Here is a 72,089-nt window from a genome sequence, read left to right on the forward strand (position 1 = left end):
TGCTTTGTTGTAAACATTCTTAGTCAATCTCAGTTGGAGCCTCATCATGACCATTGGATAGCTGTCGAGCATATCTTGAGATACCTACATGGAACAATTCATCATTGTCTGAAATATGATGGAAAGGAAGTTAAATTAACAGGTTTTACCGATTCCACTTGGGGTGGCAGTGGGATTGATAGAAGAAGCAATATCGGTGGTTGTTTCAGTTTGGGATCTACAATGATTTCATGGATGGGTAGAAAACAAGACCCTATTGCGTTAAGTAGTGTTGAAGTTGAATATGTTGTTTCATGTGAAGTAGGAAAAAAAGCAATTTGGTTAATAAAACTCTTGTCAGATTTGTTTGGAAAGCCTCTAGATCCTACAGTGGTATATTGTGATAATCAAAGCAGCATCAAGATGCCCGAAGACCCCGTATTGTTGAAATATGTAACTAGGTTCGGTCTTCATAATGACATATGTAATCATATTTTTATGTATTTGATGTAAAGAGAAAAATAAATTTACTATTGTCATTCTTGAGGCATGGGTTTTATGCTCAAGGAAAATTTATTTACAGGTCAAACACCCACTGAGTGCTTCTAGGGAAAGTCATTGAGTCTACAAGTCAATTAAGTCATTGTCATGTTCGGAAACCCCTTTTGGGCATGTTACATATTGTAAAGAAAAATTTATATTAGTGAAAATTGTTAGAATGAAAAGGCAAAAAGATTTTCTTATGTTGATAATTGCTCATGATATTATTATGTTCTTATTAACCTTTTTTATGTTTTTTCTTTATCTTCTTCTCATCAAGCAATCATCAAAGCAAAAACATGAAGATCATGGACACCAAAAGTAGGCACTCAACTAGGGCTAAAACCCTTATATAGGGAAAACCCAGTCGAAAACTCTTCCTTCAATAGATTCAAAATGAGATAGACCAAGACCTTAGACCAACAGACCTTTCTCCTACACCAAGTCAGCGCTTCCTCCTAGTAGATGTCCTTTGCGCATCCTTCCAAGTGTCAACTCTTCAAAGTGTAGCTTCATATCAGAATTCCATCCCCCAACAACGGATTTTCGGGACCCAACTTTAGAACTTCGGCCCTGCAACTAAATTTCAGCCCCAGCTTCAGCCCAGAATCTTGACACGTGTGAGAGAAAGGTAGCACAAAACTCAATTTTCTTCTTCCCATCTTTTCTCTTCCTTCTCCAGTAATTTCACACTCTTTTTCTGTTGTTGCTTCTTAGAGATTGAACTTGAGATGATGCTCTCCAAATGAAGTCGAGTTGCTCAATATATAGGCTTCTTGTGAGGTCGAATTGCCCTAACCTAGGGCGACTTGATGAGGGCAGGGTTGACTTGGTGTGGAGGTGACAAATGACCATTTTTACTCAAAAATAAATCTTTTTACATGGAACAAAATCCTAAGAAGGTTCTAATAAAAATGACAATGACTTTAATGACTCAAGACAAACCCTAGAAGTCTTCAATGGAGACTTTGACCTATAAAAACATTGACCCAAGCATGAAACCCATGCTTTAATAAGTCAATTTCTTTAATAATAAAATTTATTTTTCTTTCTTTTGAGAAATACAATACATCATGACTGAAATACAATTACGAAGACATATACTAGTAACATTCTTCAATAAAAATAGAGTCATAGACCCTCCAAGACCTTGCCATAATGCTCCAAGACAAGTCGGCCTTTCCAAGTGTCAACTCAGCCTAGAGACAGTGACAAGTCGACCTACAAGCTAGAACAAGAAGCCTATAAATAAGGGTTCTCGGCTTCATTCAAAGGGCATCCAATCAAATCACAGAAGTTCAATCTCAAGACAAGGAAAAATCTCAAAGCAAGCAAAGAAGGAAGAAGACACGAAGAAAGATAAATCGAAGTCTTTCAAGGTCTATTTTGGGCTAATCTCTCACATGTGCGGACTATAATTAGGGCACATTCTCAGCTACAAAAAGTTTGAATTACAATCAGGTTAAGGAGTTGGATCAAGGGTCAAAGAAGTATAAAAGTACAAGCCAAGTAGTCAAAGAAAAGAAGTGTATCCAAGTGAAGGTAAGAAGAGATCTAAACAGCCTCAACTCTGTCACACGTGCAAAGCGCTGGGGGCCGAAATTTGCAGGTAAGAGAGGTCGAAGTTGCAATCAAAATTGTAGGTCGAAATTCTTGGTCAAAGGAGAAGTGGAGGTTGTTATAAGGCAAGTTTGACTCAGGTTGAGAAAGTGCTTCAAGGAGAAGTTTGACTTGGTCTTGGATGGGTCTTGGTCAAGGGTCATAGGTCTTGGAATTTTTCATTTGAAGTTCTATAAGAAGAGAAGAGTTCTTGTGGGTTTTCCTCTCAAAAGGAGAGGTTTTGACCCTCGCTGATAGCCTATATCTTGTGTCCTCTTGTCTCATTGTTTGTTATTGTTTGGTATTTGTTTGATGATAAAAACACTAATTACAATTAAGTGAAAGAAAAATCTAATCAAGTTAAGTAAAAACATCACAAGCAGTGATCAAAGTAAGAGAAATCACCAAATCTAGTTGCAACTAGATTTCTCAACATGGTTTCAAAGCTAAGGTGACTACGACAAGAAGAAAGGCAACTTAAAGACCATTATCGAAGAAGGACACATAAGGGCCAAGCACAAGGAAATCATCAAGAAGGACTAACCCACTCATAATCTTGAAGGAAAGAACTAAGGAGTATCAAAGAAGACCTCAAAACCCTAGCTCATTCAAAGAAGGGTTCTACACTTGAAGCATTCTTGGGAAGCTCACACATTTTACAATCATCATCACAAGGAAAAGAAGACCTCAAGGACCCTACTTCCACTCAAAGAAGGACCACACATTGAAGCATCTTGAAGTCTTTACATCCAAGGGAAGCAGGAAGAAGCATTGCCATCATCATCATCAAGGATATCAATCTGATATCCCTCTCATTAAAAAAATGATCACTTTTCTAAGCATACTTGAAGGAAGACATTTTCATCAAGAAGACATCTTCTATTATCAACATCATAAAGAAAGGCATCAAGTTGAATATTTCATCATCTAAGAGTATGTTCACTTGACAAGTAAGTATTTTTATATCTATGTCTAAATCTATCAAAATGACTTCATTTTGAAAGGAGAGCAACAATTTGGTTGGGTTATCAAACTTCCTTGCACAGAAAAAGAGGACAGGCATGATCCTCATATATAATGAAGTTATTGGATATATCAAAGATAAAGTCTCCAAACCATCTAAAGAGCAAGCTCAAGCATTGTCAAAGTATATGAAAGGGGCAATAAGGGCTCAAAGAATCCTTATAAAATCAATCAAGGATCCCCTCATCCCTTATGTAGAAAAGTTGGAGACATAAAAAGAAAACTAGGATAAGCTAGTAGAAATGTTCTTTGTAAGCATTGTTGGAGTACTCATATCTTTGAGAACCAAGATATACAAGAGGAAGGTATCAAAGGAAGAAGGGATAGCCTCATATCTTATGAGGGTGTCACAAATAAGAGACCAACTACAAGAGTTGGGGGAAATAATGTCTGACAAAAAAATGACCACCATGGTGCTCAATGCACTACCTAACGAATGGGGCAATTTTGTATCAAGCATCTATGGAAAGAAGGAAGTTACCCCATTCGGTGAACTCTTGTCATTATGTAAGATTGAAGAAACTAGGTTGAAGGCAAAAATCAATGTACAATCAAATGAACAAGTTCAAGCATTTGTTGCCATGGCTAAGAGAAAAGGAAAGTTTGGGAAGTTTGGTCCTCAAAAAAAGAAGAAGATCGATATGTCAAAGATCCAATGCTATGGTTGTCAAGAATATGGGATTTTCAAGAGAGATTGTCCTAAACTCAAGAAGGACAACAAGAAAATGAAAGAAAGAAATGAAGCCCATGTCACCGAAGAGGTGGAATGACCTGAAAAGAGGAAATTAAAGGAGGAAGTGAAAGATCTCTACTATGACTGAGATAATCTCCTTCACTTAGTTCTTTTCAATTTTTGTAAAAGATAGCTATCATGATAGGAAGCATCACAAGCATAATAGGATGCATTAAAGCTGAAAGAGAGATGATTTCATCATAAAAGGCATGGAAGCATAGCTAGAGTAGAAAGTCTACATGGTTGTTGCAGTTATCATGATAGAAAGAAAGTAAGTCATGGCATATCTATTAGAGGCATTCAGGATAACCATAACAACAATATGTATGGTTGAAAGAAATTCATCTAGTAAATGAAGAAATCATCATACACCATAGTCATTGGGAAGGAGCATTTGCAAGATGAGCGTAATCAAGATCCTCCACTGGAATCTTCATTAGAAGGTTCACCTCTACTTGGAAGAAGAAAGTATCTTGCTAATAGCCTACGGTCCACCTTGTGTGGGATCCATAGGTAAGGTATGATGATGAAGATGTGTAGCATGTCAAGTTTGTTGAAGTACTTTTAGTCTTCGAAGGAAAGGAAGCTACCGAAGGAAGTCTATATGACCACATAAAGGAAGAGGTATGCATATGTTTGGAAATAGACAGATAGAGTCATGTCATCATGTGGTTGCAGTGAGAATGAGTGAATTCTCTATCTCATGAGCATGATCGAAGAAGAAGGATCCCTTCCTTTAAGAAGATGCATAAAGGCATGAGGATAATATGCCTTGAGCTCGTTCACATATTGATAAGATGAAATTAGCATAATATGTCTTCATATGGAATATGAGGCGGTTGACAAAATGAGGGAACTATGTATAGAAGTTCCTGGGGAGAAATATGTGAAGAAAGGAAAAAGAGTTCATAAAAGGTGCAACTATAGTCATGTAATATAAGATAAGTGATCAACATTAGCTATGACATCTCCATAGAGAATATATGAAGACTTTGATAAAGTCTGTAAAGGAAGGAGACCCTTGACATTGAAAGTCTTGGAGATGTGTTTATGAATGTGCAGGTTGTTGATGTTGCAAGAAGCAGATGTCATGATGAAAGGCCATCGTAAAAGGTAACTTTGATTTGATGTTCATTTATTTTTTTAACAACATCTGGTTGGGTTGGAACAGGGCTACCAAAAGAGAGTTGTAGATGTCACATACAACTAGTACTCATGGCAATGGATGGAAGGTCTTGAAAGGAACATGACTTGGAAAAGGTAGCCATGTGAAGAAAAGAAAGATGTGGACTGGAAGATCACTTTCTGAGGCAAAGAAGGATGACATGATTATTGGTTCAACACTATGGCTTGTTGAAAGGAAAGTGATGGATGGTCAATGCCCTACGAAGAAAATATAGAAGATGGAGGCTCCATAATGAAGAAAATGAAGTTCATGACATCGAAAGGAGGAATGAATATATCTTTCCTTTTATATTCCTTTTATAGGAATGAAAATATCTTTCCTAGTTGAGAGGGAGAGATAGACACATCATTCTTTTCTTCATGTTATGAAGAAAGAATGGAGGATTGGGTAAGCATCTAAGACTTATTTCGTAGACCATCCAATAGGTAAGAGTAGTCGAAGAGGAAATTCCTTGAGGATGTGTTATTCCAAGATAGGAATTGTCCTAAAAGGACATACCCTGTGAACACCTGGGTGGGGTATGTGCATTGAGAGACAATGATGATGGTGTCTATCAGTGATTGATCTCGCCAACATCGTGCTTTGATCTTGTGGAGAGATAAAGTTGTTAGTCAAGGCCTTGCTATGTGACAATATTGGTTGATATGATGAGATGCTCTAACATAAGCTAAGGAAGTAGTTTATGAGATGGCTTACCAATCTAACTCTTCTGATGAGAATTCTTTAGTTTGAGAAAGTCCAAGTACCCTCTATAGATTATGAATACCTCCCTAGTTATGAGGGAGTGTTGAAATATGTAACTAGGTTCGGTCCTCATAATGACATATGTAATCATATTTTTATGTATATGATGTAAAGAGAAAAAAAATTATTATTGTCGTTCTTGAGGCATGGTTGCATGCTCAAGGAAAATTTATTTATAGGTCAAGCACCCATTGAATGCCTGTAGGGCTTTTCATTGAGTCTACAAGTCAATTAAGTCATTGTCATGTATGGAAGACCCATTTGGGCATGGTACATCTTGTAAAGAAAAATTTATGAGTCAAAATAGAGTCAAAGACACTCCAAGACTTTGTCATAATGCTCCAAGACAAGTCAGCCTTTCCAACTGTCAAGATAGCCTAAAGACAATGACAAGTCCGGCTACAAGGTAGAATAAGAAGCCTATAAATAAGGGTACTCGGCCTCATTCAAAGGACATCCAATCATATCATAAAAGTTCAATCTCAAGACAAGGAGAAGTCTCATATCAAGCGAAGAAGGAAGAAGACGAGAAAGATAAATTGAAGTCTTTCAAGGTCTGTTTTCAGCTAATCTTTCACACGTGCGGACTATAATTAGGGCACATTCTTAGTGACAGAAAGACAAAATTACAGTCAGGTTAAGGAGTTGGATCAAGGGTCAAAGAAGTACAAAAGTACAAGTCGAGTAGTCAAAGAAAAGAAGCATATCCAAGCAAAGGTAAGAAGAGATCTAAACTGCCTCAAATCTGTCACACGTGTGAAGTACAAGACGCCGAAAATTGCAGGTAAGAGAAACCGAAGTTGCAATCAAAATTAGAGGTAGAAATTCTTGGTCAAAGGAGAAGTGGAGGATGCTATAAGGCAAGTTTGACTCGAGTTGAGAAAGTGCTTCAAGAAGAAGATTGACTTGGTCTTGGAGGGGTCTTGGTCAAGGGTCATAGTTCTTGGAATTCGTCATTTAAAGTTCTACAAGAAGAGTTCTTGTGGGCTTTGCTCTCAAAATGAGAGGTTTTGGCCCTGGCTGATAGTCTATATCTTGTGTCCTCTTGTCTCATTGTTCTTTGTTGTTTGGTACTTGTTTGATGATAAAAACACTAATCATAATTAAGTGAAAGAAGAAGCTAATCAAGTTAAGTAAAAGCATCACACAGTTATCAAAGTAAGAGAAATCACCAAATCTAGCTGCCAATAGATTTCTCAACACGCATTTCATGCAAGGACAAAGCATATCAATAACAAGTACCATTACATTAGAAGTTTGGTACAAGATGGGGTTGTGAAGCTACAATATTTTCCGACGAATGAACAGGTAGTTGACGAGTTGATGAAATCTCTTCCAAATAAGAAGTTTGAATATTTCAGAAGCATGCTTGGATTGGTCGATGTTACAAATTTAGTTGATAGGGAGAGATGAAGCATCATGTGGCAAAAAGAAGCTTGGAAGGACATCTAGTCGGCCTACATGTTGATGTCTAGATCCCGAAGTAGAGAGGGTGGCATTGGTCATGGAGCTCTGATCTTGGATATGGACCTAGATCCCTGGGTTGGTGTTAGAGCTTAAAACCCTGATGGTACCTAAAGTGGCTAAAGCTTGAGTACACCTTAGTCCAACCCAATTAGAGTACCTTGGTCAGGTATCTAATATGTAGCATTGTGTGCTAGAACTCTTCATAGTTCATACCATTTTGAGATCTTCCATGTACATTTATGTAATTATGAATAGCTCCCCAGTTAAGGAGTGTTGAAGAATGTAACTAGTGTCATTCTTCATAACTGTACTTGATGAAAAGAAAGAGAAAAGAAATTTATTGTAAAAGAAAATTTATTTTGAAGCATGGGTTTCATACTCTTTTATTTATTTTTCTAGGTCAAAGCCTTCATTGAAGGCTTCTAAGTTTTGTCATGAGTCAATAGAGTCATTGTCATTTTTATTAGACCCCTCTTGGGTTTTTGTATGATATACAAAGAATTAATTTTGAGTCAAAAGAGTCATTTGTCACATCCACACCAAGTCAACCCTGTCCTCATGAAGTCAACCTAGATTAGGGCTATTCGACCTAGCAGAGGGAGTATTTATAGAGAGGAAGCTCGTCACATTTGAATCACACACTAAACAAGTTCGATCTACAAGAGAAAGAGGCAAAAAAGAAGAGCAAAGTTGAGGAGAAAGAAGGAAGAAGCCCAAGAAGTCAAGAACCAAGTTTTTGGGCACCTATCTCTCACACGTGCGAATTTACTGGACTGAAGCTGAGACTGAAATTTCTAATTCAACTGCAGGTCCGAAATTCTGGATTGAAGTTGCAACTAAGATGCTGGCACTTGGAGACTTCTCTGGGATCATCTATGGGAAGGAAGGGTTGACTTGGTGATTAGAGAAAGTCTTTGTCTAGGTATAAAGGGTCTTGGATTGTCTCATCTTGATTTGCATCTACTAATGGAAGAGTTGGACTAGGTTTTCCCCTTGGAGGTGTTTTTCCCTGGCTGAGTGCCTAGATCTTGTGTCTCTTGTTCTTGTGGTCTTCATATACATTTAATTTGGTAATTGTTTGATGAAAGATAGTCTAACATTGAAGTAAAAAAAGGCCAACATAAATCACAAGTAATTATCAAGAAGGAGGAATCAAACCCTAATTCCTATAATATTGATTTATCAACAAGTGGCAGTTTGGTATTGGTCTTGGCTTGGATATCTCTCATTTTGATCTGATTCTATAAAGAAACAATTGTTGGGTTTTTCCCCTTGTGGTGTTTTCCCTAACCGCTGACCTAAATTTTGGTGTCTCTTGTCTCATTGTGATCTCTATTTCTTTGAATGATTGAATAAATGTATAATTGCTTGATGAAGAAGAAATAAAAAGTAATAAAAAGACATCTAATTATTCACAAGTAATTATCAAGAAGAGAAATTAAGTGTTAGTGTACATTGCACTTGGTTTCTCAACAATTGGGGACTATTTTACCTTGTTCAACCCTAGGAATATCTAGGGCTTGTAAAACCCTAATTCTACATAAAAGCTTAAACTTATGGTCATTTGAAGGTTTGTCTCTCCATCAGTTAATTAAATCTTACAAATAAAGCTTTTCCTTTGCTTATATGCCCAGATGTGCCCTTGTTAAGCTGCATCTTGAAAACCCTAGGCTACAAGCCTTATCTCATAGGCTTTTTCATAGGTACGTTATTCCTTATTACAAAGAATTCTGACTTTCTCTTAGTGTGAAGTACCTTGGTCTAGCCTTCAAAAGTGTCACCTTGATCTTATCAACTTAGAATATAGTTAGATGACCTATATTAGGAAGCCTCCCGCATGGTGAAATTCCAGTAAAGAACAGAAGGTGGAGTGTTGAGGTGACAGTGGCATCCACCTCATTGTAGTGTCATAGTTTGGGTTTTGCCTTGTGAGGCCTCTCACAAAGCTTGCTAGATTTTGAGGAAACAGAGTGGACACTTATTAACTGTGACAGACCAATACCAGCTCAAACAGTGTCCTTGATATTTACTTCCATCTCCCCCAATTCTAGAAACATCCAGTGACTTATCCTATCCGAAGGATCAAATTTGATGTACTTTGCAATAAGTTTGATTAGACATTTCTTTAACTATTGCTCCTAAATGTGAGAAAAAAATCTCTTCAAAGGAAGCAGGGGATATTTTTCCATAAGGACATAAGCATGATAGCGGGGGATTGATTATCTATCAAACAGATAAGACGGTGCAAAATCTTATGTACAACTTCAACCTCTACGAAACAAGTTAATTCTGCAACGTTTTGGCCATGTGGAGAATACAGTGTCCTTCTGCTTTGCAGCCTCCATACAGAAACGCATAGACTATGCCCAAAGCATCTGGATGTGCACTACAAAGATTGGAAATGGGATTTATTGTTTACTTTGAATTAGACAGCTGGGTTAAACATGCAGTTTGGTTGAAGCAACCAGAATCAACTTTTGATTAGATCCTTCATGCACGCCTAATGTTCCATCTGCAAACCCAGTGTTACATCGGGATATATTCTCAAGGGTAGGGAACATGCTCTCCATGCTCCTGGTACATGGGTACTCCATGGGGGGTACGTTAAATAAGTAACTTATAATACCACTCTCCAAATAAATCCAGCAGTAAAGGTACCTCAGACAACACACAAAATACAACATAATGCAAAAGCTATAATCTGAAAGAAATGACGCACATACATTTGGAATTTAAGATATACCATTATATATTCGAAGGAGTTGATACCTATTCTTTATAAGAAACAATTTGGACAGAGATGTTTCCCTGACAGACCAGAGAACATTGACAACAATATGTGAATTATCAGCATTTATGGTAAGAATGATTTTTGTGGTTCTCACAGTATCTGAGATTTGCAGTTGTTTGTCAGCCAAAACCTAATCTGAAAGAAAACATCAGGATCAGAAGATAAACCAACACACAGTTAAGTGCATCTCTATTGTAAGTAAGCAACCTCTTCTTTGTGGCAATTTTCCAGTGAACGACATGAAAAACTCATGCAGGCAACTGCAATTTCTCACGCCTTCTCCAACTGCAAAAGATGCATAGAACCCATGTTATGTATCAGCTTTAAGAATGTGCAGTCAAGTAATGCTAAATAAACACATTCTGAAAGTGGTACAAAAGCAAACATCATCTTAACAGATGATGTTAAGCAAGGTAGGTCTGGGTGGCAAAACAAATTTCATACCGTGGATACAATTTAATGGGAATCCATTATATTTTCTCAGTTTCTACTTCTATCCTTCTGCTTGTACAGTAATGGGAACCCTATCCCCAAACAAAATTACCCAAAATGACAGAAGAGGGATGTGGAATAGACAAGAAAGGATAAACACATATGAACTAACAGGTTTCATCAAAGACCATACCTCTGGATATAATAATAAAAAAAATCTCCATATAGAGCTGTCTGGACAAGGCCAGATATCCAGGCTGTGAACCATATATAAAACCCAAACAATTATAAAAATGTCAGTTGTCAATTGAAAGGTTGCATACTATATATAAATTTAATCAAATACAATTAGACTACTTAATTATAGTCAAATAAACTACACATTACAGATAATGAATCGAAAATCCTGACTTACGTATCCATCGTAACTGAGGTTTCTCAGCCATGTAACGGTAGATCCAATTAAAGAGATAAAGCGCTCTATAAGCTCTGCAAAAGCGGAAACAACTCACTATAAAGTATGTAAATGGTACCAATATACACATCTCGTTCCAATTTTTTAATTATTTTATTTATTTCAAAAAACAGCTTTTATGTCTTAATTCATAAGCTTTTAACACAAAGATATTCTATGGAATACCAAGACGTGTATCAAAAAAGAAAGCCAGAATATGCAAATGGTAGCAATATACGCATCTCATTCCAATTTTTAAATTATTCAATTTATTTGAAATAACATCTTTCATGTATTATTTCACAAGCTCTTAAGACAACGACATTCTATGGAATACCAAGGCGTGTATCAGAAAAACAAGCCACAATATCAAAACACCAGACCTGAAAATTAACTTCCGAGAAGTAAGCATGATCCAAAGTTTGAACTTTGAACATCAATGAAATGCTTGCGAGATGCCTTGCTTTATATGTTGGTTGGCACATTAATTCATAATTCGTTATCTTTTTCACTTGTTTTGAAAGCCAAAATCATATCCAGAGAACAGAAAGGCAGCCACTCCAACAAATGAAAATCAAGATATGGCATGAAATTAAAGTTGAGTGCCTACAGCACCTTTCTCCAACTTTGCAAGCCTATCTATATCCAATCAAGCGATAGCAGCAGCAACACTACAGAATTGACATGGAGATTTTATAAGTCTGAAAAATGACAATGTCCAACAAGTAGTATTCACATCGCAGCTATGTAAACAATGACAGCCTGATCATCAATAGTATTAAACATGGCCAGGACCACCGATAGCTTGACTACTATCAGAGAAGAACCCCCCTTGTGTAGAGGACAATTCATCAACCATTGCTGTAAAGCTACCAAAGTAACCCAAGTTTCTCTCTTGGTGGAATGCTTGATCACAATCTTAATATGTTCCAAAATCAATGTATGTCTAGACTCTAGAAAGTAGTAAGATATTAGTTAGTGACTAATTAGCATTTAGTAACTAGGTTATCTGTTGAAAAATGTGTAACTAGGTTTCGTCTTCATAAATATGAAATGTACTTTTCATTCTTGTATTTTGTAAAATGAAAGAAAAATTATTATTGTTATTAGAGCATGGGTTTCATGCTCAAGGTCTTTTATTTTAGAGGTCAAGCACTCATTGAGCACTTCTAGAGTTTGTCCTAGGTCAAGAAGTCAAAAGAGTCATTGTCATAAGTTGAAGACCCCATCGGGCACATTGTGACTTGTAAAGAAAATTACTTTTGCAATTAAAAGTGTCAAAATACCCTTCAAGACCAAGTCGGCCTAGCAGCTGAAAAGTCAGCCTATTTTGAGGAGCCACGTCCACCAAGTCGGCTAGCAGCTGAGAAGTCAACCTATTTTGAGGAGCCACGTCCACCTTGAGAAGCCTATATAAAGGAGGGAACTCGACCTCCTTGAGACACATTCATCTCACATCTCATTCAAGCGAAGAAGGAGCAGAAAAAGGCTAGCGAAGAAGGAAGAGGACAAAGGAAGAAGTTTATGGGCTAATTCTATCTCACACGTGCGAAGAAGGAAGGCTAGGGTTTGTTGCTTCAAGGTCGAGATTCTCTATCTATTGAAAGAGGGTCAAAGTTGCTAGAAGAAGGACCTACTAGGTCACATTCTAGCCCTAGACAAGGAAGCAAAGCAAGCGAAGTTGTTGGGAGGCCTTGGAAGGCTAAATCAAGCTCACACGTGTGGATTCAGTAGCAGTTGTTGGGGGCCGGCAATTTCGGACTTGCAGTAGAGGCCAAAATTCTGAAGCTGGGGGTTGAAGTTGTGCTAGAAGAGATTTGACTAGGTTTGACTTAGACAAAGGAAGCACATCATCAGGAGAGGTTGAACTTGGTCTTGAAGGGTATTGGTCTTGGTCTAGAGGTCTTGGAATTCGTCAATTGAAGAATCTATAAGAAGAGAAAAGATTTATGGGTTTTCCTCTCAAGTGGAGAGGTTTTGGCCCTGGCTTGCAGCCTATATCCTGTGTACTTGTGTACTATTGTTCTTCTTGTTTTTGGTAGTTGTTTGATGATAAACAAACATAATAATAAAAGAAGAAGTTAATAAGTAAGAAAAAGTAAAAAGATATCACAAGCAATTATCATAGAAAGAGAAATCATCCTATCTACTTCCCTATAGATTTCTCAACATGTATCAGCACTAAAGTTGGCTAAGGGTATAATGAATATCTCCTCTACACTAAAGAAGTTCCTAAAGAAGTGTATGAAGGTGCAAGTCAACTCAAGAAGGGCATCAAAGAAGTATGGAATCTCCTATTTTCTTCTAAGAAGGAAGTGACCAAGACATCTACAAGGATGAAGGACTATTCTCAGCACTCACTAGCACATTTCAAGATGGAAGTATTTGGAGCATCAAGACATATGACTGGTCATCACAAGCAATTAAAAACATTATCAAAAGGAAAGTTCTCTTACTCTATAGAGCTTGGTGACAATAAAAGCTACCCTATGTGAGGAATTGGATCAACTTCACTTGAGCTAGAGAATGGAGGAAACATTCATCTCAACAATATCTTATTTGTTCCACGTTTACACAAGAATCTACTCTCCATTTCAAGTCTAGAAGACAAGGGTTATAGAGTTGCTTTCATTGATGGAAAGGTTGTAGTATGGGGTAAAAACTCAAGCATAGAAGATGCAAGAATGGTTGGTATCCGTGAAGGAAGAATTTACAGATTGTTAATTCCCCTCGCTCAAGCTTTTGTTCACATTGAAGTTAGCCCATGTGAACTTTGGCATAGAAGATTCGGTCATCTTCACTACAAAATCCTACCAACCCTAAGTTCAATAGTGAATGGCATTCCCAATCTAAAAGAAGATCATGAAGGAGTATGCAAGCGATGTGCATTGGGTAAGAACACTAAGAGACCATTTGGAAGTAGTGCTTCAAGGTCAAAAGAAATTTTCGATCTTATTCATTCCGATGTTTGTGGTCCTAATGAAATCCAAGGATGAAGTATTTATCAAATTTCAAGAATTCAAAGCTAAAGTAGAGAACCTTACAGAAAGGAGAATCAAGATATTAAGGTCTGATAATGGAGGAGAATACACATCGAAGGAAATTATAGCCTTCTGTAAGGAGTTTGGGATTGAGAGGGAGTTGATTGTCCCATATAATCCTGATCAATGTGGAGTTGCAGAATGAAAGAATCGATCCATTGAAGAAGGTGTAAAAGCTATGTTACATGATCAAGATTTGCCTAAGTTTCTGTGGGGTGAAGCTACGAAAACATCTATATACATAAAAAATTGAAGTCCCCACAGGTCACTAGATAACATGACTCATGAAGAAGCATTAACTGGGAAGAAACCAAGCATGGATCATCTCCGAATTTTTGGTTGTCCTATCTGTATTCATATACCAAAGGACAAGAGAAAGAAGTTGGATCCATCAAGCATGAAGGGAACATTTCTTGGCTATAGTAATTCTTCTAAGGCCTATAGGATCTACATAAAAGGACACCGAAAAGAAGTCAGTCGAGATGTGATATTTGACGGAAGTATTGCATTCAAGAAATCAAAAGATCTTTTTATGGACTTTGATGATGAAGAACTTTTGGTATTTGAAGAAGAAGTTTCTAGGGAGGAAGAAGATCCAAATCATGAAGATGAAGGTCCCAGTGAACCTATACAACTTGTGGTTATCCCTGAAACCAAAAAGAGACCTAACTGGATGAAATATACACTATTAGATGCAGAAGGTCATGGAGCAGCTAAAGGCACATTTATAGAAAGCAAGAAGCCCAAAAGATATTTGTTGAATTTTGTACAACTAAGGGAGAAATTTCCCTAGAAAAACACTCTATGAGTTAACCCCTTTCACCCTTGAAGCAAATTATTTCTCAAGTGCAAATTATTTTTATAAGTGCAAAAGTTATTTCAAAATTGTTTTATAAAGGTATTTTGACATGTGCAAAATAAAATCACTTAAGTGATCTAATTCGACATGTGCAAAAATGGATCACTCTAGGAGCTTCCAAAAACCTAATTCGAGTTAGGGATTTTGTCTCAAAGATTCCTATATATTGAAGAGAAGCCTTCATTTGCAACACATCAAGTTCTCTCTCTCTTGCTTTGGTGATCTAGCTCTCGCATTGGTGATCAAGCCCTCGCATCAGTAATTTATCTCTCTTATTGTTAGCAGATCTATTGTAGATTTGCAAATCTCTGATTATCAATGGCAGATCTCTTATCATCATTGGCAGATATCTTATTATCAGTGGTAGACCTCTGATTATCATGGCAAATATCTTATCATCATTGGCAGATCTCTTATTATTAGTGGCAAATCTCTTATTATTATTGGCAAATCTCTCATCATCACTGGTATCACTTATCATCAATGGCAGACCTCTGATTATCAATGGCAGATCTCTTGTCATCACTGGTGACCTCTTTCGCATTGGTGATAAAGCCCTTGCATCAAAATTTTATCTCTCTCACCGTTAGCAAATTTATTGAAAGCCTGTTATTTCATTTCAACATTGGTAGATCTAGTGGAGATTTCTCTCTCACGTTTCTAGAGATTTCTTTCTTGCATTATTGTTTGGCAGATTTCGTACTATTGGCAAGATCTCTATCTTGTATTGTCATTGGTGGCAAATCTCCCTTGTATCAGTTTTTGCAGATCTCCTATTCGCACTTGTAATCTTTGTTGAAGGATTGAAGGATCTGTTATTCTACATTTGTGATCAGATCTCACACTTCAGAAGATCTGTCCTAGTTTGAAAAGGGGTAATGTTGTTGTCATTGAGAAAAGGGTTTTGTACTTTGCTTATGTATCTCTACTCAACAATTGATGAAGAACTAATAGAAGAATATTCTTAGAGGGTTTTCCCCCACAATGAGGTTTTTCCTTGGTCTTGGACCAAATCTATTGTCTTACTATTCATTGACTATCTTCTATATGGCTATTGATCACTATCTACACTTAAAGGTTACATATCTAAGATAATTAATTTAAAAATTGCAAAATTTAACATGGTATCAGAGTTGTGGTGAAGATAAGCTCAAGAACAGTGAGTTGAAGGCAATTATTTGCTAAAAGACATTATTTGTTGCTCAAAATACAACAGTCGATCAATTGAGATGGCTACATCCTTCTTCAAGGACAGCGAGAAATTAACAAGGGCTTCAAATTATGTTTCTTGGAAACTCAGGATGGACACCAACTTGGATGGAGAAGATGTTCTAGAGTATGTCCAAGGAGGTGTACCCCAGCCTCCTGAAAATTCCCTTGCTACTGCTAAAGCAAGATACAAGAAAGGTGAGATCAAAGCCCGCAAAATTATTATTGATTCTTTGAAAGATCATCTTCTTACATGTATCTCCAAACTAAAGACATCTAAGGAAATGTATGACAAGATTGTTGGCATGTTTGAAGTCCAAAATTTGAATCACGTCCTTGACTTGAAGAAACAACTCAAAGATATCAAATTGAATAAGGGAGAATCTATTCAATCTTATTTTATAAGGATTACTGAACTCAAGGACCAAATTTTGTCTGTTGGTGAGCCCCTATCTGATAGGGAATTGGTACACAGCCCTTGATGGACTTCCTGCAGCTTGGGAAGTATTCATTACTACTATCAGCAATAACAATGTTTTGCCAACTTTTGATGAATTGATCAGAAGATGCAAGCAGGAAGAATCAAGGATGATTTCAAGGGGCAGAATTCAGAGACATGAAGAAGGAGAACCATCTGCCTTGGTCGCACAAGCAAAGGAGAAAAAAGGAAAGGGAAAATCTTCTAAGCCAAAGTCCAAACCCAAGCTTTTCAAGAAGAGCATGAGGAATGTTGAATGCTTTGACTATCACAAGCATGGGCACTATGCTCGAGATTGTGCAGAAAGAAGATCCTCTTATAATCAAAGGTATAGAAGCATAATCAGTCCCCTGATCGAAAAAGGAGGTATTATGGAGGAAGAAAATATGAAGGAAGAAGCAATGCTAGCAATGATCGTGATCAAGAGCCTCGTCCTCAAAAGAGATACAGAAATACAAGGTATGAAAATAATGTTGTTGCTTCTCAATCTGAGTACTTTCTAATTTCAACTTTGTCTAGTGCTTCTCCTCCAGATTCTTTAGACAGTTGGTTAGTGGATAGTGGTGCCTCTAGGCACTTCTCTGGTTATAAAGAAGTCCTCTCTAATTTGGTTGAGAGGGAGACTGGTTTAAACATTATCCTTGGAGATAACACTACATACCCTGTAAAAGGGTTTGGTTCAGTTTCTTTTCATTTGGATCTTGGAGAAACTATTCACCTTCAAGATGTTTTATATGTACCTGGTCTAAAGAAAAATCTTATATCTATAGATGCTTTAGAAGATAAAGGAATGAAGGTAGATTTTATAAATGGAAAGGTGTTAACCTGGCCAGAGAAAACAACATGAAAAATGCTTTTAGTCTTGGATCGATGGTCGAAGGGCTTTACAAGGTCAATGGGAGACCTATTAAAGTTATGGCTCAAGAATGCAATTTCAATCAGATCAAGTTATGGCACCGCAGATTTGCTCATCTTCATTATAAGGCACTGCCCAAAGTAAAGAAGATGGTTTCTGGAATGCCAGAAATCCAATCAAAACATGATGGTGTTTGCCCTGGTTGTGAAAGTGGAAAGAAAACGAGAGGGCATTTCCCCTCTAGCAGTACCAAAACTCATAACATCCTGCAGCGAATCCATTTAGATTTTTGTGGACGTATGCCAATGACATCCATAGGTGCATATTTATATTATATCACCTTTGTGGATGATTTCTCTAGAAAAATGTGGACATACTTTCTAAAGCATAAAGATGAAGCCTTTGATATGTTTAAAAATTTCAAAGCATTGGTTGAAAACCAAATTAGAAAGAAAATCTAAGTCTTCAAATCAAATAATGGAGGAGAACTCATTTCAAATGAATTCAATGACTTTTGCAAAGACATTGGTATCAAGAAAGAGACCATTGTACCATATAATCCTAAATAGAATGGTGTGGCAGAAAGAAAGAATAGAACTATCATGGAGGTTGCTCATGCCATGATACATGATCAGAATGTGCCAAGGTTCCTATGGGGAGAAGCTGCCAACACTGTCATATATGTACAGAACAAGACTCCTCATCGAGCATTATATGACAAGACTCCTGAAGAAGTATTCACAGGCAAGAAACCTAATGTCAGTCATTTAAGGATCTTTGGTTGTCCAGTTTATTTTCATGTACCAAAAGAAAAGAGGAACAAGCTTGAGGCTTCAAGTAAGAAAGGTATGTTTGTGGGCTATCATGAAAATTCTAAAGCATTTAGAATTTATATACCTAGTCAAAGAATAATAGACTTCAGCAGCAATGTAACATTTAATGAAGATGAAACTCTTGAAAAAGTAAGAATTAGTCCTCCTTCTATCTCTTCTAAAGAAACAAATGATGATGTGGATCCCTCTACTCACGAACCTGAGCACAAGAACCTAGATGAACCTGTTGACCCTATAGATCCATTAGATCCTCCTTCATATAGGAAAAGGCCTCTATGGCTTCGTGATACTCTACAGGATGTTGAAAAACACACTGCTCCCAGGGGCACTTTTAGAGAAAGCAAGAAGCCCAGTCAATATCAAAACTATGTTGTTGCTATGAGTTCTATAATACAGAGTGAAACTCAATCATTTGAAGAAGTAGTAAAGTACCAAGTATGGAAGGATGCCATGACAGAAGAATATGAATCCATTATGCAAATGGTGTATGGGAAGTTGTTCTTAGGCCTTAGGGAAAATCAGTTGTGACTTCACAGTGGTTGTTCAAAATAAAACATGTCATGGATGGCAGTATTGAAAAATATAAAGCAAGATTTGTGGCTCAAGGATTCTCTCAGAAAGAGGGAATTGATTATGAAGACAGCTTTGCTTCTCTTGCTAACTATACCACCATTCGCTCTATTATTGCTTTAGTTGCTAGTCAAGGGTGGACTCTCCATCAAATGGATGTCAAGACATCTTTTCTCCATGGTGCTCTTCAAGAGCAAGTATACGTTGAACAACCTCAAGGCTTTGAGGTACATGACAAAAGAACCCATGTATGCAGATTGAAGAAAGCACTCTATGGCTTAAAGCAAGCCCCCAGGGCTTGGTACTCTCACACTGACAACTACTTAGTAAAATTGGGATTCATGAGGAGTAGTGTTGATTCTAACATCTACTTCAAAGTTGTACAAGGTATGCCTTTGACTTTGGTATTATATGTTGACAATTTTTTTTGACAGGTAATGAAACTCTGATGATTCAGTGTAAGAGGGAACTTGCCTCTGAATTTGAAATGAAAGACCTTGGGATGATGCACTTCTTTTTGGGCCTGGAGGTCTGGCAAAGCCCTGGCGAAATTATTCTCCCCCAAGAGAAGTATTTTGTAAAGCTATTGGAAACGTTTGGAATGATAGAGTGCAAATCCATGAGCACTCCCATGGAGATGAACTTCAAGAAACTTTGTGGTGATGAAGTTGGATCTGATTTAACTGATCCATCTAAGTATCATCAATTGATTGGAGCATTGATGTTCCTAGTGAACACTCGTCCTAATATTTGCTATGCTGTAAACACCTTGAGTCAATTCATGACCAAGCCTTTACATAATCACTGGGTTGCTGCTAAACACGTGCTTAGATATCTACATGGGACAATTAACTTTGGTCTTCGATATACTGCTGGCAATATAAAGTTGCATGGTTATATGGATGCTAACTAGGCAGGCAACATTATTGACAAAAAGAGCACTTCAAGATGTTTTTCAGTTTGAGATCTGTCATGATCTCTTGGATGAGCAGGAAACAGAAATCAGTTGCTCTCAATTCTGCTAAAGCTGAGTATATTGTTGCTAGCTTAGCTAGTTGTGAAGTTGCCTAGTTAAGAAAACTCTTTGGAGACTTATTTGAGCAAGTTCTAGATACTACAGTAATATTCTATGATAATATGAGTGGGATTTTTTAGTAGAGTTTAGGCTTCTGTGATCCATATCAAGTTTACAAAGGATTTTTCGGCGAAGATCACATGAGACATCATTTGTCGACGCGTTTCGAACCAACTAGTGTGGTTCATCGTCAAGACAAGTTGAAGAAACAGATCCAGCTTAGCAGGTTAAATAGACAGAGCAAAGCCTCCAACGGCTAAAAAGACAATAGCTACTTTTGACTAGGTCCAGGGATCAAAAACCCTATTATTAACCTGGGGGGGCTAGTCCATTAAATAAAATAATAATATGATAAAAAATATTAATAAATAATTAAAATAATAAAAATAATTAAACAGTTATGTACGATTAGTACCTAAAAATAATTCCTAATAATAGTTAGTTAAAGATAAATAATAAAAATTATATCAAAAAAAAATAAAAATAAAAATAAAATAAAATAAATAACTAAATAAATAAATAATAAATTAATAAATAAATAAAAATTAATCTAGAGAGGGACCAGTCCCTTAAAAATAATATTATGATAATAGTTAAATACCAATATTAATAAATAATTAAAATTTTTAATAAAAACTAAAATTTTTTATCAAAGCAATTAGGTCCCATCAGTAACTAAAAATAATTCAGAATTAAAATTCTATTCAATTATTAAATATAATTAAAATTATATAAAGTTATATTAAAATTAAAATATAATTAAAATTATATTTATATTAAAATTATATTTTAGAATTAAAGTTATATTATCCTAGGGGGACCAACCCCTTAAAAAAAAAAAAAAAATAAATAAATAAAATAAAATAAAAATAAAAATAATAATAATAATAATAAAATTTATAAGTTAAAATTAAAAAAATAAATAAATAAATAAAATAAAATAATAATAATAATAATAATAGATAATAAATACGTAAGTTAAAAAAAAAAAAAAGAAAAAAAAAAAAAAAAGACTAGGACGAGAGTGCTGGGACCCAACACCGACTGATTTTCCAGCCATCATCTCTATTGAGATTACTCGGCCTCTTTTCAATCTCAAGCGCCTCCCTAAATTTCCGATGATGGAAGTGCGAAACCTTCGCAATAACACTAGCTTCCTCAATACAAACATGATGATTGGTTTTCTCGGCGTGCTCAGCTAAAGCGGAAGACTTAGTACGCCTATGCTTGAGATCTGCTACATGCTCACTAATCCGCTGATTAATGGAGCGACCAGTTTCCCCAATGTAGGGGGTCCCACAGGAACAGGGGATCAAGTACACACCTTTCATATCTTTAGGGTCGATAGGATCCTTCGCTGATCTGAGGGACATGCGAATGGTGTTCAGGGGCCTAAAGGTCACAGGGACATCATGTGACCTGAGAATCCTACCAATCTTATCAGTAGTCCCCTGAACATACGGAAGAAGGACGCCAGGAACTCGCTCCTTAGGTTCACGATGAGACAGTGAATTCTTCGAAGCTTTAAGGAAAGCCCTCTGACCCAGGAATCTACTAAAACCATTCTCAACAAAGACATCAAGGAGATGGGATTTCTCCTTCTCAAAACTCTCCTTATCCGAGATCCTTAGGGCCCGCGTAGCCAAGGTATTGAGAACACCCATCTTTTGAGCCGCGAAATGATGGGAACTGGCATGAAGATACTGCTCAGTATGCGTTTTCTTCCGAAAAACTTGGTGGCCGAGGGAACCATCACTATTCTTAGAAATAAGAATATCGAGGAACGGAAGGCAACCATCGACCTCCTATATTTTATGACAAATCCAAGCACATTGAAATCAGATATCATTTCATTCGAGACATGGTACAGAAAGGAGCAGTGAGACTCCACCATATTCAAACTAATGAGCAGATTGTTGATATACTTACCAAAACAATGCCGAAGAAGAAATTTCTAGTCTTCAGAGATATGCTTGGATTAAGGGATGTACCCCTTCCGAGTCCGGGACCCAACTGATCAAGAACACTAAGATGTGTGCTCTTAACCCCTAGTTGAGCTCCCAGGGATGAGGAATTGAGCTAGTGAGCTCCTGGGGATGAGGTCCCTCCAATCAGGAGTATGCCCCAGTCATGCATCTTGTTTCCCACCCATCTGGCCAATGGGTGTTGGCTACTTGAGATCGGATTGTGATCCTTACCAGTCATGGTAAGTAGTATCTCGCTCAAGTTTGAAGATGTTGGTGTTCTTGAATTATTATGGATTCTTAGCCTATGTGTTGAGCTATTATGGATTCTTAGCCTCATTGGCTGAGCAGTGGTTTCTTAGTCTTCATGACTGAGCGGTATTCATTCTAGGTGGTAGCATGAGTCTCCCCGATGGTATTTGTTCCAGGTTGTAGCATGTGGCTCCCTGATGCTGGGTGGAAGCATCTGGCTCCCCGATGATATTTAGGTTAGGTTGGAGCTTGAGACTCCCCAGTAATGGTTTCTTAGCCTTTATTTGGCTGAGCTTGGATTCAAGGTGGTAGTTGAGGCTCCCCTGCCATGAGTATTCTTCTTTAGATTCGAGAATGTTCAGCATGAGCCATGATGATTTGACAAGTACAGCAGTTTTGACACTATTGATGGAAATTCCTCCCTAGTTGAGAGGGAGTGTTGAATTTTGTGCAACTAAGGGAGAAATTTCCCTAGAAAAACACTCTATGAGTTAACCCCTTTCACCCTTGAAGCGAATTATTTCTCAAGTGCAAATTATTTTTATAAGTGCAAAAGTTATTTCAAAATTGTTTTATAAAGGTATTTTGACATGTGCAAAATAAAATCACTTAAGTGATCTAATTCGACATGTGCAAAAATGGATCACTCTAGGAGCTTCCAAAAACCTAATTCAAGTTAGGGATTTTGTCTCAAAGATTCCTATATATTGAAGAGAAGCCTTCATTTGCAACACATCGAGTTCTCTCTCTCTTACTTTGGTGATCTAGCTCTTGCATTGGTGATCACACCCTCGCATCAATAATTTATCTCTCTTATTGTTAGCAGATCTATTGTAGATTTGCAAATCTCTGATTATCAATGGCAGATCTCTTATCATCATTGGAAGATCTCTTATTATCAGTGGCAGATCTTTGATTATCAGTGGCAGATCTCTTATCATCATTGGCAAATCTCTTATTATCAGTGGAAAATCTCTAATTATCAGTGGCAGATTACTTATCATCATTGGCAGATCTCTTATTATCAATGGTAGACCTCTGATTATCAGTGGCAGATCTGTTGTCATCATTAGTGATCTCTTTTGCATTGGTGATAAAGCCATTGTATCAGTATTTTATCTCTCTCATTGTTAGCAGATTTATTGGAAGCCTGTTATTTCGTTTCATCATTGGCAGATCTAGTGGAGATTTCTCTCTCGCATTTCTGGAGATTTCTTTCTTGCATTATTGTTTGGCAAATTTCGTACTATTGGGACAGCAGGTTCCTCAGTACATTTTGGTCCAGTCTCTGGTCGATGTTGGACACCAAACTCACTAAGTCCACCGCCTTCCATCCTCAAACTAATGGCTAGACAGAGGTTGTCAATAGGATGATCGTACACATTCTACGCATGTACAACTCAAAGCATCCACGCACATGGGATGAGAGCCTCCCCTATGTTCAGCACAGCTACAACCGGGCTCTCCACAACTCGACTAGCCACAACCCTTTTCAGGTGGGTTTGGGATTCCAGCCACTATGTCCCATTGATGTGGCCATGCCATTTGCAGCTACTCACGCAGATTCGGCTCATGTCCAGTCCGAAACAGATAAGGCAAACAGCTTCATTGAGCACATCCAACATATTTGCCAGCAGGTCCACGACATTCTGAAGAAATCAAATGCCAAGTACAAGCAGCGACATGATCAACATCGAGTGCCACACAAGTTTCAGGTGGGTGACAAAGTCTGGTTGCATTTGCAAAAGGAACGTCTTACCAGAGCCTATCGGAAACTCAAACCACTCTAATATGGTCCTTACACCATTACCAAGGCTGTGGGAGACAATGCATTTGAGCTCAGCATTGCCCCATTCCTTGGCCTGCACCCAGTGTTCAATGTGGACCGCCTTCATCATACTTTCCACCATTACTAGACACATCCGACATTGCAGAACAGCTCACACCCATAGAGTTAAATCTAGATTGCATAGAACAAGCTGCAACTGATCGAATCATGGACACACAGATCAAGGACACTCGCCAGCAGAATATCCAACTGTATCGAATTGTCAAAGCAGGTCAACTCCTTCACCAGGGCAAGTGGTTCACCAGGGACCAAGTTCAGCAGAAGTTTCCTCATCTCATGGAGGAACTCAACGCAATGGGGAACATTGCTTCCTAAGGGGGGAGGAATGATCCAGGTGGATATTGGTGGCCACCCGCCAAGTCCACTTGGACCCCCACCATTGTTTCTTTCAGCTTTTTAGTTTCCTTAATTGTAGCACAGTTTACTATTTTTAACAGTTTTTCGAGTCCTGAACTTCCAGAGCCATTTTGAGGCCCTAAATGACGTTTTTTGGGAAAACTAGGAGCAACATTGGTTCATGAACCGATGTTGCTCTTCCCAAAGTTGTAGTTCTCGGATAGATCTTTCTAACAAGATATTGTGCACGTCAAATGGAGATCGCATGCCAAAGTTACGACCCTGGGAAGTTGATGTACCAATTTACCCAAATGGGGCTCACAGTTTGGTGTTTCATCTTCTAGGGTTAGGTTTTTGGATGTTTAGGGTTATCCATTGTTTCTCAACAATAAATAGACCTTCAAGCCTCCTCGTAACACAGTTTAGAGGCATGTAGCCACCGCATATCTTCTCAGAGATACGCTACCATCACCCTAGCTAGTCTATTTCCATTTCTATTTGTAAGCATATTTCAGTATTTTACAGTAATAAAATTAAGTATTATTTCTGCTGCATCTCTATATGTATGGTTATATCTGTAATTTGTTGCATTCCTGTTTAAATCCGGATCACAATGGGCCTTAGTCCCAAAGTGTTGTTGTGCCCTCTATTTTTAGCCTACAAACTAGGCCTGCTAGTTTGTGCAGCAAGAGCCACCATATGGTCTTTCTATTTCTTTTAGTTGATCAACCTCCCAAGGTACATTTCCAAGCCTTACCCAAGTATGAGGATGTGTGGGTGCCAAATCCCAATGAACCGGTGGACAGTTGAACCCAAAGAATGGAGGTGGAATCGAAGCTCATAATGTAAGATGGAAAGTGGTAAGTTTGGAATAGGGAGAGATGGGGCTACACTATATCAATCATGGTTTCCCAAGCAGTGCCCCTCCTATACTGTTAATTTTAGGTATGTTCTACGCTAGAGCAATTTATTTAAATTTTCACAGTTAGCAATCACATCAACATTAAGGTAAACTGCAGATAGAACATAAATATAAATCGCAGAAGACAAGCCAAGACAAGAGGACACAAGATGTGGCGCTAGCCAGGGACAAACCCCAATGTGGGGAACCCTTGATCAATTCTTCTTTTATGTTCTTCAAATTTTAGCATAGAAAGTGAGAGAGATAGTACATTTACAATAGAAGTCTATATTTTGACTTTTGATATCACATGAGATCAGTTGAAGACATATTGCTTCAACTGATTCTCTAAGGTGACTGCTTCACCTATCGTAGTGTTGTATTTCATCCATTTGCAACACCTTGCCGTGTAGCACCATGTTGTACCATCACAGTGCTGGACCTGATGACTGAGCTGCTCTCATCTGCTCTCATCATCATGCTGCCCATCACGCTGCATCTTCCATCATCATGCAGTCTCACTCCCGATCATGCTGCCCTTTACATCATTATGTAGTCTTACTGATCATGTTGCCCTTTACATCATTATGTAGTCTCATTACTGATCATGCTACCCTTTACTAACATGCCCAGCATCTTAGTGCTGTACCAAAATATCACTGAGTTGTTCTCATTGATCCAAGAGAGGTTCCATCACTGTTAGTGCAACCCTCTTGCTCCTTGAATAGCTTATCCTTGAGGTTGCACTACTAGTCAAATCCATGTTGTCTAAGGTTCTTCTATGACAGCATTTAGTCACCATGAATCTATACTCAATGTTTATCCTCACGCTGTCACCTACAACAAAACAGGTCTCCTTGCTGCTCTTAGATGTCTCCATTTGACTGCGTATAGGGCTGCTAGGACAGCGGATAAGTTAAGGGTTGTTTGGACAGCGTATTGACTATGGCTCCTTCTGCAGTTATCTCACCTGACTGCGGCCTTCTCTTTATTACTGTGGCTACCATCTATTGCGGCTACCATCTATGCTTGCAGGATTATGACTGCGGCTTGACTGCGGCCTTCTCTTTATTACGGCGGCTACCATCTATGCCTGCGGGATTATGACTTGCTTCACTACATTACCACTACGGCTACCATGTATGCCTGCAGCTCTATCTCATGCTTGACTGTGGCTCTTTCTACTGCAGCTATCCTTGACTGCATTTAGAACCTCTTTTCTGGACTGCGTATAAGGTGTTACATGAACACGTACATGACATGCCATGCATATAACTGTGGTAGGGCTCCTTCCAACTGCGGCTTCACCATGAACAGCGTATAAGGCTTCCATAACTACGAAAGAGTCTTTATTGACTGCGTTGGATTAGGGCATCATCTACAGCTAGGGCATCCAACTTATTCTTTAGTGTCTTCTCCTTCTCCAAAAACCCAAGACGTGGAGAGGAGGAGATCACATCAAGATAGTGTGTGTAAATGACTTCAAATCCTCTTCTATTTATCCTAAAACATAGATGATGAATAGACATGTCTATTGGGCTTTTGAGCCTACTCAAGTTGTTGGCCGACTTGACAATTTATTTTAGAACATAAATAAATTCATAACTTCATAAATACTTATCGGAATCGGATGATCTTTAGATCAATCCTACACCTCTCGATGAGAGGGATCCAATAAAAATATCAGCTGCCATAAATAAGATGACCCACATGGAGTTTGGCCCTAGTTGCCAATTTTAACATATACCCATTGGGCCATTAGGGTAAGTCCCACTAGACTAGGATTGAAAATTAACCCCCTATTTAAGGTTAGGGAACAAGGTCACAGCCAAGACCCTTCTTTCTTCCAAGTTAGTCAATAATCCATGTCAAATGCCCAAATACAAACAAGCATAAACACCCAATTGCAGAATGAATAAAGTACCTTTTGATCAAAAGCTCACCTTCCAACATATGCTCTTGGCAAACAGGCGAGGAAACATATGACTGATTCAGGTGGTGGAGATATGAATGGCACATCGTCATTGGCTACTAGTGGCTCTCAGGGCTGTTGGCTACAGGCTGGAAGAGATCATAGGAGAAAATTTATCTTATGGGGGTCACCCACTTTGGGTGGGTAACATGTAGAATAGCAACACGGAGTCCCACATTTAAGCGGTTAAGTTTTACCCCAAAAAACATCATTTAAGGCCCCAAACTAAGCCCAAAAAGTTTCAGACCCCAATTCTCCAAACTACGTCCCACTGATAAACTGCTCCTATAAATTAATTCCTTTGATTTTCCCACTCTGAAAGCATTGAGATGGATGAAAAATTATATAGTGATCAATCTGGATCAGACCCCTACCCACTGCCATGTTCAACCTAACTAGAACTCTAGGTGCAAGAGCATTAGGTCCAACTTCATCTTCACAGTTGCCTCCACATCAACAACTATATGCAGCTCAAGGTGCTAAGAAGTAGGGAAAATAGGCAGCCGAAATAGAATAATTTTCTCTTTCCACTTATTAGTTGCCATATTAGCGTTTATCAATTTTCAGACTTCAGTTTCTAATATCTGTTTCGGAAATTAGGCACATGGCCTATTTTATAAACATAACTCTTTAGTCATGATGGCCTACTTCATTTCATAAATTCAGTCTGCTTCATATTATTTTACTGTACTTTAAATCTTTGTAAGTTTGTACTTTGTGACTGCGTTTGCAGTATGTTTTACCTATGTAGTACGAAACGGTTGATGCCCCATGATTAATCTAGATTCTATCATGTTGACCTGTTTACAACTTTATAATAATGTAGACAAGTAGCAATACATTTGTCTGATTTCATCTTTTCAGAAACTAATTTGGTCTTCTGCACGTTTTTGTGAATATATATGCATTGAAATAGAAAAATATATATATTCTATAAAAAATGCTCCCAGGTTATTTTTTGGAAATGGTGCTCCTATCAATCCTGCCCCTGCTTCACTCATGCTCTGGCAATATTGGGTTCAACAGATGAAGCTATTTTTATTTTTTGCATTTCTGCATATATATATATATGTGTGTGTGTGTGTGTGTGTATCTTAGCCATATACAGATTGTTCTCAAAATTTTCTATATCTGTGTTCATGTAACTATATCCAAATTCTATCCAAACTTTAGGCTTTGAGGTAAATAAAAAAGTATTTGTAACATTATGCTATGTCATATAACAATAAGATTTTCAGTAAACAGGTTACTGCCAATAAATCAACAATGCCTTTCAACCAACTGCTGAACCAAAATAAAGACAGGTAAACCATGCACAGACAATTATGTTTTTATCTCCCTCTATGCTACTGGGTTTAATTGTCCGTATCTTATAATTTTACAAAATTAGTTCTCTAATGTAAACTTCTCAACCGCAAAACAAAGGACATACCCCAGAAGGAAGACATAGTTCCCAGTCAGATTATCAATATTCCTTGATCTCTGCAGTAGTACAAGCTGAGGAAGAATGGCGACTGCTTCAAGATACAATGAAAATGTCCAAAAAACCTATTCAAGCAGTTACCCTCTGTTAGACCAGGAAAGAAATTTAAAGGATGTAAATCTGACCTCTACTTTTAGAAAGAGCAGAATATTCTTCACGGGATAATTCCAATTTAGAACACATGGTAACTGTATCAGTAAATCTAAGTTAAAATATATCCCCCAAAAAGGTAATCATGATATTTGATGTCTCATTACACAAATGGCAGCAGCACTGCGCCTGATAGTACTGTCTCAGCTACAGACAATATTTGAATATGGTTTCACTGTTTTATATAATTCTTAAACAACAGGATCAATCCTGCTAGCTGCATAATTTGCATAAATGACTGGAACTGATTACCATGACTTTGGATACCCAGAGCATGTAACCTTCAAAATTGACGGTATATATTGCAAATTTACAGCAGGTGGATGAAAACAACAAGAGTCAAAGAATTAACATGCGAAGAAATTGTTTTTGTAATCCCCTTTGCCCTATTATGAAACCAACGAGCTATTAGTCAAATAAATAACGTGAGAAGATAATGTTTTTGCAATCCCCTTTGCCCGATTACCTACATCCTTTCCAGAGTGTTAGCATATTACCTAATGTATAGTATTCGTTTTTGGACCTTCAGCATCTTGACTTTTAATTATGGAGATATGTAAATGTCATGATCCCTGAAATAAAGAAAGGAAAAAGTAAAACATGTACTCACCTCACGTACAGTAAACCTGGGGTTTATCAGAAGTGCCAGCAATAAACATGGTATGATGAGAAAATGATGTCGAAAGGTGTCTTGATCTCTGTCGTATGTCTGACGAACAACCTTATGATACCTCATATACCACACAATAGTGAATGATGTCACCAAGAAAATAATCTTCATAACTGTATTGTAGAATGAAATATAGTTTGTGAACATGTCCAGATACCGCGTAGCAAAGACAAGAACATAAAGTTCTTGTGTCTTAAGTGAAATTCCTGATGAACACAACACACGAAATGATATTCTGAGAAATATTACAATCAAACAACAAAAATCAAATCACGTGTTTTCAGATAACATTTCCAAGTAAAAGTGTCTTCCTATTAAAACTCCTCTTTTTCATCTTGTGAGTAATATGTCACCTACAAGATTTAATTTTATTAAATGGGCAGATTGAGGAACTCTCTGTTTTCAAAGATATTAAATCAACAGCTCAGAATGACCAGTCACCATATCTCATATATTTTCTCACCATCTCTACATGGAGTAACAACTAGATGCAAATCTTTGAAATAGATAAACACATAGACATTACAAATCAAATGGTTTCTGGCTGAAGCCTTGAGGAACCTACATTCTATCAAACACCTCAAGAATATGTTATCATAATTATTAATAAGTTTCCGAGGTATTTAAATGGATCATACTCCATTTCTAACTCTGAAACTGCTTTCAATATCTAGAACACTCTGCTAGTAATTGCTGAACTTGCCTCAGAATAGCAGAATAAAACAAGTCAGAAATTTCTTGCAGACGTTAAAAGTGCAATAATTGCATTGAAGGTAGACTTGACACTAGGAGACAATCTATTGCAGGTGCCTAGCAGTTGTATTTAGAAATAAGAAGCAATGCAAGAGAATCAAATATAACTTGCAATCAATGTGTCTGCAATAAATGATATTTTGCACAGATGGATACAATACAACATATGCAAAAAGTGCAACAATGTGAACATGGTGGTTGGAAGACCAGTGAACTAGTTTTAGCTAATATCACATATTAAGGCTTCATCTTTGATTAAAAATTTCCAAGGTAGTGTTGATGTTTGTAGCTTGGGCAGGTACTTCTGCACAGGCGTAAGTGTCTAGGCATGCAGAAGTCGCCCAAGATCTCCTCAAGACACTTGCTTATGTAATGATCCATCTTTAGTTACCAATAGAATATGATTATTAGCATGCATACAAGGCCTGCATATGCTAGCTACATACGCAAGCATCGCATGCATTACGCTAGTATACATACCAATTTAATTATATAAAATGTATGTGTATGGAAAATGAAATAATTGTTAAAAGTATCAATTAATACCCTGATTATTAAAAATACCATAGTCTGACCCGGATGCGGGTGTTAATGTAGCGCATTTATGAGGGTTCTCTCATTGCAGGCAGCTGTCCCTGCACCTGGCTCGCGGATGAGGACTGCATATCTCAATGGCATGCGAAATTAATTGGATAGAGGACGGAATGATGGTCGCACAGATCGTCTTTAATGTGCGCCTGGTTCGAGAGTTTACGCTCGAGGTTTTATTCATGGCCTGGTGTCTGGTTCACGCCATTGCTCTTGGTTCTTTTCACCTCCGCCTGATTTTCTTCCCGCACCCCTGTCTCGTTCAGGTAGTCTGGAAGCACGCCTGGGTTTTATGTATTGCCTGGTTCCTCTGTGCTCAGTCCTTCCCCCTTCAGCTCTGCCATTTTCCCTTTCTTGGTTGTTCAGACAATTCGAAGATGCCTCGCCGTCGAGGAGTCTCTCGCCGTGGAGGCAATACTGGTAATAGAGGCAGGGCCTCTCATTCTGCTCCTCAGAACGTAATCCCCATTGCTTCGGCCTCCCCGTCCTCTCCGCCCTCTGGCCATGCTGGACCTCTCCCGCACAACTCCTTTCAAACAACCCGCTTCACCTTCCATAGCAGGCTCAACAGGCCAGTATTGTCAGCCAGTATCACTGTTATTCTTGCTGAGGAGGAGGATAAACCCAGCAGCTCAGCCCACACCACCACCTCTCAGTCTCAGGATGACAGTGTCCTTCAGGGGGAGATGGCTGGGGTCGTGTTTAATGAAGACAACATGCAGGAAGATAGCATTGTTCCTGAGGCGCCTCAGCATCCGGCAGAATCGAGTCAGCGCGAGGTCCTTGCTTGTGGGCCGGTTCATCATGCAGGTAGCATCTTGAATCTGGTAATTCCTCCAGATGGTGGTATCGAGGGGAATGAAGACAATGGATTCGTCACTTGGATTGCCTCGTCCAGCCAGGTGGACAAGGATGCGCCCGACTCTCCGCAACATGCCGAATGATGTTGGTTCATTGCCTACGGGTGGCACTCTTGCCTTTGCTCTGTTTTATTTTATGTTATGTGTCTATGTTTTGGGTCTCTGGTTATGGGTCTGGTCTCAGTTCTCGTCTTGTATCGGTGCGAGCCAACTTGATCTTGATGTGCAGCAACAACTCTTGGTTTGGCAAGTTTTGTTTTTGCCTCATTTTTGTCCATGGCGGGTATGACAGAATGTTTACCAGTAAAGCCATTGCAGGCGATAGTAATGTTGTGTTAGACTCAGAACAGAATTATTTTTTTGTGTGTCAGGGTCTAACAAATCATGTTTTGAAGTCTCTTAATCCTGAAAGGGCAGATAGCAGGATATGTATGTCTCAGAATCTCTGGTTGAGGGCTGGCTTCTGCCCCCTCTGAGGTCTCGACCTCCATGTACATATTTTTCTCTTTTTTAATAGAATTAGTCTTTACGCAGAAGAAAAATAAATTAATTAATTAATTAATTTAAAAAAAAAAAAAAAAAAAATACACTAGTCTGTATTAATTTGATTTCATTAATAAAACTTTAAATAAATAATAAAGTATTGTTATTCTAAATGGAACACGATTAATTTAATTTCATAAATTTGGACAAGACATGCAAAAGTAATCTAGAAGAGTCCCCTGCTTGAGTTGGTGGAACCGACAAACTCAAAAGCTCACTTAAATATATATTTAATTAAAAATGAAGACAACCGACTTAAGTAATAATGAATAAATGGATAAGATCGAAGTGAATGGTTGAGAGGAGGCTGGGGGTTTCTTCGGAGGGAAGAAACCCTCCCTATATAGAAATCAAAAATGAGAAGTGGGGGGGTTCATTTTTTGGCACGGGAAATTGTGATTGGGAGAAGAATTGAGGGACGAGCCTTGGGCTCAACATTCGACTGTAAATCTATGAGACTTGGGTGTTGTTCCTGGAGTTTTGGACTCGGGGGCTAGAAGACTTCGCTCTCGAAGTCTTCTAAGTCTGGGAGCCGAAGAGGCTGATCCCAGATAGGCAAGAAGGAATTGGTTGGCTTGGTATCGGGAGCGCAAGACTCAGATTCAGCCCGGAGCACGTCGTCCAGCGATTGACATCAATTGGGAAAACCAGGTATGTGCATAAGTTTAAATTGGGATGTTTAGTTATGAACTTGATTAGAAGAAATATATTGCTAGAAATGAAATTATAATGATAGGCATATACTGCTAGAAATGAAATTATAATGACAGGCTTTACAGCTCAAGAGTGAACAAGTTGCTAATGTAACTTAGCCTAAGTTTTAAACTTAGGAAAAGCACAGAATTATTATGTTAGCTAATTGAGCTAAAGTAAACTTAGGAAAACTAGAGTAAATTACTTTAATGATTATGTTTTAATCTCAGCCCTTGATCTCAGGTGAAGAAAGATCTAATCTCAGTTGTTGATCACTTTGGAGATTAGGGTTAGGGATTTAACTCAATGTAAAGTTATAAAAGCAAGGCTAAGGAGAGGAGAAGACACACCATACAGTAGCACACTGATAGAGGCATCTCAAATGACAAGTGTGATAATCTAGTGTGCTAGGTCCAAGGAAGCGCAGAAGGGGATCATTGGAGATCTAGATCAGCCAAGGAAATTTAGGACCGATCTAGGGCCTGATCTACTAAATCAAATCCAAAGCATTATGTATCTGTAATTATCTCAGTTGGCAATTATCCTAGGATGGGGGGCCAAGTAAGTTCATCTCTTATGTATCCAAGAAGATTACGTGAAGAAAATATTCAATGCCCTAGTAAGTCTTTTCCAAAGTTAGAACATAAATAGAAAGATGATATTGTTAAACAAACTCAAATCCATAGAGATGACCAAATTAGACATAATTACCAGTTACCTTATGAAGATCGCATAGATTCAAGATCATTCGCAACAATTGGGGAGAAGGGGCAAACGCAGAGCTAGAGAACATGGCATTGAATAGTTTCCCATCTTCAAGAGAATCATTTGTCAAACATATTTGTGCTCGGCAAAATCTTCTTGACTTTGAGAGACTTTGGGGTGACTACATCTAAGAGGAGACTCAGATGGAGTCAAAGGCCAGCAAGAAGGGTGGTCATGAGAACCTACCACTATTTGGTTAGTCAAATAAGGGCAAAGGTAAAGGATCCAACAAGGGTAAGGGAAGGGTGAGGAGTCAACTTCACATCTAGCAAAGAAGGACTTGAGCAAAACAAGTGCTTCGTTTGTCATAAGCACAATCATTATGCAGTAGATTATCCAGAGAAGAAGAAGGGTAAATGAAAGCAACCAACAGAGGTAGGTAGCAATGTCTGCAGAAACTCAATTCAATGAGTTTGCTACCAAGTTCAAGAAGGATTTCTCAATGATATCTTGCCTTTCTACCAGTGCAATTCCACATATCTTTTGTGCTATGTGGATAGTGAGGCATCTCAACATATGACATAAGTTCGACAGTGGTTTTCCAGTCTGAAGACGCAGGACTCACGGGCACAAGTTGAGTTTGGTGAATATTCCAAGTACCTAATAGTAGGAGTTGGTACTAATCCCTTTCAGCTAGAGTCAAGTAATTCTTTAGATTTTAAAAATGTCTTGTTTGTTCCAAGTCATCAGAAGAATTTTCCTTTAGTTTTAGTCATGGAGGATAAGGGCATTGCAGTGGAGGTCAAGAACCAACAAGTCCTTATTAGCCCGAAGGATTCTAGCCCAAATACAACTCAAGTAATAAGGGTTAGAGAAGCTAACTTGTACAAGTTGTAGGGTGAACTTGTTCGAGCTTTAGTGCCTAACAATGAAAGCTTGTGCAAGTTGTCGCAGAAGAGGATGGGGCACCTGCATCAAGGAGCATCGCCTATTCTAAAGGAGATAGTCACAAGTCTTCCAAAGTTTAGTGTTGAGTAACATCGTGTATACAAAGGGCACATGCTTGGCAAGAATTCCAAAGTTGCTTTCCCGAGTAGTGAGAGTAGGTCTAAGGGGATTCTATACCTAGTACATTTGGATGTTTGTGGAACGATGTCGATAGTGTCAATAACAGGAAGCATGTATTATGTTTCCTTTATTGATGATGTTTCTCAAAAGACTTGGATCTACTTCTTAAAGACCAAGGATAATGTCTTTGGAGAGTTTCAGGAGTTCAAAGCTCTAGTTCAAAACCAAATAGGGAAGATGATAAAAGTCTTTGTTGAAAAATGTAACTTGTGTCGGTCTTCATAATGTAATAAAATGTAATTTTTATCATTCATTATTATTATTTTATTTTCTGGTTAAAGAATGTTCTTCATGCTTATAGAGTCAAAAGAATTTATTGTGAGTTAAAAAGAAAAATGTATTTGAGTCTAGTCCCATTTGGACTTTTGTAAAGAAAAGAATTTTGAATTTTTATTGAGTCAAAGTCCACCAAAATGTACAAATCGGCCCTCCTTGTAAACAAGTTGGCCTGGGCCTCCAAGAGCCACCCATTCAACCTCCTAGACAGATATATATAGAGGACAGTTCGATCACTTTGAGGGACATCCATTCATCATCATCATACATATCTTCTACACCTAACTAATACAAAAAGGACAAAGAAGTAGGAAATAAATAAATCGCACAAGTGAAGGAATTTATGTGTAAGAAAGACGAATTTCAGAACTTATTGCAGGCCCGAAATTTCGGAAGCGAGATTTTAGGGAGGCTCGAAATTTAAGGAAAGTGACTTTTTGACTTATGTTGACTTTGCATGTGGAGGTGACTTGGAGGAGGGTTGAACTTTGGAATTTTGGCAGCAGTTTTAGTCTTGGTCTTGGTCCTGGATATCTCATTTTGATCTGATTCTATAAGAGAAGGATTGTTGTTGTGTTTTCCCCCTTGCGGAGTTTTGCCCTGTCTTCGAGCCTAACTTTTGGTGTCTCTTGTCTTTTTTGCATTATGATCTCTACTTTCTTGTTTTGAATGGTAAACGCTTGGTGAATAAGAAAGGAAAAACAAAAGAAAAACATTAAATAACTTCACAAGTATTTATCATGTTAAAAAATTCCCTTGCATTGGAATTTCAACATGGTATCAGAGCTATGGTGAAGACAGGAGCACTAATGAAGAAACTGGAGCATAGAAAAGAAACATCTGAGCATCCAAATCCTAGAAAAGAAGCAGATCCACACATGTGATGACACTTTTGAATAGTCCGAACCTATGGTGATACTCTGTGAGCAGTCTGAACCTGTGGTAGCATTTGTGAACAAGTCCAAAACTGCGGTGATACTCTGAACAAGATTCAAACCTGTGAAGCAATCTAAAATTCGGTAGTGGCTTGATATAAGCTCTGTGACATATCTCTCTTTGTTATACAAATCTGTGGCATATTTCTTGTGACATATATGATGTGAGTTTCTATGACATAACTCACTGTGCTAATACAAATTTCAAAGGTACATAATGATGCAAATTTTAGAGGCATCTTCTCCTATGGTAATACAAGCTTCAGTAGCACTCGCTCAAATAAATTACAAGGCCAAAGCTTATTATTTAAAAATACTGACACCCGGAACGAAGTAGTATGCAAATTTTGTGGCAAACATACATGTGATATATGAGAACTCTTGTTTTAAGGACGTTACTCTGTTACATGCAAACTTCAAAGAACCGAAGTATACTCTTTCTCCAAGTGCTATATCCCTGTGGAATCATGTGGAGTGATCTCAAAACATTGCAAAGAAAGCTACAGGAAAATGCGAGCCACAAGAAGTCTACTATATCAGTGATGATGCAAGCTACAGGAGGATAATTTTTGTGTGGCATTCAAACTTACTATGGCTATATGATATCCCAACTCACTATGGCATCATATTATACCATATCTCTGAAATTCAAGCTGTCATCACTATAAAATCCAAGTTACCTGTTAATAAAAGGCCGAGACCTTGTAGTTGATCTCTGTGACATATCAAATTTTGGTGACAAAGTAAAGAAGTGTGATATATCCCCTTGAAAAGAAAATTATGACTTGAAAATATCTGAATTTACACCTGTGACAAGAGGTTCGAACCATCCATAGCATTCAAGTTATCTATGTTGCAAGTATCAAAGTCAGAGGCATTATGTTGGCACTGAGAATATTACAAATGATAAAGTCTAGGCATACGAGTTCAAGCAGATCAAAGTGACATACTATTTTGTGTTTCAAACCCTGGAGAAAGGTCTGCACCATATTACCTGTGCAATTAAGATCTGAATCAGTGGATAAGTGTGCTGGAAGAACTGAAGTCGCGAGGGTTGAATGTCTGTATCCTCAGTAATACATCAAGGTACATAGTGGAAGGAACAGAAACTATAGGGATCATCTCTGTGGCACCAGCCTGTAAAGTACCCATGACATAGTAATATAAAAGAAAGAAGAATTACATTAATGAAGCCGACCTGAAGTCTGAAAGGAATGATTTAAAGGAATCAAAGTGTATGCAGAGATTGAACCTTCCCTTCGTAAGATCTCTATATTCTGTGATCCAAACTATATCCGAAAACCAAGACAAAGGACATTACAAGTAGCCCAAGGAAAACTCTGTGGTTTGTATCCTAGTTCGATGGTTGAAAATTTGAGGCACCTCTGTTGGAAAAAAATCATTTATGTTGCAAAGGGCCGAATCTCTATAAGGAAGGACAGTTAAAATTGAAAAGGTACATATAAATTTTGTGATCTATATCAAGTATATAGAACATGATACCAAGACTATTAGGTCATGATGAAGTCACTTCTTGGAATCAAGAGTAAGCTAATGATTTTTTGAAAAGATAGTGACAGGGTCTACAATGTACATAGATACATTAGAAATCGTGACTTAACTAATATGGTAGCATTCAGATTCTTTCTTTGTATATGATGACTAGTTTTTTGTGATCAATAAATGAAATGATTTCAATCTCATAGAAAGCTTGACAATAGCATCTCTAGGGTTTTGCAATTCTCTCTAGTAGTCTTGTAGAATTTGCAATTCTTAAATGGCAGAGCTTGAAGATTTTGGAGAATCTAGGGTTTGTAAACCCTAGCAAAGGTTTGAGTTAGAAAACCCTAGGAACAACAAAAAGCCTAACTAATTGTTTCTGCTGTAAAAAGAAAAACCTAGCTCTTGAAAGCAAGAAGGATATCATGTTGATGTAAGGACAAATCCAAGATTAAGAGGAAGTTGACTCTCCTTAAAGAAAAGTCCAGGAATGTTAGCAATGTCTAAGGCGGCAAACTCATCAAAGAAAGACATCCTATTAGGATATATAAATTATGTGGGAGTCGCCAGGGTGAAATCAGAGATGCTTAGAGAGATGCTTGCTTCACCCTACAAGCATTGACCTTAAAGTTCAATGAAGAACTAGAGCTTTGTTCTTCTAATGGAGTCGCCAAAATGATATGTCATTATTGTTGTATGCAAACAAGAGACACATCTTGTGTCCTTGACAACAATGCCAAAAATGTTGTTGCACAAACTAGCAGGCCTAGTTTGTAGGCTAAATTCCGACCTGATGCTCCCTCTGAACAGCGAAGTTTTCCTCCTTCGCCTCTGAGCTTCCCGTCTATCAAACTCGCTCTAATACCATTTGAAAATCTCTACGAAATTTCTATTGCAACAACTGGAATTAATTCTTCTAACTATAAAATTAATTATGCGATTTATTGCTACGGCAACAACGAATTAATCACACTGCAATCTTCACATATAAATTATTGTGGAAAATAAAAATGTTGGACACTGAGAAATGCTAACACACACAAAAATTGTGACACCATTATTTTTGGACAAAAGTTCCCAAAAAAACCCAATGTGGGAAAATCAGTTGCAGCAACTGAGGGTTTATATTATTATTATGCAGCAGAAATTCTGAGTACAATAAATGTCGCCAAATTGGCAATTTTACCCAAGAGAAATACTGGCAAAAATATACTGAGGGAATTTACCCTCTCTCTGAACAATCTCGACACTTGATTGCCTTTAAAAAGCAAGTCGTCCGCCCTGCTCTGTGCAGGCCCTGTGTCACCCTAGCGCATACCCTCTCATGCTCAACCTGGAATTGTTGTCAATCTAGTCGTCCTACTTGCCATTGAATGGGAAAATGCTTCTCTGACCCTCTGGAAAATCTTCCCGACCTCTAGAATTGAAAATGTCCTCCCCTTCAGCCAAATTGAACTGCTCACTTGAGGCTCTGCGTTGCCTCTACGCAGCCTCCTGGAGAATAATTTCGACCTCCTCTTTCTGACTCTCCAGAACTAGAAAACTTCCTTCGGATCACTGTTGACCTCTCCTGCCACCTGCTACTCGCCTCTTGGCTCGATCTCCACTGTTGAATCACTCCTACACTTAGGAATTCGAACTGCCTGGGCAACTGAGTATCTGCATTGGTGTGTCCTCAATCTAGCCATCGACCTCTTCTTATAATCTCTAGTTGGGACTCCAACAGCCAATATTAAAACTTAATCAATGGTTGAGATCATCTCCAAGTCGATCCACGTGAGTTTCTAGAGAATTCTCACCTTTCTCAATTAATTCCTATTCATTAAACCATTTTTCTTAAGTTAGACTTACGAAATTTTAATTATGGTCAATTAATTTAATTGAGGCATCTCTAGGTGGAATTTCCATAAACGATTCATGGGTTTTGGAGAACTCCTATGTTTTAGCTTCTCCACAAAGTCTCGAGACTAGAACACCATCTAATGCTACAAAAACTAACAGATTTTATGCCCAAAACCTAAGCCATGCAACATGGGGATACAAGGATATGGATTTGAGTATCCCTAAACAAGTACATAGACCTCTTGAAACAAGATATGTAAAATATGTAAATAATAATATTATACACACACACATAAAGTATATGAAAGTAAAAAAAATATTTCCTATTCCACCATTAGGTGTTTTCTACATTCCAATATGAGTGATATGACTAATTCCTTCGGTGCTTAACATGGAGTTGACACGTGGCATTTGACAAAAATTAATAACAAGAAAAGACACAATATTGAGAATAAGCAAAATATTTCAATCTTCACCTTAACTAAAATATGTCAATATCAATTTTATATGTGTATGTGTAAAGCAATTGAAAGTAAAATAATCTTATGGTTAAAACATTTCAATGGTGTGCTGCTCAATATGAGGGATATATGTAATTGAACCAAGAGCAGCTAGGTGCTCTATAGCCCAGTATGGGGAAGATGTAACGTTACATGATAACCAAAACAAAAAAAATCAAATAAAAATAGATTACGTATATGTATGTGACAACATCTAAAAAATTAAACCCAGATCTATCAGAATTGAAAGGGGTCAAATTTATTAAGATGCAATTTTTTTATTATTCAAAATGAAGGAATTAATACATGACATTAAATCAAATGATAAAAAAATTACACTTTAAGAAATCTGATCCTTCTTGGTGCTTGATAGATCCAGGTTTAAGATAGGTCTAAACTAATGTGTTCACGCACTTTCAAATCCTTTTCAAAATGATCATGTTGAAATCCACAACAATGTTGAAAAATTCAGCTCACAGAAGTCAGAGTGGGTAAAAGTTCAAATTGGACTTGCAAAAACTTGGTAACCACCTAGTAAAGGAAATCCTTCAAAATGAGCTATTTGTCATTTTCTTTTTAGAAATTATATTTGACATCAGTGAGGTTCTCCATTCAACCATCAGTTGGACTCATTGGGCGTCAAATAAACCATGAGTTACTCTTAGGTTATTCACTGCAGGTTTGACTTACCAGCAAAGAGTCAGACTAAGAACTGAGTTGAATTTGCTCAATCGAGCCAAGCAGAGTTTGATTCAGGGCCATTCGAACAACTAGTTGAATTTTTTTAACTACGGCTCATAAACAGACCCGTGTAGTTGCATGTCAAAGAAGGCCAGCAAAGTTCCTCCTAAATTCTTAAAAGGCTTAAACGTAGAAAAGCATACACGGCACCTACGTGTAATTTTCTAGTTTTACTAATCTTCAATCTAAGAGTTCCACCTATTGTTTACAATTATTGCTGCAGGTATAGCAAAAATTAGAAAAGAATCAAGGAGGTCAGGGGCTAGTTGACATTTGTGCACAGAGTCTTGTTTTGCTAATTAATTAGGTGATCGGAGCTTCAAGTGGTAATGCAACTTGGCAGGTTTGGCAAGTTTAGGACGGTAGAGCACAAGCATGGGATTAATGGCCCAATTTCTATGGCTGACACTGCTTCTGGATTTTAAAATTCAGGGTTAATTGTAACCAAGGTGAACCTGCAAATATTAGCAATCAATATCTATTTTCTTTATTGGAACTTCCGGAATTTTCGTAGGAAATGGAATCTTGGGCATGTGTTTTTGACTTTTTCTGGGATCTATGAGCTCGGTCAATAAGATAAGATACAAGGATTATGCAACAAGGGTTTAATTCAGGCATAATATGTGGAATCGATATAACTATGGCCACAATGCCTAGAGGGGCATATCTAGAAACCTAGTTCTGCATAAAAAGCATAAAGCAACCGATCTGGATCTGCTCGGTATCAACTATCCCAGACACTCGACCAATCTGCAAGAACTACAAATGGCTTAATGGTAAATCTACTTGGTAATATTACACATACATTACATATAATTGGATTAGCCCAGCCCCAAGGGTTAGGTCAATTGGTCGAGTCTATGTTGCTAAAGCAGCCCCAAGGGTTAGGTCAATCGGTCGAGTCTCTGTTACTAAAGCACCTTTGTCTTTGAAAGGGTCATGGTTCAATTCTCTTCACATTCTCCACATCAGACTCCGGCTCCATCCTCTCCACTCCGGGATTGAGCCCGCAGGAAATGATCCCTTTGGGTGGATCTACCTGGTATGAATATTCTGTAGACATTCTGTGGACCACGTAGGAAAAAAATCATTGGATTAGTCTGAAAACGGTGTAATTATAAGATTAATGAAGATGGAAGACTTGGCATGTGGGAACCAAATGGCTTCATAGAATCAAATATATTTAAATCAGTCTTTGTTCTTTCAAACTTCAGGTCCTAGGTTAATTGGTTCTATGCCAAGCTTTCTCCAGTAAGCACAGACTTGCTAGAACAGGTCTACATATACGTGGAAACCCTCTGGTCATATTTCTTGTTCAGTTTCCCAGTCACTGTTGCCGGTAACACACATGCGATGACTGATGGGATTGTGGTTAAGCAGTGACGAAAACAGTTTTTCATGCCACCCACAAAAGTTCAAATCCCTCCGAGGCGTGATTGAGATGTGATAGTTTATTTGCCCTAACCACCATAAAAAGCCAGAAGCTCTGCAGATGTTGTTCATTGATATATTGAAAATGGGGAATTTTAGTTCATCCGGGCAGAAGGTCTGCAAATGTTGTTGATTGATATATTGCAAATGGGGAATTTTAATTCAGCCAGAAGCTCTGTAAATGTTGTTGATTGATATATTGCAAATGGGGAATTTTAATTCATCTTTGCAGTCGTTTCAGTACAACTCTCAATCTGGGATAGAAATAGATATTTCATAATGGATATCTGTAGAATTTTTAGCAAACGAAATGAAACTCTGGAAGCTTAAACTTCTATGAAAAATATAAGCAAGGGAAGACGGTATTACCAGCACATGATTTCATAGAATGTATCTTGAGGAGCAAGACCATAATGCTAAGCAAATGGGTCATGTCCCCTAATAACCTGAACACGTTCATTTTTATTTATTTCAACTCTTTACACAGAGCAATATGTCCTTCCGCGATTCGGATGTGCGACCTCTGAAATTCAGATCCGCTGCTCTCTCTTTCAAAATCCGCCAATTTAAAACCCTTACTCACAAGCCGTATGAATCCCGCCAAATTATAAACAATTCCGTGCTTCGGAGAATAGATATCAGATGCCTTAGTAACAGACGACTTTTTTGGCAATTTTAGTTACAGATAACTTGGGAAAAACACGTTTACCCAAACGCAGGTTACGCTTCTGCAAATACGGAACAAAGAGGAGTACTAATCCTTCAAAAGCATTTACGAGCAGCGTATAGCATTAGTGTAGCATCATATGCCGTCACGTTGTAGCCATCGTTCATTGAAGAAGACCATCAATCAGCACCCCGGTGCAGTGTGAAATGTAATGTGGATATATTAAGTTGGAGTCAATATTTAAAAGATTTAATATTATAATAAATTAAAATTTTAGAAGGTTAAGTTTATGGTGGATTAAATTAGAATTTTAGAAAGTTAAGTAAATCGTGGATTATTATAGCTAATTGTAAATGAATTTAAATCTTTTAAAAATGAGGGTTCAAATGGTTGGAATTTTAATTGTACCGTGAAGTCTTTCTATTGAAAAGATATTGTAATATAAATATGAAAAGTTATGGTTTTGTTTATAGTATGTGTTATAATGAAGTTTAAATGTAATTTTAGATTTATTTTTTTGTTTGGTAGATCTAGATTTAAGATAAATTTATATTAGTTTTAAAAATTTTATAATTAGATAAAAAAGTTTATTATTAGTATAGATTAGTTTAAGTTTTGATTTATTAAATGTAGAAAAGATAAATTTTTCCAAATATAAATATTTTTTAAGTGTAAAATTTAAAAGAAGATTTACACTTTTAGAGACCTAATTACTCTCAAAAAATTTACAACTAGAAAAAAAGTTCATTGATGGTATTGATTCACTTTAAATTGGGATTTTATCAAAAAAAAAAAAAAATCTCAAAATATAAAGTGTAAAATTTAAGAAACATGTTAGTTTTTTAATAATGTTAGCTTTATATATATATATATATATATATATATGCACCCAGAGAGAAAGGTGTTGTCAAGTAAAGTTACATTTAAAAATAATAAAATAAATTTTTAACAAATTAAAAAATTGTAATAACAAAAAAAATGTCCACCAAAAATAAAATTGGTCCAAATCATGGTTTTCTGGGCTCTTTTATTCTATATCCCGTCTTCTATTATCAACTGTCTAAACAGCATGATATCAAATTTCATTTGGGGCGGCCAGAAGGAAAAGACCAAATTCCATCTATGTAGACTTGAAAAGATGTCTCGCCCAAAATCCATGGGAGCTTGGGGCTTAATGAATTTACATTCTTTCCGAAAAGCGCTGCTATGTAAAACCATGTGGAATACGCTTTCGGGGGAATCTCTATGGAGTAAAACTGTCAGGGCCAAATATTTGTATGGTCACGACATTATATACTGGTACAGACAATCCACTTTCGGTGCCAACAGTGGTTCTATCATCTGGAGGGGGTTCAAAAGATTGTTTCCATTTGTCCGAAAAAACTTGATTTGGAATTTCCATTTGGGATCCAAGATCATCATCGACATTGATGAATTTGCTGGTATGAGTGGGCCGATCCATATCTCTCCTCAACTTCTGAGACATCTGCACAACAAGGGATATTTTTTCTGGGCTAGCGTTATTAAAAGATGGGACGGCGGTTCCCCGATATGGAAATCTGCTGCAGATTTAAATCTCCCCGAGGCTCTGGCTACACAATGGAACGCCGTCGCCCGGTCCTTACTTTTCTCCGGCATATATCGATCAATGGAAAAAGACAGTATCAGTTGGAGAGGTCTTGGCGGATATTCTGTGGTAAGCGCCAGGCACATTTACCTTCAGATTCTACTCTCGAATGGGGACTCGAGCGAAAATACATTTCCGCCTGCATTATGGAAATCCGGCTGCCCAACAAAAATTATTATTTTCGCTTGGCTGGTATTTTATGACAGGAACCTTACCTGGGAAAATCTTCAGAAGCGTCAGTGGCATGGGCCTGCTATCTGTTCACTCTGTGGTATAAATTCTGAAAATAACCTGCACATTTTTCTTCAATGTCCACAATCCAATAGAATCTGGCAGCTCTTGGCTTCACATTTTGGTTTCGATATGGTCAACGCCTCTTCCATCTGCGATGCCTTTTATGCATGGAGCAACATGCGCTACATGTGGAGGCCACTTCCTTTGGTTACTATTTGGACCATCTGGAAATGGTGAAACCGTATAATTTTCGAATCCATAAAGGACCCGATTTATTCTGTCTATGAATCCATACTTTCGTTATTTGAAGCTATTGCTCGGCCACAATGACCCACAGTCAAATAGCGAAGGAACCTAATACATAATGATCTCTATGATTATCCAATTGCTTATTTTGATGGCGTTGCCCAGCGGAACAATTGTGCCTGTGGGATTCACATTATTCTAGAAGAAGGTCAATCATATGATATCTATTGGAACGGAGGCCCCGGTACAAATAGCAAAGCGGAGATTATGGCCCTGGCTGGTCTCATTGCTTTCTCTGATTTCCTTGGCATCAAAAACCTCCACATATATGGAGACTCCAAAGTCACCATCGATCATGTTCTATCCAAAAGCCGAATTAGAAATATACATCTTTCAGGCTGGTTAAACTGGATTATGGATTGGTGGCGCACCAGGACGGACTACAACATTTCCCATATTCCCAGAGGGAAAAATCGAAGAGCAGACTCTCTGTCTAAGCAGGGCCTCACATCACCGCCGGGCATATGGAGACTGCAGATTACTGTGGACAACTGCGCCTGCCAGATCCAAGATTTCACTATCACGGGTACACATTTCCAAATTTTGTGATGTCAATCAGATAAGTTTTCTATCCTCCTACCTATGACTATCACATATGCTGTTATTTATACTATATTATGGACCAACGGTTCCCACAGATAGGTCTGTTTATTGTCACTACTCTCTATGTTTCAGTTTTTTGGTCTAGCTTCATATACTCGTCACCATGCGGTCCATGGTTCCATAATTCTCCTATCAGAACTGTTGACATATCACAATGTTGTACACGATTTTTTGTATATTTTTTATTAATACAATCAACATACCACTTTTTTCATGCTAAAAAATAAATAAAATAAAATTAAAAAAAAATTAATATATATATATATATATATATATATGTAAACAAATTTAAACGTTGGCTCAATTAAAAAATAATAAAAAGTTAAAAGTGATATTGGGGATGGGTGTAAACATTTAAATGTTGGCTCAATTAATAAACAAAAAGTTAAAAGTAATATAAACTCAATATCGAGGATGAGTATAAGCATTTAAATGTTAGCTCAATTAATAATAAAAAGTTAAAGTAATAAAATAATAAAATTCAATTTATTATATTTTGATTTTGTTATTAACTTTTGAATAGACTTTGGTACAAAACTGAGTCTTATCAATACCATGTGCCTAATATGACAAGATGACAAGATTCTCAACCATGGAGATTAACCCTCACTTTACCCTGGATATTATTAACTTGTAAATAGGCTTTGTTACAATACCATGGGCCAATACCACATGCCTAAAAAATGTAACTTATTTCAAAAACAAAGTATTTTATGACAATATGACAATACTCTTAACCATGGATTTTATTAACTTGTAAATAAGTTTTGTTACAATATTATGGGTCAATACCATGGCTTATCAATACTACATGCCCAAAAAACATATCTTATTTCAAAATCAAAATATTTTATAACAATATGACAAGATTCTTAACCATGGATATTGGCCCTCATTTTTTTATTGATATTAACAGACTTTGTTATGATAAGATAAAGATGGGCCAATATCATGGATTATCAATACCACATGCCCAAAAATCATAACTCATATCACAATCAAAATATTTTATAACAATGTGAAAAGATTTTTAACCATGGATATTCACCCCCACTTTACCATAGATATTATTAACTTATAAATAGGCTTTATTACAATACTATGGGTCAATGTCATGGATTATCAATACCATATGCCCACAAACCATATCTTATTTCATAATCAAAATATTTTATTTTAATTGAATTTTATAACATTCTAAAAGGAAAGAGGTTATAATTACTTTTGAGATATATCTAAACCATCTATCCTCAAGACTCCTAAAAATATTCTCATATAAATTAAATCAAGGTTTTAAAAAAACCAAAAATAAGAATATTTGTATATATAAAGACGTGAAATTTATATAATATTATTAACATACATCTTAACTAAGGATCCAAGGGATGAGAAGAAGCAAAGTGACTAACAATAATAGAGGATACATAGTGCATTATTTTTTTAAGTTTTTCATTAGTGTATTTTCTTTAATTTAGTTTTTTAATTTATATACTTTCTTAAACACAAACAATGGATCAAATTTAAGAGAGAGAGAGGGGGCACGAGGGGGGACGGAGATAGTGACAAAGCTAGAGGGTGGAGAGACAAAGAGAGAGAGTGATGGGGGGTGAGAGAGAGAGGGGTTGGGGCAGAGTTGGAGGGGGGGGAGGGGAGAGAGGGAGGAAAGAACAAAGATATAGAGAAATAGAGGTGGAGAGAGATTGGGAGTGACAAGGGAGAGATGGAGAGAGATTGAAGGAGAGAGAAGAGGAGAGGAGAGCTAAGGAGAGATATAGGGGGAGAAGGGGAAGAGAGAGATAGAGAGGAGAAAGAAAATGAGAGAGGGAGGCAGATAGTGACAAAGTTGGAGGGAAGAGAGAGAGAGAGAGAAAAAGTGTGTAACAACCCTGGTTAAAAATTCGTGTAATAAAATATAAGACCATGGTCATGGGACACTTATTCCAAGCTGAATGGTGGGCAAAACATCCTAATGGGTGTCACTTCGGTTTATTATTGCTAAGGAAATTAGAAAAGGCAATGGCAAAGGCATTAAAAAGGCAAAATGACATTTTTGGCACATTTATTTATGAAAAATAATGGAAATTAAGAGAAAGGGAAGGTGAAAGGTCACAACTTGCATGTGAGAATGAATGATCCAGAATTTTTTTTCTTATAGATGCATCAGAATTACATGTAACAGAGCACTTAAAAACCATAGAAACATACGCATATAAAACGAAGATAAAAATACATAATCACACATGAGATCAAGACACAGAGATTTTATTACGGAGTTCATCCAATTTGGACTACATCTCCGGGCCCTGCTTGGAGGCCTTCATTCATTAAATGGCATGAAATCCAAGCATATTTTACATAAACACCATATACCTCCAATTTGGAAGATAAATGACAAATGGAGAGGCCAGCTCTAGAAACAGAGAACGCCACTGACTTCTTGGTGGAAAATCGTGTTGAATCGCCTATCCAAACACCCAATTCAGAGGAACGAAGCTTCTACACCTTCTCGAAACCTTCTAATTTCTGAAGTGAGGTTCTGGCCACCTGTCAGGAGCAGGTGTCGTTGCTCTGCTCTGTAAATCTACTGCTCCCTCTCCCCTCTCGCTGTGAAGATAGCCCAATTTATATTCTGGTGGGCATATTCCTTCATAAACCGGGCAGTTTCAACAAATGACAAGTTTAGGCAGGCGGGTTGTTTCAAAACAGAGATTCTCAGACCTGGAAGGGTATGCAAATAACAACCTGTTAAACATAGGAAAAACCTCCAGCGAAAACAGTTCACAAACTGTTTCACATTGAATCCATTAAACCAGCAGAATAACACAAAGAATCGACGCTTTACTCCTTATTCGACGGAATAATACAGAGAATCGGCGTATTTCCCCGAACTTGACAGCTTTATCATCGCCGACCATAGTTTATCAGCGCTGGAAATCACAATTAGCAGAACCAGGGGGTGATTCTCCATGACAGTCGTTGCACTATGCGATGGGCGATGCGTGAACCAGCGGACTGGACGGAACTGTAACTGTATCGCATCTAGGATCCATCGCATATCACAATCAGCGGAGCCAGGGGGTACATATAACAGGAATTGCATTATGCGGTATGCGATTGTATCGCAATCGGAACCTTGACTGCCCGGGGGCTGATTCTATAACTGTTGTTCCCTACGATGTGATCTGTGAAATGCATGGCCAATGGCAGCCTGCCACTTGGCATTTCCCCATTCGTTGAAGTTATGCCACGTCATTTTCTACCTGACATCGGTCCAAGTTTGTTATAGCTCTGATACCACTTGTTATGGATCTGATATGAAAATATATGAAAATAATACCAATATACCCAATATACCACTTGTTATGCTCTGATACCACTTGTTATAGCTCTGATACCACTTGTTATAGATCTGATACCACTTGTTATAGATCTAACCCAGAAATATATGATAATATAAATAAACCCAAGAATAACAAGATCAAAATAGATAGAAATGATTCACTTTATTGATCAAACCCTTAAGGTAGGGCAACACCATACATTCACTCCTTAAGGAAGGAGAACACTCCACAAGCAATATGCCTGTTCATACAATAATCCTTGACAATATTCCTTGACGTGGAGACTCTAGCCTCTATATAGGCCTCATACATACAATACCATGGGTCATTACCATGGTTCCCTCATACCATCAAACTAATACCATGGGCCCATTACATTATTACTAACTACTTGTGGTCCCTTACATGATATGGGTTAACCACCTTATTTATTACTATGGCCCATCCCATTATTACATTATTACCTTGGGTACCTCCCTTGGTACCCCATATTATCCCCCCTAGATATATAACAAAGTCAAACTAAACTTTGACTTACCCTAACTTCTTCATATGAGCTCGGATTCGAGTGTCGTTCACACCGTTGGAATCAAGATGACGAGCACTTCGATTTGAAGCTAAATGTATTGAGATTCTGCCACTTTGAGTTTTGAGTCTTCTTACCATGCCACTGGTAATTTTTAGAGATCCACCTGGACCAATCCTCCTGGATCCTCCTAGATCAATCCTCCCCACTAAGAAAAACTTTTGTCCCTCCAAAAGCATTAAATAATATGCAATTGCTTTGTACATTGTCTGCACCACAAGTATCCTAACTGGTCATCCTTCCTTCTCCTTCACTTTTGTTCTTCAAAGCCATAAGCGATGAGCTGACACCTGCATCCCTTGCAAACCTATAGTACAATATCTTACAAATTACATGTTTCTCTATATGACAAAAAATGAGCCAAGCATCCCATACTTTCCACAAGTTTATAACACATACTCTGTGGTCAAGTTTACATAAAAATGGAAACAATGTCCCAGCTATCAATACAAGGCCAAACATCATTGTTGCTTCAATAAGTGATGGAAAACACATCCTCACTGCAACCCATGATTTACAAAAAATAATGCCAAACACTATTGTTTATTCAACAAGTGATGGAAACACATCATCACTTTCATAGTTTAAAATGCAACACAAAATAAGGCCAAACATCATTGTTGCTGCAACAAGTGATGGAAAACACATCATCACTTTTACAGTTTAAAATGCAACACATGATTTGCAAAAATAAGGCCATGACATTCTACCACACCTAGAAGAACCATCTCTCACTTATCAAAGTGACTGGGTCATCCCCTTGTGGCGCATTCATTGGTCGAACAACTATTTCACCTGGTTCATGCATGGATGCTTTGTCCTTGCGACGTTGCTCTGGATGGAGCCTCCAACACGTGGCTCTTTGATGACCACCTCTGTCGCAATGACTACAATAAGCCTTCTTCCTCCAGATCTGCTTTACCTTCTTCTTTTCCTGTTGTTGAGAGGGTCTTTCATGCCTCATCCTTTTTCGTGCTGCTATTCTCCTCCAGCACTCAGCAAACACATGGTTATGCAATCCACAAAAACTGCAAGTTCTTCTATGCCATGATTTTCATTCATTATTAACAATACGGTTGTAATAAAAATGAACATTGGAATACCGAGACTTGTTATACCTTTCTTGTTGGTCTCTGGTATGATCATGGGAATGAGAGTTTGCCTCAGCTCTTTCCCTGGAATGCATATTACCATAGATTGATAGTGATGTATTCCCATCATCCTCTTTCCTTGACGATTTCAACAATGTTGTGGAAGCTTCTGACATCTTTGAGCATTGTCCTTCAGTGCACCCCAACCTTGCGAATCGAGGTCTTTGCTCAACCTCCAATGGTTGAGTTATGCCTTGGCTATTAACACCAAGTCCTTCTTCTTCCTTGTACCTCTTCTCGATAAGGAGTCTCATGTTTGTCCCTATAATGGGTACTTCCATAGTTCCAACAGAAATTATATTATGCGAAGACGAAACTGAGGAGAAATCAACATCTTTTACCTCCACTGTCGATTTGGAAAGAACCGATGAGGGCTTCTCATCATCTGTCATTGGTGGTTCATTGGTTGTTTTGGCGCATTCCCCAACCTCCTTCCTGACATACCCAAGTCCTGCCCAACGGGGTAATTCTTCTACTTTGATGGGGTTTATGATGCCCTAACCATTAATGTTGAGGCCCTTCCCCTCATACCCCATTCTCCTTAACAATTTGGAGCCGATTCCTGTGGTATGATTTTCAAAAATGATGAAATTGACATCAAGAAAAATACACGGAGTCAAAGAATTACTTTTTACCTCACGGGAGTCACGCTGCCTCATCCTTGGCTTGCAACTGGCGTAGCAACCTCTGTTTCTCCTCTTTCTATTCCTATAGAAGCCTCCTTAATTCAGTAAGCTCTGCTTGCAGACTCTGGTCGTTGCGCTTCAACTCTTCCAGGGCCTCATCTATGGTTCGCAACTGAAGCTGCAATCGTTGCTTCTCCTCTTTCTCTTCTCGCAGTAGCCTTCTTAATTCAACGTTCTCTTCTTGAAGTCTTTGGTTAATCTCCTCATTCGAGGAAGGCGATGAATAAGATGCATAAGCACCGGAAGATGTGGATGACGCATCGCTCTCCGATCTCTCTGTCTCCTCCTCTCTTCTCTTCTCATACGCTTCATACATGATGTCCACCATTTTGGACATTCGCAGGAAGGTCTCGTGCATTTCTTTATCATTCTCCATGGTTGCACACTCGGTCATTCACGCTCGCAATTCTTAACAGCAACAAGACCGCTTCTCTTCCCAATGAGCTTCAACATCTGCCATGTCTCCTCTTCGTGATGCACGTCCTCTGAGGCTTATCTATGGTTAGCGTACTCATGCAATTCACATCAACTAAGCCTTGCTCTGATACCACTTGATCCAGGATTTTTTTGCTTATAGATGCATCTGAATTACATGTAACAAAGCACTTAAAAACCATAGAAACATACACATATAAAACGAAAATAAAAAGACATAATCATGCATGAGATCAAGACACATTGATCTGATTATGGAGTTCATCCAATTTGGAATACATCTTTGAGCCCTGCTCAATAATGGGGAGGCCTTCATTCATTAAATGGCATGAAAAGAGAAGAAGTACAAGCAGATTTTACATAAACACCCTTATACCTCCAATCTAGAAGGTAGATGACAAATGGAGAGCCCAGCTCTAGAAACAGACAACACCACTGACTTCCTGGCAAAAAATTGTGTCGAATCGCCTATTCGAACACCTAATTCGAATGAACGAAGCTTCTACACCTTCTCAAAACCTTCTGATTTCTGTAGTGAGGTTCCGGCCACCTCCCAGGAGCAGGTGTCGCTGCTCTGCTCTATAAATCTATTGCTCCATCTCCCCTCTCACTGTGCAGATAGCCCAATTTATATTTTGGTGGAAAGATTCCTTCATAAACTAGGTAGTTTCAACAAATGACAAGTTTAGGCAGGCGGGTTGTTTCAAAACAGAGATTCTTGGACCTGCAAGGGTATGCAAATAACAACTTGTTAAACATAGGAAAAACCTCCATCAAAAATAGTTCACAGACCGTTTTGCATTGAATCCATTAAACCAGTGGAATAACACAAAGAATCGGCACTTTACTCCTTAACCGGCTGAATAATACAAATAATCGGTGTATTTCCCCGAACTCGGCGGATTTATCATTGGCAGCCATAACCTATCGGCGCCGCAAATCGCAATCGACAGAACCATGGGTGATTCTCCATGACTGTCATTGCACTATGTGATGGTCGATGCGCGAACCAACGAACCCAATGGAACTATTAACTGCAACCCATAACCGTATCACATCCGAGATCCATCGCATATCGCAATCAACGGAGCCAGGGGGTACATATATAACGAGAATTGCACTGTGCGATATGCGATTGTATCGCAATCAAAACCCTGACTGCCCGGGGGCCAAATCTATAACCATTGTTCCCTATGATGTGATCTATGAAATGTGGGGCCAGTGGTGGCCTGCCACTTGGCGTTTCCCTATTCGCTGAAGTTATGCCACGTCATTTTCTTCATGTCATTGGTCCAAGTCAAACTTGAACTTTTACTTGCCCTAACTTCTTCATATAAGCTTAGATTCGAGTGTCATTCGCACCATTGGAACTAGGATGACGAGCACTTCGATCTGAAGCTAAGTTTATCGAGATTCTGCTACTTTGAGTTTTGAGCCTTATTACCATGCCACAGGTACTTTTTAGATATCCACCTAGATCAATCCTCCTGGATCAATGAAAATAAAGGAAAATAATGGAAATTTAAGAAAACAGAGGCCTCATTTATAAAAAAGGTTTATGAGGATCAGTGGGTAGGCTTGGTTAATGTAACCTTTTGTTAGTTCAGTTTTGGATCTCTCTCATTATTCTCTCTCTCTCTCTCTCTCTCTCTCTCTCGCTTGAACACTTAGAGTTTTCTTGGAGCACTCTTGGAGTGTGTGGCATACTTGGATGCTTGGAGCAAGAAGGCAAAGGAAGAGAAGGAAAGCGCAAGAGGACATCGGGATCAATAGCTACAGTTGGATTTCTTCACAGGTATCGAGTTGCATGTATGTTTTCCTCACTAGTTTTGGCATGCATGGATCATGCATGTGGTTTCTTGGTTATGATCTGCCATTGGCATGGAAAATTGCATGGATTGACAGTGGATTTGCATAGCATTGCCATTTCCTGGATAGCCATGGTGTTGTGGGTTTTACTTTTGTTTTCTGGTTGGTTTTCTTATGCCTTTGGCTATGGGTTGAGTTATTAGTTCCTGGAAGCCTGGGTTGGACAAACACTCTAGAAGCCTTATAAAACCTTGGGTTGAGTTACTAGTCTTGGAAGCCTTGGTTTGACAAATGCTTTGGAAGCCTTAGTTGGACAAACACTCTAGAAGCCTTACGACAGCTGTGGCTTGAGTGACTTGTCCTAAAATTCAAGTTGGAACAAATGCTTTGGAGTCCTAGACAGCTATGGTAAAGACCGATCTGGTTATGGTTAGTGATGTATAGCCGTGAGGTGGAATCACTAGTTGAGGGTTGAGGTGGTTTGGCCTCTTGAAGCCCTGATTCGGTTTTGATGGATTTATTTCATGATATCCCACATTCATGCTTGGAATATGGCACGGGGGTGACTGGCTGAAAGAAAGATTTGGTTTAGCCTAGTCTACGGTCGGGTGGTTCGTGGAAGTCCCATACCTGGTCGACCTATGCAATCATCAATAAGAGCTCTCTTTCTCCTTGGTATTGATGGGTAAATATCCTTATTGTTACGTGGCTTATATGGTTGTTCTATGCTTAGCATCTTTGATGTTTATATGTTGGTTATGAATGAGTTTTATGACGGTCATGATGTTTGGCTCATATCATGTTTATACTTGTAAATGAATGAACAATGTATATATGGCCTAATAGATGAAATTGCAGCTAATGTGTTGAGGCATCAATGCTTCTTAGCGATTTTCAGATAATTATGAGACCCCTCTGCCTAGTTTTGTTGTTAAGACTTGTAGCTTTCATGTTTGTGACATGTTTGTTGAAATGTCTGTCATGGCTAGTAGGGGTCCAGTCTATTCCTTGTTGATGTTTTTGCAAATGTATCTTTGTTCCACTGTGAAATTTCATTTTTGAAGGTGTCATTGAGTTCTGGGCAATGACTTGGGCTCTGGGCCTTCAAAAAGTGGCACAAATCCCAGAGTTGCAGGCACAACACTGGGGAAAAAATTCCCCATAAGCTCCCTTGCCCTTGTTGTGGGAGCATCTGGAGCCTCCCAGACGCACCCTTGCCCATCATGGGAGCATCCAGGGGTTTGATGTACTAAAACTTCAGTTGGTCTCAAGGGTTGGTTACCTGAGTGGTTGGGATGGCTCATGGGAGTTCTGTTGTTGATGTGGAAGGTCTGTGTGATGTGTTCTGTCAGTTCCACTTCCTTAATTAACACATAGGGAGTCGAATCATATCATAGTAACTTATCATCACATGTTTACCCAGGTTGGTCGGTTACTTGGGTAGATGTGGGAGGAGGGTGTTATAGAGTGGTATCAGAGCGGGTTATTTTCTCTTTGGGGAATGTCTAGTTTTCGGTCTCTTTGTGTCATATCTGATACTACAGAGTGGTACCAGAGCATGGTTCAACACTTGGACTAGATGGGAAGAATGTGTTTATTATGCATGCATGTATATTGTATATGTGCTTGTTATGTATGCATGGTAGTGGTTATTGCTACAATTGTGTTTCCATCTAGGAGTTGGTGATGTTGTTGTTGGGATGTGTTTGTCATGAATGCATGCTGATTGTATATGCATGTAAGTGTCTATATGTTTTTATGCATGCATTGTCATGGTTATGGTTATGCATGTATGTTAGGTCATACGTGATTTGTGAGGTCATTATATGAAATTAGGTCATCATGATGCTATTGGTATGTTATGATGCTAATGTGTTGAATGAGGTAAAGTAGGAAATGCAAACTATTAGAGCGAGGTTACAACACTAGACTTTGGGATAGGAGCAGATCGTCATACAAGTTTGTATGTTTGGAATGCATGTATGTGATTCGTGTTTGTTGTAAGCATTAGGGTTACTTATACGTTTGTCATTCTATTATTATTATGGTTACATATGTGATAAATTCTTGTTGATCAGTGTAGTCATATACACATGTGTCAGATAGTCATAAATGATAGTAACTTGTGGATGTATGCATTGTTGTTATTGTTTTATCTTAGTTAACTTGATGATTATGTTATATGTTAACTTGTAGTTAGCTCGATAATTATGTTATATGTTGTTTATGATCATTTTATATGTTAACTTATTATTGTTATATGTTAGTTAACTTGATGATTAGGGTTATAACATTAATATCTTAATGTTATATGTACCATGCTAAATTAGATTGGCCTATGCAGAGGGTTAGGGTTATGACATTCAGGTATGGGTCAACTTATTTGTGACATTGTGTTGTACTAATCTAGATTGATCGTACATATGTGATTGTTATACATGAACGACAAATGTTTATGAGCTTATGATGTGAACATGTTAGTTAGTTATTGTTACGAATATCATGATATTATTTGTGTCATGAAGTTATATCGTGCTAACTAGATTGATTATGCAGACAAGATAGCCTCCCCTTAGATACATTAAGGTATGAGCTTGCTTATGTCGTCTATCTGTTGTTGAATGTTTGATTAATCGCATGATATCAAGAAATGATCTTGTTTTAAGATGGTTTTACTCACACATATGTGTTGAGATAGGCGGCATATATTGTAGTGTAATAGGTGATGGTTGTAGCATTATGTCTAATGACTATGAGTTGACTGTGGGTTATGACATGATTGTTAGTCTTGGTAAATGTTGATTTCAAATTGGTAGATATGACTGTCTTGATATTTGGAACATGTGGTTGACATGTGTGAACAATTGAGGGGTAACATGCTTGGCATTAGTATGACAAGGTAAGGTAACTAGTAAATTGTTATGCTTACTTATGCACTGACAATTATGTGTTTATGGAAGTATGATGTAGGGGATTGCATGGCAAAAGAGATTTCCATGAAATCTTAAAGAAGGCTCAAGTTGAGCTTTCACTTGGAGGCATTGGGAACCATGGGGATGGATTCATGGTGTCTGTTGCTAGTTTTGTGCTTTCGGTATTTGTGATTTGGTTGCGCTTGATTGCATCTTTGTTATGTCTGGTGCAAGGCCTTGCCACTTTGTTTGTGGTGTCGTATTGTTATTGATTTTCATGGTTTTCTTCTTGTTTGTTTCTTGTCTTGCCTTTTATTTTTGGAGTCTTGGGAATTGGTTTGGGAAAGAGGAAATTTAATGGAGTTCGGGGAGAGTTGTGTGGTACCCTGTTGGGTTGTGTTATATTCTTTCCACGAGTAGCCCATGTAGTTAACAGGGGGGATTAGAAGGGGGGAGGAGCCCCCCTTTTGTTGCGCTGATTGCGTAGTGGGGGGAGTCACAGGGGGTTTGAGGGGTGCAGGTAACCCCACTTTATGGGGTTCGGGGCAACACCCCGGAAAATTTTGGTTTTGGACCCTATATTAGGTTGGGTGGACCTACCTATGGTTTTGTGCATGTTTTTTTGCACATGGTTTTGGATGCGATGGTTTTCAGTCCATGTTATTGGATGCTTCGACATGTATAAATATGTATTGTAACATTGAAAGGAACACAATGAAAAATCAAGCTGGTAGTCCCGGTTTTGGGATCCACGGGAAAATCTTTGTGTATATGTGTTTTATGTGTTATGCTCTCACATTGTTTATTTTCTGTGTTTTAGAATTCGTATGCAGGTAATCTCTGTAGGGGGTTAAAACCTACATTTGGTATTGGAGCTGTTTTGGCTTCAAGGGGATGCCTTTACTGCTGAGGGGTTTCACTCGGGCATGTGGTAGACCCTGTTCAGTGGAAGATCTGCGAGATCAATTATGGTGGTGAAAGAAGATGGCGAGCGGTGGAAAGATAGAGATCGAGAAATCTAATAGTTAGAGTTTTGAGTTATGGAAACTCAAGATGGAGGATCTGTTGGTGGATAAAGATCAATGGATCATGGTAGATCCAGGTACTAAACCAACAGGAGTGTCCGATGAAGAATGGAAGAAGTTGGATCAGAAGGCAAAGAGCACAATACGATTGTGTGTCTCAGATTCAGTATTGCTGAATGTATCATGGGAAGCTACGACGAAGGCTTTGTGGGACAAGTTAGGGACTTTATACCAATCTAAGTCTCTGGTGAATAAACTATTCCTACGAAAAAAAACTGTATAACCTGAGGATGAAAGATGGAGACTCGGTGATAGAGCATCTAAACGCATTTAATACTGTGGTAAGTCAGTTATCATCTGTTGATATTAAAATTTCAGATGAAGATAAGTGCATCAGTTTGTTGTGTTCTCTACTAGATTCATGGGATAGTCTGGTTATTGCAATAGGTAGCAATGCAACTGCCTTGCAGTTTGATGAAATAGTCTCATCCTTGCTGACGGAGGAAATGAGACGGAAAAATATGGAGAGCCATAATGGTGATGCCTTGTTTGTACGAGGATAGTCCCAGAATAGAAACAAAAATAAGTCATTGAGTGGGAGGTCTAAATCTAGAGGGAGATCTAAATCTCCAGGAAAACCTGTAAAGGTGGTGTGCTGGAAATGCGGAAAGGAAGGGCACTACAAAAGGGACTGTAAATCTAAAGCTCTTGATAAAGGAAAGGGATCTGATGATGCTCCTTTTGCAGAGGTGAAAACCACCTCAGATGAAGGTGGGGATGTGTACTTGGCTTCTTCAAGTAAACATGTAAATCACGAGGCATGGTTGATTGATCAGGTGCATCCTTTCACTTCACTCCCCATAGAGAGTGGTTCTGCGAGTATGAGAAATATGATGGTGGTGATGTCTTCTTAGGTGATGACAGGAAGGCTAGAATCGTTGGTCACGAAAAAGTAAAGTTGAAGTTGCAAGGTGGAAGGGTTAGAACACTTTCGGGTGTTCTACATATTCCTGCATTAGCCAGAAATCTGATTTCTGTAAGCAAGTTGGATGGTGCAAGTCTAAAAACAGTGTTCAAGAAGGATACCTGCAAGATGGTTTGGGGGGCATTGATATTGATGAGGGGAGTTTGAATTGGAACTCTGTACAAGCTGCAAGGTAGCACTGTTGTTGATGGGTGCAACAGTTCTGTGGTTCTTGAAAGTGGAGCAGAAAATCTAGTGGTCTCTAGAGATAAGACCATGTTGTGGCATCAAAGGCTTGGACATATTGGAGAGAAGGGCCTTCGAATACTTCATGGTAAAGGTATGGTAGAAGGTATGAGTAATAACTCTCTGGATTTTGATTTCTGTGAAAATTGTGTATATGGGAAGCAGAATCGGGTGAGTTTCCCCTCTGGTGGTAAGAGGGTGAAACAGATATTAGAGCTTATGCACAGTGATGTGTTTGGACCTGTGAAGGTTCCATCACTGGGTAAGTCTGTGTACTATGTATCCTTTATAGATGACTTCTCAAGGAATACATGGATATATTTCCTTAAGAATAAATCTGAAGTCTTTGACAGGTTTAAAGAATTTAAGGCTCTGGTGGAAAACCAGACAAAGAAGAAGATAAAGGTGTTGAGGACAGATAACGGTGGAGAGTTTTGCAGTAAGGAATTTGAAGAATTATGTAAGAAGTTTGGTATAGCATGGTAGGAGACTACTCCATACACACCTGAGAAAACTAGAGTTGCAGAAAGAATGAACAAGACGTTGATGGAAAGGGCAAGAAGCATGCTCAGTGGTGTCGGGTGAGGACAGGAATTCTGGGTAGAGGCGGTGGAGATAGCATGTTACGTGGTTAATAGATCACCTTCATCAGCGTTGGAGGATAAGACTCCACAAGAGGTATGGACTGGTAAGAAACCATCTCTTTCACATCTCAGGGTATTTGGATATGATGCATATGTACATGTTCCAAAGGAGAAACGAACCAAGTTGGCTAGTAAATCTGAAAAGTGCATCTTTATTGGGTATAAGGATAGTTTAAAGGGTTATAAGCTTTGGAACCCAGTAACAAGGAAGGTTGTGTACAGCCGAGATGTGGTGTTCAGAGAGGTAAAAGATGTTATTAAACATTAAGTCTAACCAAAGGAACCTGAGAAGATAGAGTTTGAGCTAAAGGAGGAAGAATCAGACTCTACAGCAGACAAGGAATCAGAAGATGAAGAGCCACAAAATTTGGGTGTGAGAAGTTCAATTCGAGAAAGAAGGCAGCCAGAAAGGTATAGTCCATCTGCTTTCTGTTCAAATTTTGCTTTATCTATTATTGATGATGATCCCAGAACCGTGAAGGAAGCAGTAGATTCAGAGGATGGAAAACTCTGGAAAGAGACCATGGTTGATGAAATGGCATCTTTGCACAAAAATGAGGCTTGGGATCTAGTGGAGTTGCCGGCTGGAAGGGAACCCATTGGCAGCAAATGGGTGTTCAAGAAGAAGACAAACGCAGAAGGAAAGGTGGAGAAATACAAAGCTCGGTTGGTAGCCAAAGGTTATTCCTAGGTGCCGGGAATTGATTTTGGTGATATTTTTTCTCCTGTTGCCAAGGTAACTTCTATTAGATTAATTTTATATGTTGCTGCTGCTTTTGAATTTGAGGTAGAACAAATGGATGTGAAGTCAACATTTCTTCACGGGGATCTGGAAGAGGAGATCTACATGAAGCAACCTGAGGGCTTTGCAGTGAAGGGTAAGAAAGAACTAGTATGTAAATTAAAGAATTCTCTGTATGGGTTAAACAGTCACCAAGGATGTGGTATCAGAAATTTGATACATTTATACGGGGACTTGGCTTCACCAAAAGCAAAGTAGATCACTGTGTGTATTTTAAATTAATTGGTGACGGTGTTATTTATCTGGTCTTGTATGTGGATGATATGTTGTTGGTTGGAAATGACAAAGAAATTTTCCAGGATTTGAAGACCTATTTGTCCTCCAAATTCGACATGGAAGATCTTGGTGCTGCAAACTATATTTTGGGCATGGAAATTAAAAGAGATCAGACAAAGAGGAAGCTCTGGTTAAACTAGAGGAAGTATGTTGAGACAATATTGCAGAGGTTTAATATGCAGGATAGTAAACCGGTGAAGGTTCATATTCCTGTAGGTGTAAAGTTATCTGTTGAACAATGTCCCAAGACACAAGAAGAGGAAGAGGACATGTCCCGTGTTCCATATGCAAGTGCAGTCGGTAGCTTGATGTATGCGATGGTCTGTACTAGACCAGACATTGCACATGCATTGGGAGTATTGAGCAGGTTTATGTCAAAACCAGGGAAGGAGCACTAGATAGCAGTGAAGCGGGTTTTCAGGTATTTGCGTGACACTAGTGATTATGGTTTGTGCTACCAAGAAAGACCAGGATTGGACAGAGTGTTGGATATTCGTGGCTTTGTTGATGCAGACCGGGTTGGAGATCTGGACCAAAGAAGATCTACAAGTGGGTATGTGTTTAACCTATTTGGAGGTGCAGTTAGTTGGATGAGTAAGAAACAATCTGTAGTGGCACTATCAACTACAAAGGTAGAATACATAGCAGCCACTCATGCAAGCAAGGAAGCAGTTTGGTTGCAGAGATTGTGTTCAAGTATGGGGTTAGTATAGGGAGCTATAAGGATAGACTGTGACAGCCAAAGTGCAATTTTCTTGGCAAAGAACCCTGCATATCATTCAAAGACAAAGCACATTGATGTTCAATATTACTTTGTGAGGGATATGATAGAAGACAAAAAAGTGTTGCTAGTAAAGGTGGACACTTTAAAGAATACTGCAGATGCATTGACAAAATCTGTGAGCTCTTAGAAGTTCTCTTGGTGTAGAGAAACAATGGGCATTGTAGGGCTGGATAAATGACTAAGCTCTCTTGTGCCCCCCTGTGGAAAGAAAACAACAAGTGGGAGAATGTTGGGTTGTGTTATATTCTTTCCATGACTAGTTCATGTAGTTAACTGGGGGGCAGAGTCCCCCATTGGTTGCGCCGATTGTGTAGCGGGGGGAGTCACTGTCACACGGAATCTGTCAAGGGTGCGGACACGACTGACCTTCCTAGAAGTCTAAGACATTCTAATGACAAACAAGACAAAATGGAGTGATCTTTCTCTAAATACACCTTTTACAACATGAAAACTACAAGTGTTTAGGCTTACCTTATTCCAAAACGCTGTTGTTGAAGTCCGTTCTTGACGATCCGGATGAGCTCCTCCTTCAAGTCAATTCCTGCAACCACAAACAATCAAACAATTACCAAGCACTTGCATTTCATATAATAAAACATATATTCAACATGCAGACCAAGGAACACATGAAATAACTCATTAACATAAGCTATTGAGAAAAATAAACCAGTTTGTATTAATAACGAAACAAAGAAACTCTTACAACCTGGCCTTGGTGTTGTGCAAGTTCCTCCCAGGGTCCATCAAGGGTTTTCCTCTACTTTGACAAAGCTCACCCTCTCCCAAGTAGAATCAAGTGAAGACAATCTCTCCTCACAAAGGCTCTAATGGAAGACCTAAATCCTGCAGCATTTACCCAAAGAAAATGTATAGCTCCAACCTCTTCTCCTTCTGGCTCAATGCCTTCATTTATAGTGCTGTAAAGAGGTTATTCAGGTCCACTATCAATGGGATCATCCCCCTCTATGGGTGGGATAGCTCCCTTATTGATGGGATAAGTTCCCCCTTAATAGAGATACATGAACCAACTGGAGGCGCATCCATTTCATCAAACCGACCTCTAGAATGTTCTAGAAGTAACCACAAGTAACTTTTTCAAGATAAAACTCGCGCATTTTGCCTTTTACAGAGGGACGCACCTGTCCCTTAACATACAGAGCGTCCATGGACGCATATTTTGTGAACATGGTCAGCGTCCCCGCAGGTAAGGCTAGAGAGAACCTGCGACCCCAGAGATAAACATGATTTTTACAAGACTTTCTCTCTTCTTTGAGTTTGAGATGGATAACAGAGGCATGAGACTTGCCTAAGAGGGTAGCATGACTTGTTGATTGGAGCCATACTAACTGTAAGTAGTCAAGGTGACATTTTTTAGTGTAACAGATTGCCCCCTAAAGTGCGAAGCCTGGAATAGAATAGGGTTTTGTAATTCTAGGAAGGGTGAAGCGCTTTATCATTTCAAGGATTGCCTTGTGGATGGCCTGGTTGGAACCTGCAATTTTCAACACAAAATACATGGATAAGATTATATCATCACTGAGGTAGGCATTCCCATACTCAGATTCAAAACTTTAACTAATGGACTAACTATTCTGATACAGGAATGATCTTGCAGTACATCATTTTTATAGACTTTTGTAGACACAGTATGGACGCAGCCATCTGTTTATGATTAGTCTACATAGATAATGAATACAAAACTCCTCGCAGCCTGGATGGTAGAAACTAGATCCAGGGTCTTCACTTCTACTTCCCGAATTGGTACGATTCTAGCCATGTGATTAAATGATTCGATGTCGAACATGGTAGAAACCACTTGATTACCAGTCAATGATGTAAACTGTTAACAAGCGTGAGAGAAACCACCAGTAATGTCAATGGTCCTCAAAGTACCAAGCACAACCCGTGAAATGTGAATAGATGTTTTGATGTCGAACACTTCACGGAATCCTTTGATCGAAAGTCAATGATGTAAACTGACGTCAAAGGCGAGAAACCTGCCATTGATGCATGCAGACTTCAAGGTACTGTCGATTCCTAAGTCATCTTTCTAGATAATGTGTCGATGTCGATAGAAAGCGACCCGTTGCAGGCAAGCCTGCAACACGAAATCATTGTTCAAGTTGAAGAAATGTTGCTGTAAGGACTGACTCAGGGATGGTCAATGGATGACAAGTATTTTGCAGATGAAAGTTTTGCTTGCAGACCTCTTGAACACATAACGACACAACAGATGGTTTGGTGACGAATAACTCAAAGTTGATCCCTGAACCCGGTTAAAGATTTTCAAAGTGATTTAGTCAACTGTGAGGTAAAAGATTTCCCAACCCAGGTGAATGAAAAGTGTCGTGTTCAAGAGCGGTAATAAAGTTTCTTCTGAGGCAAAAGGTGACAAATAGGTTCATTCTTCTCTTTTTTCCCCCACCATTTCTGGCAAGTACCTCTTTATTTTTAACAAGCTTGAGGAGGATAACATATGCTTGATTATAAGCTCATCCTTCGGACGAGTCCAACCTAGTTTAAATGCGAACCCTAGGAAGGAGTGGTTCGTTCCTGTTTGTAATTGAACAGGTCCTTTACTGTAAAAGTTTAACGAGCCCAGTATAGGAGAAACTCGGCGTTTTTCATTTTTAGAGAGTCTGAAAAACTTAAGGAAACTCCACGTTGAACTTTTTCGTATATTTGTGTCCCTCAAGCCCGAAAAAGTATAAAATAATACCTGGGGGAACCGCTTGATCTTGCGACCAAGGAGTACTTTCATAATAGTATCGTTGACCTGAAAAGTAAAAAGCGATCAAAGACACGTCGTTTTATTTCCTTATCGAGTTTGAAACGACAAAAACCCGGCAATCTTTTCCTGATTTTACGGTCAGAAAAGAGCTAAAAGGGGACCGTCTTTTAATTCCGTTTTAACGAGTGAAAAAGAAACACTCGGCGATCTTTTCATGTTTTAGGAGTCAGAAAAGGGCTTAAAAGATGACTCTGAAATTTTGTTTGTGAAAAATTACAATTTCCCTTGAAATCCCTTCGTCCTGCACAAAAGCGACACATTACTCATACCTGTTTAAAATAGGCAAAAATACATTTGAAAACATCTTTTCATGGTAAAAAATGAACTAATTCATCCAAAAAACCTATAAAAAGACCTTTTACCATGTCATTTTTACCGTTTCACTGTTGAGGTTGAAAAAGGAGCTTTTGACAAGAAACTTCCCGTGGTTGCTGCGGAAAATCTGACCGTCGGAATCGAACGCCGCTTCACCGAGGTATTTTACACATCCCACTCTTCATTTTTATCCGTTTAGTTTTTTGTTTTTGGTCTCTGTTTCATTTTTTGGGGGGGTTTTGGGTTCAAAATGCGCCTCTCGGCGGACGCAGGTGCCCTTCGGGTGGGCCGCGTCCCCCGACTTTTTCTCACACGGGAAAAAGGTCTGGGGACGCAGTCCGCCTTCAGGCGAGCTGCGTCCGGACGCCCTGTGCTAAAAAGCCGGGGTGCGTCTTCCGCAAAGGGCGCATTTCAAAACCCTAACTCTCTCAAAAAACCACCAAATTTTCTCAAATTAATTTCTAATTGACTCTTTTGATGTGCAGGGGCCAAAACATGTTAGACTGGAGAGAGAGAGAGCACGTAGAAGACGATGAAGCTGCGATTAACCACCAACCCTCTCTGGATGCCTTAAGAACATGTGGATTGTACAAATATTGGACCATACCGGGCATGAGGGGCCAGGTAAGATTTTTGGAATGGCTAGTTGAGCGATGGAACGTTCAAGATCAATGTTTTTACATTGGAGGGCACCAGCTCGAGATAGAGCCCTCGGATGTATACTTTCTCACTGGCTTGCCAAACAGAGGTGAGCAACTCAACCTTGCGGGGACCAGGCCGGGTGGCCAATCCCTTGATGATCTCCGCGAGGAGTGGTGCAGACCAGGGACTCACCATAAAAAAGGTGTAGAGATAAAGCACATCGCTCTGGCGGAACTTAGAGTTATTGCATTTACGGTCACTAGGATTTGTGGCGCGGCCGCCTTGCACATTGCTTCCGGATCCCAAATGCGGATGGCAGTTGACTGTTACCAAGGCACCATCTTCAACTGGTGCGAAGCTGTGTCGGCTCATATGAAGAGCCAACTAACCAAGGCAAAGAACGGACGACTAAAGACTTTTGGATATGGGCCTCTAGTCGTGAGCTTTGCCTTGGAGAGAGTTCCTATGCTGATCCCTCAGCAACTCACTGTTGATGTCTTGGGTCCTCGGGAGCCAAAGCTTGTTCGATGGGTTGCGGTAATGGCCCGGCATCCTGACGAGGGTGCTGCAGTGGTTCGATTCTCTGACAGTTACTTCGACTGGCTAGAGGGCCAGCTTTTTGTGATACAAGACTTTCCATATGCCGGAATGGATTTCAGAGGTGATCCGGACATGGTTCTTCCACAGGGAGAACAATGGGATGACAGAGGTACTTTCATTTTCACAAGTTTTCTAATTATGTATTTTTTTATTTTTCATATATATCGTCTCAAAGTAACAGTAAAATTTTAAAAATGCAGATGTTGGACCACAGCGTCCAGCCAATCTCCGGCCTTACGACAGACGACATCCAGCTGCACCGGCACCGGCCTTACAGGATGCGACAGCAGAAGTACTAGCCGATTTGGAGCATGATCTAGAGCGTCTCACGGCAGATATACCTGAGACTACTATGGATGACATTCCAATGAGGCTTCAGCGCTTCGTGGTTGCAGTCCCTGGACCGTTTAGGAGATTTCTGCGCAAGATAGCCCGCGCAGTGGTGTCGTACAGAGAGCACCACCAGTGATTGACTAGTCACTTTTGTAGTCACATGTGACATTTTTGACTTTTTGCACTATCATTTTGCCGATCATAAGGTGTGTTAAACCTATGATCGAAGACGATGTATATATTTTTTGGACACACTTCTATCTATATCTATATATCACTATTATCGGCTTATCTTGTTTAACATGTATGATGAAATGTCTTTAAATTTACTTGCATGATTATTATAAATGTCTGTCCAACACTTGAGAAGCAATTGCATCTGCTAATGTATTCAAAGACCTTGGAATATGTTGATATTCAATGTAATCAAATTCACGTTCCAAGAGACGCACTCTCAAAAACAACCTTAATAACACAGGATTTCTAATGGCATAAACTCTATTAAGCTGTAATACAACAAGTTCAGAATCTAACCTCACTATCAAACGTCGAATTCCAAATGAAATAGATTCGGATAATAATTCAACCACTGCACTGTATTCTGCAATGTTATTCGTTGTTTGACCGAGGCTTACCCCATGCATAGAAACTAACTCGTCAGAGGGCGAATAGATAACCCAAGCTGCGGAAGAGATATTCCGTGTACTACGACAAGCACCATCAGCAAATCCAATGTATGTTTGGAGAGGCGTCGACATCTACAATATCAAGAGTAAAACCAAGATGAGCCAAAATAATGACGAAAAACCACACTTGCTAAGCTAAGCACACTGACTAAACTAACACACTTGCTAGCTAGAAAGGAAATCTAACCTATCTAAAAATTTCTCCATCCACCATTTTAAGCATAATACCTCTTTAGGTAAAGTCCATTTCTGGGTTTGCCCAAAGAGTCCCCATCAAAATCAACTAACTCATAAGCCCCTTTTGCTAGCTTTCGCTTTACAATGTAGGGCCCATGCCACATGGGAACGAATTTTCCAGCACCTAGCTTATCGTTCGCTTGATCATATAATAGTACTAGGTCTCCTTCCGAAAAACTTCGAGGGGTTACATTTTTATCGTACTGAGCTTTCATTCGTTTCGCGTGAGTCTCGATAGCTAAAGTAGCGTCACGTCGAGTCTCATCTAATTTAGCTAAGTATAACAACCGTTTCTCCTCTTCGGAAGTAGCTGGAAGTAATTCGACAGCCATTTGAAGTGATGGGATTTCGCACTCAATAGGTAACACAGCTTCTAAGCCATAAACTAGCTGAAAAGGGGTGAAACCTGTTGAATTTTTCACTGAAGTTCGATATGCCCATAGTGCCGAAAATAACATGTTATGCCAATTCGTTCGATGGATACCAATGATCCGTCGAATCATGACGACTAGAACTTTGTTGATTGACTCAACCAAACCGTTGGCTTGCGGATAATAAGGTGTAGAGCTATCGTGGCGCAAACCAAGCTGGCTTGTAAGTTCAGTCATCATGACATTTCGAAAATGGCTTCCATGGTCCGTAATGATTGCTTGTGGGACACCAAACCTAGTTATGATATGATTGAATACGAAAAGTGCAGCTGTCTTGCCGCTTGCGTCGAATGTAGGCATCGCCTCGGCCCACTTAGTAAAATAATCAACCGCAAGGATGATATACGCATGCCCCCCGGCCGAGTGAGGGTTACAAGTAATAAAGTCAATGCCCCATTTGGCGAATGGACCAGCGGCAATTATAGGGTGGAGAGGAGCAGGTGGAGCGCGCATCTTGCGATCAAACACTTGACAGTTGTGGCATTTTCTGACGGCAAGGATACAATCTTTAAACATAGACGGCCAGAAATAGCCAGCGCGCAACACCTTCTGAGCTGTGGCATACCCAGACATATGACCGCCACATGCTCCAGAGTGACAATCATTCAAAACTCTCTCAGCCTCATCGTGAGTTAAACAACGTCGAAAAACTAAGTCTGCCCCCAGGCGATAAAGTGTATCTCCAATAATTCTGTATTGCTGGGATTGAAACCGAATTTTTCGACGGTTTTCCTTGGAAGTTTCAGGCCGAAAGGTTTGGGTTTGGAGATAGATGATTATATCCCCATACCACGGATCTACAGTGCTAATAAGAAACAAAGATTCGTCCGCAATGGACTCCTCTGCCACAGTCTCTGTGTCAGCACTCGGGAAATCACACATCAATTCCGCAAAGACTAAAGATTTCTTAGACTTGGACTTCTCAAACTCCAAGTCGAACTCTTGCAGGATGACGATCCATTTAGAGTACTTGCCCCCTAGCAGTTGTTTTGTCAAGATATAAATCATAGGGTTGCAATCCGAAATAACAGTAGTTTTGCGGAGAAGAATGTAGTGACGAAAACGCTGGACAGCTTGAACGGCTGCCAGGGCCAATTTCTCCACATGTGAATATTTTAACTCAGTTGGATTTAAGGTTCTGCTAAGGTAATATATCACATGCTCTGCCTGAATTCATCTTCTTGAACTAACACCATTCCAATGGTGGAATGCGAAGCTGCGAGGTATAAGAAGTAGTCCTGGTTGTAGTTGGGAGGATGCAATAACGGTGCATGGGTCAACGCGTGTTTCAGTGCATCAAAAGATTGTTGAGCAATCTCGTCCCAAAAGAATTGTACATTCTGTTTCAACAACCGTGTAAAACCTTTAGTGACCTCGGCGTAGTTAGGGATGAATCGGCGTAAAAAGTTTGCTTTCCCTTGCAAGCTTTGGAGTTGGCGCAAACTCGAAGGAGGAGGCAATTGGATGATAGCCTCGACTTTCGAGGGATCGACGCGAATGCCGGTTTTGGAAACAACAAATCCCAGCAATCGACCTGTTTCTATACAGAAAACACACTTGTGGGGATTCAACCGAATTCGATAATGCCTACACCTCATAAAGATTGCTCGTAGGTGGACAAGGTGATCAGCTCGGTGTAAAGAATGAGCAGGCAAATCATCGAGATAGGGTTGCACAATGTGCTTGATGTCATGAAATGCATAAGACATGGCCCGTTGAAAAGTAGCACCGGCATTCTTAAGGCCAAAAGGTAATTTGCAATAAGCAAATGTCCCCCATGGACAAATGAATGCCGTTTTTGGTTGATCGGCAGGTAGAATATTGATTTGATTATAACCCGAGAAACCATCCATGAAGGAAAACATCTCACTTCCGGCACAATCATCAATAATTTGATCGATATAAGGCGTAGGATAGTTGTCTTTTGGACAAGCTCGATTGATATCCCTATAATCGATACAGATTCTTATTGTTCCTTGTTTTTTATTGACGGGAACAATATTCGATACCCAATCCGTTAACGGGATCGGATAAATGAAACCTGCTTTCAACAGCTTTTCGACTTCGGCTTTGATTGCAGCTGCTTTTCGAGGGTGAATCTGACGCAACCGTTGCCGAATGGGTTTAGCATCCGGGTAGGTTTTGATTTCATGAACAACAATGGCAGGATCGATTCCTGGCATTTCTTCGTAGGACCAGGCAAACACGTCGCGGAATTCTTGGAATAGGGCCTTGTAAGTTTCAATTTCTTCGTCAGTACATGCGGCACCTATATGAATGTTCTCCTTGATTCCGGGCTTCACTGAAATATCAATGGGAATAGTACGAGAAATATTCCCTAAATTCAGCTCTGAATCAGAATGTTTCGTTGGATCCTGAGCGTCTTTGACATATTCAGCGGTAAAGATAGATGAAAAATCATTTTCAAAGCATCATCCTTAGGTAAAAACGAAGATCTGTGATGGAGATCGTCCCATGGTAGATCATCTACACTTAGGATTTCGCGAAGTTGTTCGTCAGATGACACTTCTTCGGGAAACGTTATCCGTTCTAAGGGTGAGGTGAAAAGTGACTCTTCACTGACCACATTCATTTGGTCGGTTGAATGAAAGTCGGTAAAAGACATAAGAGCTTCATAAGCAATCTCATACGGACTCAACGGCATAACATCACCGAGTGAGTCTAGCTCAGAGTCAGAGGGAACATACCAAGGATCATCATAAATAATGTTTTCTGACGTGATCATATGAATTGTTGCGAACGAAGGGTCTGCATTGAGTGGAGGGAGAGGAAAAGTTCCCAGTAAACCGGAATCCTTAACTAAACCTACACCAATGTCCCTATAAGGGATTGTCGTTTTACCAACATGCTGGATAGTTTCTGAAGAGGTTGGGTCGGATGAAAAGTATGTCAGCTGATCAATAGTCACGATCTTACCGTTATGTGGAAACTTAATGACTCTGAAGACCGATGAAACGACCGCTGTCATAGCATATGACCAACTTCGACCCAAAAGAAGGTTGTAGTCTAGAGGGGCATCAACCACTTCCACATCCAGACTAACGGTTTTACCTTCGACCCCTATAGGCAATTCTTGTAGAATACCAAACGGACGGAACCCACGGCCATCAAAGGCCTTAAGGATGGTGGGGGATTGGTTCAACGAAGGAGAACCAAGCGATCTCCAACATTGAATCGACATAATACACGTAGAAGCTCCCTCATCAATCACAGTCCGATGAATAGGCCTGTTTTTGACTATCACTGGAATTTGGAAAGCCATTTGATGGGGGAGACGCGGTGTACTACTTTCTAGATCAAAGATCATTAGGTTCGGGTCCTGAACATCGACAGCTCCAATAGCCGACAAAAGCAATTTTCGTTGCGCTGGACATGATTGCAGCACTTCGAGTGCCGACATTGCTGAAGGTGAAACAGCTAAGTCTTCAACAATGTTGTAATTCTGGGCTGCTCTCGCATGTGGATTGAAAGCAGACCTTCGAAGTACACCCTTGGCGGGCGGCTTAATCACTAAGTCTGGGTTAGGTTTTTCGATCTGTAGTGGATCGGAACCAGGAGCTGAGGTTGATGGGTTAGAGTTAGAAGATTCTGCTTCTTTACCATCAACAGGAGCCTTACTACCATAATCTTGCGATCGAGTCGCAATCCTGACATGAGACATCATCAAAATGGGTTCTTCACTGGCATTCGAAGAAGAACCTATCATCTTATTTTCCTGCTCGGGGAATGGATTCTTTAACACAGCAGGAGTCGGAGAACCTTTAACTATTTTCACTACCTCGGCCCGATGAGGGCAGTCTCTCGTAAAATGATCTTCTTCACAAATGAGACAAGGATAACGAGGTTTGCGCTTTTCGTCATTAGTTTCCGACTTTTCCGTTTTCTCCTTTGGAGCCTTGTCTGCTTTAGCCTTCTTCTTTCCTTTCTTCTTTCCACCGTTTTTGGATTTGGCCGTAGATGACTCTACAGCGTGAATGTCGGCGGTAAGTTCAGGAGGAGAAGACTCTCCTGTCGGAGAATCAGGCAAAGTGATAATTGGAGTATTGGAGGTCTTGGAAGACTTCTTCTTACTCTTCGTAGTCACGATACCGATCATACCATCAGCGGCATGAGATCCCGAAGGAGCAGCAGCGATTTGGTTTGACTTTGGAAGATCCGGAATTTTCTCGTGTAACGTACCCGACTGAGTGTAAACTAAGTCAAGGTATTGTGCCTGAGCAATGACTTGCTCCTCAGTAACTACGCCGGCCTTAGCTACATCTTCAGTAATTCTTGGTAATAATGATTTTACAAACCATTCAGCTAAAATTTGGTCCGGGATAAAAACTTTCACTAATCTCCTTCGACGTCTCCACTCATGGATGTGATCAGAAATGTACGTGGATGTCGATTGTTTTAGCGAAGTTAATAATTCCGTACCATTATCGTATCTGACTGGTAACTGAAAATGAGTTAAGAATGAAGTAGCTAACTGGCTAAAGTTGTAAAAAGAAGCCCGTGGCAACTCAATGTACCACTTGGCTGCGAGACCAATGAGTGTACGCTGGAAAAGACGTAAGCGGATAGAATCATCTGAGATGGAATTTGATGCACACCAGAGGTGGTAAGTCATCACGTGATTAGACGGATCCTCTCCAGACTTACCTTCGAACTTGGGTATATCGCTGGGCAACTTATTTGGCATTGGCGGCCAGAACGGAAGATATTGAATTGGATCGTTCGTTAGGCGCGTCAAGTCGGGTAAATCTAAAGTCGCAATAAATGGTAACTGCCGGTTAGGATCTCGGAAACTCTGAGTCACAATACCAGCCCCAGGAGGAGGATATCCAGGATAACTAGGAACAGGATTCGCATTGGGGATATTATATCCTCCTGGAAAACCAGGATTAACCGGACCGTACTGGGGTTGTTGAGGTGGTTGATAATTGTACCCAGGATACGGTTGATACTGGTAAACCGGTTGTTGGGCAGCTTGACCAGGTTGATACTGTCCC

The 72,089-nt window shown here is 39.0% G+C and overlaps 1 protein-coding gene across 1 annotated transcript; it reads right to left on the minus strand.

Annotated features, from left to right (window-relative positions):
• Positions 1–9,973: 9,973 nt before the first annotated feature.
• On the minus strand, positions 9,974–42,804 carry LOC149234319 (ER lumen protein-retaining receptor-like). The gene is made up of 6 exons (XM_089371798.1): positions 42,311–42,804; positions 29,387–29,652; positions 28,576–28,691; positions 10,910–10,983; positions 10,688–10,751; positions 9,974–10,347 (listed from the first exon to the last, which is right to left on the minus strand). Exons 1-6 carry the CDS (start codon positions 42,399–42,401, stop codon positions 10,311–10,313), a joined length of 648 nt encoding a protein of 215 aa, XP_089227924.1. The 5' UTR covers positions 42,402–42,804; the 3' UTR covers positions 9,974–10,310.
• Between the last annotated feature and the right edge of the window lie 29,285 nt (positions 42,805–72,089).

This window comes from Pinus tabuliformis, chromosome 8 (genome assembly GCF_031772625.1).
Source record: "Pinus tabuliformis cultivar Carrire ecotype Pingquan chromosome 8, CPIR1, whole genome shotgun sequence".
In the NCBI taxonomy this organism is placed as follows: Eukaryota; Viridiplantae; Streptophyta; class Pinopsida; order Pinales; family Pinaceae; genus Pinus; species Pinus tabuliformis.

What these genes read in the sequence shown, in the direction of transcription:
- LOC149234319 (XM_089371798.1), bottom strand. Translation starts at nt 42,401, where the DNA reads ATGAACGTGTTCAGGTTATTAGGGGACATGACCCATTTGCTTAGCATT. An exon ending in ACCTCAGTTACGATGGATAC is followed by an intron (nt 10,752 to 10,909) that starts GTAAGTCAGGAT and finishes TATGGTTCACAG; the next exon opens with CCTGGATATCTGGCCTTGTC. An exon ending in TTTTATTATTATATCCAGAG is followed by an intron (nt 10,348 to 10,687) that starts GTATGGTCTTTG and finishes CATCTTTTGCAG; the next exon opens with TTGGAGAAGGCGTGAGAAAT.